The following is a 58,041-nucleotide window of genomic DNA, read 5'->3' as shown; positions in this document are numbered from 1 at the left end:
TATTGTGAAACTTTTATAAATATTACTAACATGTAGTGGTTACCCTACTGTCACTGCTATCAGGAATTAATTGGATTCATTGTGGAAAAGTAGCAGATTACAGGATATGGCTGTAAAATCCAACACAATATTGAAGCAGTCTTGTGGACACTTCCCTGAAAAGAATTTGCGTTTATTGTTTCCTGTTTGGGGACAGGCCGCAGTTTAAAAAGCAAAGCTTCTATTATGACATGATATTTAAAACTACATCAGCTACAAATTAAGATGCAATTTAACAAAGTGTAACAAAACAGAAATAAAAATTGGTGACTTTACCTTGATTTGAACCATCGGCTGTTTTATATCAGAAATTACCTCAGTGTCGATCGTCTCATAATTTTTAACTTTTTTTTTCTTGATTGCTTAGACATGCTACGTCGAGAAGCTAAGATGAAAAGTGAAGTTAACATTATGTTGCACATCCTAATGATGCAGAAACTGGAGGTGTTGGAGAATTAAATAAAACGTCATTTCTCATGTTGGCCACAGGGAGGCGCTCCACACATAGAAGACTCACCCTGAGGTCCGGGGTCAAATGGCAGCAGGGAGGCCTTCAGCTGCAATCTGCACCAACAAATCCAACACCAGATGTAAAGCCAGGCTGTTTTCCTTGTGATAGTCTCTGCTGCTTCTGCATCAATAATTACTGGGAATTAAATTCATTTATCAGAAGTAACACAAGCCTCAGTTACAGTATAAATGGTTGTGATAATGAGGCAAACATAATTCAGTAAATTGTATTCCAAAATGGTTTTACATATTAAGGCCTGATATTTTTTTATTGATGAAAAAAATTCTAAAATGAAGGAAATTAAAAAACTTAACAGATTTTTAATTTTTAACAGCCAGTCTTCAGTTAACATTAAGTTCGAAATATCTTTTCCACATCCTGACAACATGTATGTTTTTCTTATTGTTGTTCTTGTAACAGCACCAATAGTTAGTAAATGATCGGTGCGTGTCATCGGTGCATGTGTAATCGATAGCGAGTGGATCCTCTTTGCTTTTCTCTCTCTATCTGCAGATGATTGTGGTAAACCCGCTGCAGAGACAGACGACATACCTCAGATCCACACCACCCTGCCGACACCTCATCTTCATTTTCCTTGTTAAGGCTTCTAGAACTCTATGTGTGTGTGGCTGTGTTGTCAGGAGGACTGACTCATGAGACCGCTCTTCTAAACAGGTAGCGTCAAGGGACGCAGTTGTGTCTTCGAGGTCCTGTCGTCATGGGTCGGTAACCATGGGTGTTCTATGGCTGTGGAGACTGGCCCCAGGCATTTCTTATCCCTCCAGTCCCAGTCCAATCCCACATTTCCACTCTGATCCACAGACGAACACAGGGTTCCCCCCCCCCCCCCAGCAGTCTTTGCTTTCTTGTTTTCAACATTCAAACTTTCTGTAACATCAGAACCAAATGTTCTGAGTCTCATCCAGACAGTCAACAACATAGGCTGGGAAGGCATCATTAGATTTTGATGCAGATCCTAAGGAAGAACCAGGACTTTTTTTTTTTGCAAACATTGTAGACCCATGTTTCCTCAACATTTGCTCCTATTTGTTGGTTCGGACCTCATTTTACTTAAAACATTTCCACACAAGCGTGGGATGGTGTGTTGGTGGGGTTCAAATCCACCTGAGGACCTGGGACTTTCTTGCCTGTGTGGGTTCCCTCCGGGTTCTCTGGCTTCCTGCTGCCCAAAGTCAGCTGGGATAGACTCCAGCCCCCCCGCGACCCAATAAGCACGTAGAGAAAATGAATGAAAAAAAAAAAATTCACACAACACAAATGAAGCACAAAAATAAATGAAACATTAATGTCTGCAGTTAGACAATCACACGTCAGGCAGACGAGATGAATAAAGAAGAATTAATGAATGAAGTGGAAATAAAATGAATTAACTTTAGCAAAACAATCAAGAAGGTCACAATATCTCATTTATTACAGCATGTGAGCATCGGTGACGTGCGGTGAGGTTCATAGCTGGTGGGGCACTGACATTAAAGTCAGTTTTACAAAGTTATGAGTCAAACAAAGTGGAGTATTTACCATTAAATTAGCAGGTTGAAATTAAAAACTGGTTAAACTGATTAGGAGTTTACCGCTCACTTTGAAAAAAGAGGATAATTTTCGGATATTTGAAACAGATTTTTAAAATCTGATATTGGTCTCCTGTTATTAATTACATCTTGCTTCGATTGGTCGTCCAACCTGAGGTGCGGTTCAGCTGCTCGCTGCTACAGCTTGTGCCGTAAATGATTTTTAACTTGTTTTTAATGTCAGGCTGCTAATTTAATGACAAACACGCCACACTGTTTGCACATGTTAAACTGACTGCGTCAGTGCCTCACCAGTCATGAACCTCACCACACATCACTGGTGAGCATATGTGTTTCTGTATGTGTGGTGAATCTGTACACAGTCTTCTTCTGTCTCCATTACTGTGTTTAACACACAAAATAATTCCAACCAGTTATTCACACAGAAAAAAACTCAGAATGTCACAGTGATACCAACATGTGGGACTCCCCCATGTTCCCTCTTTGACAGGTGCCATAAACAAATGAGGGCCGCTGTGGTCCCAGGGGCTTGCAGCCTGAACCAACAGTTCTAACCGGTGGAAAAGTTCCCCTTTGTCTCTGAATAATGTTCCTCTGCTTTCTAGTATGTGTGCTTATTATGAAGAAGAGTCTGTCATCTATTGTCTCTAAAATCAGCACAGTAATCCTTTGACATATCAAGGTTCTTCAGTTTGTTTTATTCTCTTCTCTCCGTCTCACCCCGAGCTGTTTGATGCATATTTTATTATGACAATAAGAAACCCACAAAATCCAGGGCCATTTCAGCTCTGTAGCTTTCTCTTTAACTGGAATAAATTAATAACATTTGTTTAATAATTTGTCCACAGAATATAATCATTGGTTTTACAAAGGAAACTGGTTGCTAACATGTTAGCCGCATCAACCTTACATGGCGAGATTGTGAACTGTTTGTACTCACTACTCAGAATTAGCCAAATAGTTCGAGACTCTTCATTTTCCAATTCCCTGAAGGAGACTGGTTGGACAAGTTGTTTCCCATCACTACCAACAGCTCATCAATAGTTGTATCACTACATTAAGGACATAATAAAGTTTGTGGTGATGTTGCCACGACGATTGTGTCTCATACATCACATAGTAATGCCATCTAATTTATCGATCCTGGAAAATATCATCAGTAAATCAATAGTAATCATCAAAACTTGTGTTTTTCATTGTGGCAGATCCACAGATATACTGTGTGTGTATATATATATATATATATATATATATATATATATATTTATATATATATATATATATATATATATATATATATATATATATATATATATATATATATACTTTTTAAAATTTTTATTCTGTAGCTGTCACATTTTACCCTTCACAGATAAAAACATGAAAACCTCATGAGTGAATCTGCTGAACTCTCTTATATACAGGTGCATCACCATGTCTGTGCTCCTCCTCTGTCTCTTACAGATATAGGTCAGCTTTATCTCCTACATCTGGATTATGATGTAAATCTGAACTCACATGCCCATAGTGGCAGAAAAGCTGTTTACATGTTCGTGTTTTTATTTTGATCGACGTGAATTTGTTTGTCTGACTGCAGACAGGATTACACAAAAAACAGCTCAAAGGATTTCTGTGAAATTTGGCAGAATGGTTGGGCTTGCAAGGAGGAAGAGCTCAGACTATTTTGGAATGGATTGTGTGAAGGAAAATATTATTCTAAAAATAAAGACTAACGTCATTACTAATTCTAGCTGTAGTCTGAGTCAAGATCCACGTCATAAAGAGAAGGTAAGAGAGAAAACCTGACTGTGGCGACAACACGCAGGGTCGGTCTGAGTCGTGATCCCCCCCTTGCGTGAGCTGCGTGTGTGTCATCTCTGACGTTTACCGGCCCGCCTACACCCCCCCCACCACCACATCACCACCCCCACCACCCCCACTCCCTCACACCGACACACACTCACTCCTCAGCGCAACACGGCGGAGAGTAGAGCCGGCCTGCCGGCGTCACCACCGAGAGACGCGTCCGCCGCTTCCAGCGTGAAGACTCCCTGGCATGGACCCCCGGGGGCGGCACTGACCATCCAGGAACCATGCCTACTGCCCTGGGGGGCAAAGGGAAACTCTGGACCTACTGTTTCCTACTCCGATGCGCACATTCTCAGGTAAGAGAATGGATTGTGGATAATTTACTTGTTAAAAATAAAGAATTTAAAAAAAAAAAAAAGAGCAGGTATGAGCGTGTTTGTGAGCGGGTTGATTGTAAGTTCATATATTAATGTTGTTGCACAAGATCAACGCATATTTAAAGTCACAAACATTAAGACATTTATCAGTAATAAATACCCTTCTCTTGTCTTAACACTGAAGTACAACAAGAAGCTGATTCCTGCAGAGTTATTGCCACTTGTTCTTCATAACATTTAGAGATTGTGTGAGTTGATATGAATTTTAAGACACCCAGCACAAATGGAGAGACAAACTAAGAGCTGAAAAGACATCAAAAATGAGCATAACTCCAGTACTAGTTGATTCTGAAGAATGTCACAGGTGGACGGCAGTGTCATCAGCTTGCGTACTGTTTTTTTGTGTGTGTGTGTGTATGTTTTTTTTGCAGGTGTTATGATGGGTTGTGGTTTGTTGGCCCCGAGGGATTTCATTCATCAGGGCATTACACCAGAGGAGCAGCCTGTGATGTTAGTGTGTTAGCAGGGTTGAATATGGGAAACACATCGCACACGATTGTGTTCATTCTGATAGGATTAGAAGTGTGAGCAAAGGAGGAAGGCTTGACTTGAGCTTGTGCAGCACCTCAGGGGAGATGCAACACTGGCTGTCTGTGTTTATGTTTTTCATTTAGAGCCTACAGGCTCATAACTGCCTGGTGGTTGTAACAATCAGACAGTTTTCACACACACACTGCTTCCCATCGTCAGGCAGAGGGCAGACGCTCACACTCTGACCTCAGTGAGTCATGCATGCAAGAGGAGACAGATTTATACCATCACACACAAAGCGACACACACACATGCAAGATGCCAGTGCACACACACAGACACACACACACACACACACACACACAGACACACACACACACACACACACACACACACACACTCAGGGCTGTGCACGCTTACACAGCACAGATGGCTCAGAAGACATAGAGGGCCATGAACGAAGAATCAAATTATCAAATGGAATTTATAAAGGAAGTGATTTGACAGGAGAGTACGAGTGGTCGGTGTCCAGCCGATGAGGGTCACAGAGAAATATACAAATTCAGAGGGATAGGAATTTTCAAAAAATATCACAGTGAAAGCGCTGCGATTGGGATTTCAATAGAAATGTAACTCTAAAGGGTTTTTTTTCAATAATTTGTGCAGCAGGTTTGTCTGTTTTCATGCAAAACACATTCCTGTATAAATAGAAAGGACCTACACACAGTTACACAGATTGGGAAGCAGGAGTGAAGTATTTGTCCTTTATCTTAATGCTTGAGCAACATTCATACCATGATTTTTGAATAGTGAGCTGAAATGTGCAAAGGGGAGAAACACGAGGGAGGGAGGGACAAAGAGGGAAATAGAGAGAGGAGGGGTTGCTTAACACGGATGGAAACAGAAAGTTGCTTGCAACAGAATCACAATGCATCTGATCATCTGCAGCTGTGATTTCTAAGATATGAGTCATCAGTGTGCTTCAGCCTCCTCAAAGCTCCTACCAGCGCTGCATGTGGATGAGGTTTACAGTAATGTGCTGCACAGGGTTGTGACTGTTGCTGTAAAAAAAAGTGGGAACGAGTGTGATTTTTAAAAAAAAAATTTTTTTAGTGTTCCTTTGTGAGACATTTAAGTTCACATCTTGAGCAACGTGTTGGGAAAGACACAAACGAGTTTACGTAGCCTACTGTGTGTGAGAACATTTGCACTTGCACTGAACGAGTGTGTGGAAATTGTTTAACAGCAGCAACACTTTCACTTGTCTGCTTCTGTTTGCACAGGTAACAAGAAGCCAACAGCCCCGCTGTGCCAAAGAGACTCTTGAGGTAAGGAAATATTGTTTGCCTGTGTTTTTGATTGTTTTTTTTTTATGTTTGCACCACAAAAAATAAAATACAAGTTACTCCCTTTGTAACAAAATAAAATTATAGATAAAATTCAGATTAATACCTCCTCAAATACATGAAATCATATTGAGGGAGGGGTTTTTAGGTTTTTAAAGAATTTTTTCTTGATTATGTCTTTTCTCCAGGTTTGAGTAAATAAATAAATAAAAATACAGCAGATTGTTGCTGGGAAAAGGAAACACCAAAGAGTTTAATACATCAGCCTTGTGCTTGTCTGTCTGTACCTGTCTGTCTGCCCACCTGTGCAGACAGACAGACAGACAGACAGACAGACAGACAGAATGCTTTTGGATGAAAATTATAAGAAAAGGGCGGCTTGGTGGTGCAGTGGGTGGCGCTGTTGCCGCACAGCACGGCGGTTCCTGGTTCGAGTCCCGCTATGTGCGGAGTTTGTATGTTCTCCCCGTGTCTGCGTGGGTTCACTCCAGGTTCTTCGGCTGCCTCCCACCTCCAAAAACATGCACTTCAGATTGATTTGCTGGTCTCAAATTGCTCGTAGGAGTGAGTGTGTTTGTGTGTGTTTGTCTGTCTTCACTCACGCAGTGCACTGGCGTTGCACCTGGAGTGTACCCTGCCTCATGCCCCAGTCAGCTGGGATAGGCTCCAGCTCCCCGCGACCCGCCACAGCGGATGACGCCAGTATTGACGCTGAATGAATGAATGAATGAATTTATAAGAGGGATTTCCGTTCCATGAGGCTGTGATCATCATCTGACCCCATGATTTTACATGTTTTTACTTCATATTTAGTCACAGTATTTGTCACCCGTGTAAGAAAGAAAGAAACAAAAACATAATCTGGATCCAAGCAATACAGTATTCCAAATCTGGTGATCAAGAATGTTCAGATTAATGGGGTTGCAGAACACTGTATATAATGACTAATAGTAATGCTACAGACATCCAGTGATGTCACATTGTACAGGAAACTGCCGAATCAGCGAGGCGGTCAAATTTGATACGTCTCAAAACTTCCTGGGCTAGATCCTGAATAATGCCATTATTAATGTATATTAATACACACCATTTTAATTCTAAGGGAAGGTATTCCTGGTCATCTAGTCATAATAATCTATCTTGGGTTTGCTCCTGTTAAGTGCGATGAGACTATGAGGAAACCGAGCTGCCTCGGTAGAGTTTTGAGCACTCTGCTGTCTGATTATTCTTTTAATTTGCATAAATACTGGAAAATGCAGAAGATGGATTCTAAGATTGTGTCAAGGTTACTAGTCTGTATTAGACAGAATAACAATTTGTTAATGATTAATCACCCGTTGATTGACTCAGCAGCCCATTGACTGGTGCTTTCAGCTCCAATCTCACATCTCAGTTTAAGGACCCTGAGGTTTGTGTTTTTTATTTATATGATGTTGGAGGTTTTTCATAGGATGACTGCTTCCTGTGTCTTGTCGCTAGTGTGTGACAAACAATACAAGTGGAGGAGAAAAATAGAGATATAGAACATGGGGTAAGGAAAGGTGGGAGGTAGATAGCAACACATCATATTTCACACAGGAGACCTTGTTGTTGTTGTCGGAGGAGGAAAGGGGTGAGGGCTGCTTGGTGCTGTGTCCTTGTTGACTGAGAGAGGGGAGATAATGAAGTGAAAGGATGAGCAATGAGAAGAAACACCCTCAGTCCCCCCTCAGGGCCTACTGTGGAAGGAGGGGAGACTCGCTGGGGGAACGCTCCAGTCGACTGTTGGGTTCATAAATATGTGTCAATTCCTGTGAATATTTTGATTGTAAGGAAGGAAAATCCAGACTCCCCTCAGAGTAAAAGAATATTTTAGGCTTTGGGAAATATGTTTATTTGTTTTCTTGCAGAGAATTAAATGAGAAGATACTACAAGTACTTAATCTCTCTTGTCTGGGTGGGAGATGAAGCTATAAACAGCAGCTCATTACCTTAGCTTAGCATGAAAACGTAAAGCAAGAGGAACAGATATTTGTAGTTTGAAGGAAAGATTTAAAGAAAAAACATCTTAAAAGTGTAAAAGCCAAATAAAACCATTCACCTTACATTAAGCGGACCGCATGAGAGTGGTCTCCATAATCTTATTATTGTATCAGCAGGAAAGTGAGTTACGATATTTTTGAAGGTGTGAAATGATTCTAAGACCTCAAGAGGCGATTTTGTCTGTCAGCCACATTCTCAGACACTGAGCTGCTAAAATGTGACCTTTTCTAGAACCTGTTCTCTGCAGTCCAGCAGCTTTGTGCTTCTCCCTCATCCAGTGATCATCCCACACATGCATGTAACACACCAAAGCCTCCACATTATGATGCACCTTGGGAAACCAGATCATGCTAGCATGACAAATGAATGATACCAAAAGGTCATTTTGTCAGCATCCACGGGGCCTGGTTTGTCTAAGTGTGACAACGGGAAATCTAATCAGCAGAGATTCTGATCGGAGCGTGAGCGAAGAGTGGATGCAGGGCTCTCTCCACATGGCTCATTTCCTTTCTGGTAGCATACAGAGCTAATAAATAATACAATAAATAACACAACTGTGTCATCCTCTACATGTAACCATATGACTGTAGTTACATGATGCTCAATCTGCTCTGTGTATCCAACAAAAATATGGAATCATTTGTAAATTGTAATTTCTCAAATAATTTAAAAGACAATCACACTGAGTTAGAAGACAAAGTGGAAAATATAAAGATGTCTGTAAATAGTGAGGACTTGTTGGAGTGGGGGTCTGGGGGTGTGGAAAAGGGTTAGGTCCATGTCGCTTTCCTACAGCGTCATGTGTGGGGCAAACGTCACCAACTTTCACGGGGTTAATTCTTACGATCTAAAAGTGACGGCAATTATAAACTGCTTTCAAGACTTGCATCATTTGATTTTGGGTGGGTACGATTGCATGGATTTATTAATTATTTTGCTAGTTACTTACCAATCATTTAAAAGTAACAGTATGAAGTGGTGTCTTAAAATGTTTCATTTAAATATATTCTGCTAATTCTATTCAGAAGTTCAGCAATCAATGAAAGCGATTGTTTCTTCACACACAGGACGTGATCGGTTCAGTAGATGAATTATCTCATCTGTAACAGCTCACCATCGATTTGTGGAAGCTGAGTTATTTACAATCAAATAAATTAAATCCCTTTTACAGCCTATGTTATTGCTTTTGTTTGTGTTTTTTATTCTTGACATGCTTACAGATCCCTATAATTGTACATTGATTACAGTTTGTTGATTTTTTTTGAATGATTATTTGATGTTGCCTCAGTCAGCTGATGTGTTTAATGTTCATTTCCTCGAGAGAACCTCAAAAATACCAAAATGCTTTGCCAACATTTGAAAACCTACAAACCCACCAGTCTGGTCACATTCAGAAATGTTCATGTCTTTGAAGAAAGTTTATTGGATCATATTTTCAGCCCACGCTGCACAGTTCCCAAACAAACGAATGGATCTGCTGTTGCATGCAGCAGTGTTAGCACCAGCACACTTCATTTTCTCACCACCAGAACACAGCCATAGATAAATTCATTTTACAAAAGAAAATAGAATCATATCAAAATGGATTAAAAATATAGAAGACATTTGACATAGTTGCAAAAACCTGGAAAAGAGTCGAAAAGAAAAAAAGAACATTGAGAAAAATATAGAGAAACCTTGACACCGCTGCAAAGTACACACGCCCACACCAACCCTGAAACATTTATTTATTAGAGGAATATATGTTGGCCTACAGCCAACACTGGACAGAATAGTCTTTATTTCTATCCAGTCACACTACCTGTGGTGGGAAGGAAACAAGAGGGAGCTCCCAAGCAAGGCCCTCTGCACTGTGTGGAAATGGGAGCAATAAGTTTGACAGAAAAATAAAGAAATTCTTTAAGACAGATTTAGGATGGAAGGGGTTTCTGTACGGAAATGTGATCAATCACAGTGGTGTCCCACAATTCACCTGTGACCCTTTGATCCCATCTGTTGCACAGGATATGACTCAGTCCTGGCCATCCCAGAAAGCCTTAGGGGGTGACCAGGCCCAGCGAATCATCTACAACTCTACGGTACGGCTTTGTCCAATATGTTTATTTAATTTTTGAGTAAATTTCTTTTATATTTTAGCATGTTTCGAAAACTAAAGAAGACTCCAGAAGAATCCGAAGTCTGCTAAAAAAAATTATGACTGTGGAAATATCTGTTTAGTCATGAAACCACAAGATTGAAAAGGAAAGAAATCCTCCAAAAACTTTTGATTGTGTGTCCTCGAGTTTGAGATTTTTGTAACTGTCTTTTTCTGAGTCTGATCATTTTATTTTATTTTTGTTTTTTCCTTTTGTAAATAGAGATTTTTACTTATGATATTTTGTTCTCTCTTCTTTCCAAGGAAAAACTACGTAGCACACAACAAAAACAAAGTATGTGTTCCCTGATAAATAGGTTTCCTTATCTGATTAGTACAATAATATTATTGGTTCTCTAATAGTTTTTGCTTCTTGCTCCGCCTTTCCATCTTCTCTCTAAGGTCGAGGGGATGTTCCACAGCAAATGACCCGTCACCCTCGCCTGGCACCTCACAAATCGTAAGTCAGACCAGGAAGCATGATCCGCCAAAGGTCATGAAACCAGAGCGGCTCCTGTGACACACCAGATGAGAGAACAGATTACAGAAACGCGATTTCTACTCAGCAACTTTTACGAGATTACATAAACATGTACAATCGTCACAAGTGTATAAAGAGGCTGACATGAACCAGACGAACATTAAAACAGTCAAGAGACTGTGTCAGGCTGCCGTACATAAGGAAGGTCAAAGGTCACTCAACATTCTTGAAGATGTCGGTGGAGACTGATGTGCTCCTGTTTGTTACCTCATTATGTTCTTGTTTTAATGTGAAACACATGTGCGTTGTACAGCAACTGTGCCTTTGTTATGTAACACAACATTTTTATCATAGTGAACATTTCTCAAGTTAAAAAAAAAATGCACACAAAATGTCACCTCTGTTTTCAGGCTAGCAGAGAGGTTTTTAGACATAAAAATAAATAAATGAATCTGTAGAATACACCGGGAATCGGATTCTAAACACCTACTCCATGTCATCACTAAGACAAAAAGAGTGTAACACAGTCAGAATTGACTGACTTGGAAGTTTGTTCTGTTGTACATACATTCTGGAGGCTGACCAATTTTGAGAAATTATTTTCTAAACAAAAATCATATTTTTTCCTTATATATTTTTTGATATTGGTAAACAAATCTCTGTTAAAATTTGAGGTGTCCCTCTTCCCTAAAATAGACTTTTATCAAACTTGTATAATTTTATTAACTATCATGAATTATTGAAATCTGGACGGCATCAATCGATCAATCAATCAACTTTATTTATAAAGCATCACTGCCACAGTGTCCCATTTTCTTTAATCCTTACAGCATGCTTGCTGATGACCTGAAGCTGAGCAGCGACGACGATGACGCTCAAAGGGTAAGTCAGTGGTCACACGATAGATAGATAGATAGATAGATAGATAGATAGATAGATAGATAGATAGATAGATAGATAGATAGATAGATAGATAGATAGATAGATAGATAGATAGATAGATAGATAGATAGATAGATAGATTGATTGATTGATTGATAGAAGGTTAGTCTTTGTGCTACTTGCTGTGAGTGAGAGCTTTGTTTTTCCTGTTTCCTATTTCTAAAGGGAAATCAAGAGCCAGCTTCCTGGGACACCACACAACACAGGTAAACGTGTGTCTATGTTACACATATGAGCTTTACATGTTTTTGTGTGACTATTGGTCTGTAAACAGAAGTTCATCCACATGAATATGAACAGCGGATGTCTTCGTGGCTCGGTCGTGTACCTGCTCTGACCCCTGATGTTTGTCTTGTGTGTCGACTGACAGCCTGTCAGCGCAGCGAGGACACACACATGGCAGGCGGGTGACACATTCCAGCTCAGACTCCTCGGGCTCAGACTGCTCTGCTGAGTCGTGCAGCAGCAGCAGCCTTCACTCCCCGAGCCCCAGCCGGAGCGCAGAAGATCACCAGGACCCTCCGTCACCCGTTGACACACAGCCACCATTCAACAGCAAGGAGGTACCACACTCCTCTTCTACTCTTCTTTTTTTTTCTCTGCTGGTCTCTCTTGACTGTCTCTTCTATGGGTGGTGAATGCTCAGATGAATTCTCTGCAGGGAGTGGTGGCCACGAGGCAGTTGACAGCAGGTGTGGGGAGGGACAGAGGACTGTGGAATGCCTGTGAGCTGGAGAGGGGGCTTTGAGGGGTAGAGGTAGCTTTGGTAATTAATGGCTGGGTGTCATGTCAACAGACGCTCAGAGGAAAGCCCTCAGGACGTGGAGGTTATCAAGACCTCAGCTCCTGTTGACATTATCAAGCACAAATAAATTAAATGTATCTAAGAATTTAGTCTTATGTGTGAAATATATCTACTTACATGATTACAAGCTCTTAAATGCACATTCTCCTAAGTACCTCAGATAACTATCGCATGCATGAACAGATATGCTGGGCGTCTGGAGGTGTGGGGCATTGTGGAGGTTAGTCTGAAACGTGTGAGGAGTGAAGGGGGAACATGTTCTGTTTTATGAATGGAGGGGCCTGTATAACATAGAGGACTATTAGTGAACATGTGTTAAATTTGAGCCCCTATAGAGCGAGAGTGGAGTGTGTTTGGCATGGGGGGCGGGGGGTGGGGGTATACACCATATGTTTTTTATTTACGTGGACTGTTTAAATGTCTCCCAAAGTAGAGATGGGGGGTTGGAAGTTATGGAAGTAGCAAATCCAAAGTTCCAGGTACTGAGAAAAGGAGGGAGGGACAGAAACGAAAGGAGGCAGGGCAGCCGAGAGACGGTACAAGAGATGCAGTGTCTTCTCTGGAAAGAGGGAAAGGGATGTGGGGAGGGTGGTCACTGTTTGACTTGACAAGCAGAGGTTTAATTTAGCCCGAGGTCAGTTAAGAGAGGAATTGAGTATGTGAGAGTGGAAGACGCTTAGCGCTGTCCAGTTGTAAGTACGCTCTTCCTTTTCCTATGTTGGAGTGCAAACTTTCTGTGTGTCCTTCTCGTTCTTTGTGTTACCAAGCCAGTTGTTAAACAAATAGTAAGGGAGCTATTTCGTGTAACTGGATGGGGGTTGAGCTTCTGTTAAGTGCAGACGTGTGCTGTGAAACCATGAAGTAACCTGCAGAAAGGAGACCATAATGTCAGCTGGAATTTTTTTATTGAACATTTTTTCAACATGAATCATGACCAAGGGTTGTCATTGAGATTACATTGTCTTCGTAGGAGCTGAGTGAGTAAGATGGATTAATTTGTCTTGTTCAGTGAATATAGTGCACTTTAGATGTTTCTATTGCAGTGTGACAACGTTGTGTTACGTGCACATACCCACAGATGTTTGTCATTCCTCAGTAGTTAAAACTAACAAAGTAACACCACGTGATGCTGTATTTTCATCTCTATTAGTGTGCGTTTATCTCTTAAATGGTATATAAAGACAAATGTAGAATAGTTGTGTCTAACTAAGTATATTTGCTCACACACTGGGTAAAGTACACTGCTTGGTCAAAAAAAAAAGTCACCACCAAAAATAAAGGTTACACGCTCTAATATTTTGTTGGACCGCAGTTACCTCTAATTATGGCTCATGTTTGCTTTGGCAATTTTTCACTAAGCTTCTGAAGATTTATTTCCATCCAGTTTTGCTTTAATTTTTCACCATTGCATTGACGATGGTTGGATCTGGCTGCTGGGGAAAGCCTTCTCTAGCACATCCCATCACGGACTCTGTGGTGACCAATCCACGTGTGAAAATGATGTCTCATGTTACCTGAACCAGTCTTTCACAATCTGAGCCCCGATTAATCCTGGCGTTGTCATCGTGGAATATTCCCATGCCATCAAGTGGAATATTCTAGGTTGTTCAGTCGATTTACGTTGTCTGCTGACCTCACTTAGTGTTGCTGAACCTGGACTTGACCAACTGCAGCAACCCCAGATCATAACACTGCCCCCTCAGGCTGGTACAGTAGGAGCTAGGCATGATAGGTGCAGCACTTCAGCTGCTGCTCTCCTTACCCTGATGCGCCCGTCACTCCGGAACAGGGTAAATCTGGACTCATCAGACCACATGACCTTCTTCCATTGCTCCAGAGTCCAATCTTTATGCTCCCCAGCAAACTGAAGTCCTTTTTTACAGTTAGCCTCACAGTTTAGTGGTTTTCTTACACAGCTGATCAGACCCAATCCCTTGAGTTCCCTTTGCATTGTGTGTGTAGAAATTCTCTTACTTTCACTACTAAACATAGCCCTGAGTACTATTGTTGTTTTTCTTCAATTTGATCTCACCACTTGTTTAAGTGATTGACGATCATGATCATTCAGAATATTTTTTCTGGTCACATTTCTTTTTTGTAGACGATGGGACCCAATTCTAGTAGTTTCTGCAATCTCCTTAGATGTTTTCTCTAATTTCTCTAATTGATGCAGGCCAATGATTCGACCCTTCTTAAACACACTAACATCTTTTCCACAACCACGGGATGTGTCTTTCGACATACAGTAGTTGTTTAGGATATGAAAAGCATCTTATTGCACCAGTTGGGGTTAAATATCTTGTTGCCAGCTGAAAGATAATCACCCATGTAGTAATAATCCAATAGGAGGCTTGTATATATTTGATTAGCTAAATCCAAGTGGCAACTTTTGTTTGGCCAGGCAGTGTATTATTATTAGTACTCTCTCTGCATTCTTCTTCTTTTCTCCCTGTATTTTTCTTTTCTATTCAGTAACTGCTGTTACTGAATAATAATATATATAATATATAATAATGGATATTATATATATTCATTATATATGATGATCTTCTTCTTTCACTACATCCATAAACCTCCTCTTTGGTCTTCCTCTAGGCCTCCTGTCTGGCAGTTCAAAACTATGGAACATTCTGCCAATATATTCATTATCGCTCCTCAGGTTCTCATCTGTATCTGTTTAACAAATACTCCTAGAATTATTAATTATTATTATTATTGTTATTGTTATTGTTATTGTTATTGTTATTGTTATTGTTATTGTTATTGTTATTGTTATTATTATTATTATTATTATTATTATTATTATTATTATTAATATTATTATTATTATTATTATTATTATTATCATCATGATTATAATGATAATAATAATAATAATTATTATTATTATTGTTATTATTATTATTATTTTACTTTTATTATTACAGTACAGTATTACTATTTTATTTGTTATTTTAACAATTTTAGAAACAATTTTTTTGCAAACCCATTAACGGCAGTAATGTCCAAACAGCCAACCCGAACAGGGGGTTGGCTGTTTGGACATTACTGCCGTTAAAGCCAAAGATGTTTTGTTTTTTCCATGTTGGGACAGGAACCTCATTGTTACTCATTCAACTCAAACAAGTGTAGTGTTTCGGTTTTTTTCTTCGGTACTTTGTGACATTATCTCTCAATGCAAAGTCCCATCCCTCGCCCAACCACCCTGCCATCAGTATCCGATCTTGAGAGTGGGGTGGACTTTGAGTAGAGTTATGGTTTGATGGACAGATCAGAATTGATTGAAGTTGATCATCATTCTTGGGGTATCAGCCTACTGCTGGGAGTCATTGGGAAAGGTATGGAACCTCCTGATGTCCTCACCACAGACCAAGATTCCCAGACGATGAAGAACTCCAATCGTTTCCTCATCTAACCATCAAATTCCCTCCCTAACCCTTGAACTTCACCGACAGCCATACACTCAGGTTCAAGCGGGATTATAGTCCTCTTATGTGACCCTAAAAAAATGTGTACCAGATTTTTTTTTTAACTTTGGCTGGGCAGTAATGTCCAGACAGTCAACCAAAAAAAAAAACCCCACACACTCTGCACTTGACTGAGTTGAACGAATGACAATGAAATCCGTTTTCCCACCATAGAAAAAAATAAATCTTCAGCTATAACTGGGCAGTAATGTCCAAACAGCCAACCAAAAGAAACATCTTTCAATCCATGGACCAATCGCTCTACTCTTCACCCACCTTCATCCAAAGTATCCTTGCATGCGAATGCAAAGTATCCATGCATTCACGTTCCTTATATACATTTTTGCTTTAATGATGTTCATCCTTAAAAGAGAAATGCATATAAAGAATGTGAATGCAAAGTATCCTTGTATTCATGTTCCTTCCTTTAATGATGAACATCAAAGAAAGGTTTTTCCTGTACATGTAATCATCAAAGACACAGAGTGTATTTATGTCATAGATCAAGCCCATTGTGTTGAAATTGATTGATAGATAAAAGCTTTATTAATCCCAGGGGAAATTGCATTTAGAACTTATGATATACGGAAATGAACGATCAATAGCTAGAAGACACAGAGAGACAGACATTCTGCTTGACAGTGTTATTAGTGGACAAGGTGATGCATGCTCTGTAATGTCTATGAGGCAGCCGCTGGTGCAACTGGGATCACTCCTGAACAAATGGGATAACTTTGAAGTGGACATCACACACCCTCCAAACCTAATAGCACAAAGTGTCAACATCTTGGAGTTACAACTGCTAAATGCTCGATGGAGGCCGTTTAGATCATCTTATCTTCAAGATGATGAAAGAATGGATGAATGAATGAATGAACATGTAAACATGAACAGTTGTCCCTCAGTATGGAACGGTTCACCCTCTGCAGCCTTGCGGTTTTGCAGATTTTTTTAGTGTAATTTTCCATGTCTGTGTGTCTGCGTGGGTTTTCTCCGGGTTCTCCGGCTTCCTCCCACCTCCAAAAACATGCACTTCAGGTGGATTGAGCTTTCCAAATTGTTCGAATGGTATTGTATGCCATAATTGCACACACACACACACACACCACACACATACGTGATGTGTGTGTGTGTGCATGCATGTATGTGTGTGTGTGTGCACGCGTGTGTACTTATGGTATGGAATATCAATCTGTACTCTTAGTCTTGCATCTTAAATTTTGCTGGGGATTCTTAACAGACAAGCTAGACAATGATCTACTGTATGTAGAAATCAATAAACGATAGTACTTAACGTTTGTTTCACTATTTTTCTGTGCTTTCTTAAGACTGATCACCCATCAGCTGCCCAGTGGCAGTTGGATAAATGGCTAAGGAATTCCCAGAAAAAGTCTTCAAGCAGTGAACAGTATCCCTCCCAGGATTTTTCAGGACACGGTCCCTCTGCCCACAACCAACAGGCCCCTTCTCCAGCCAGGTCCTGGGACAGCAAACAAGAATATAGCCCTAGCCAAAGCCCTATTCCTAGTCCACAGTTCCATTACAGTCACAGCAGCTCCCTGCCTAGCCCTGGTTATAGTCACTGCCCCAGCCCCAGCCCATTCCCCACCTCCAGTCCAAGTTCCAGCCCAAGCCTTAGCCCAAGGCATAGCCCCATCCCAAGCCCGGTTCCAAGTGTTTGTCCCAGTCCACATGGGAGTCAGAGAGCCAGCCGTAGTCCGAGCCCTGTACCTAAACACTCTCTGAAAAATACCTGTCCCCGCCCACGTGGTCCCTCAAGGGTGCACCACCACCCTGAAGTTAAGAGTCATAACCAAACACATCCTAGCCTTACAACCAAACCCCACAGTGGACAAGCTGGGTCATGGATTGCTCCACCTTCTACCATCAACGCCAAGAGTACGCCTGTAACCAGTACTAATAATCAGTCATCTAGTCAGCACAGGCCCAAGACTCGACTCATTCAAAATCAAGACCAAAGCCAAAGCAAATGCAAGGCCCACAGAGACAAATCTAGACCCAAGACTAACTTTCCTTCAAGTTCTAAACAGGTCTCTGAGGCTCCAAAATCAAATCTTACACCACATTTTGAGCAGAACCAGAGTGGCAGATCCAATCACAACCTCACCCACAAGAACAGGCTCTTATTTCAATCTAGCTCACAACACAGCCCCACCAGAGGGCAGCACGTACCTCCTACTAGTCATGCAACAAACACTGGTCGTGGTCCTCTATCCCTGGCTACTTCTGTAACTGATACTACTTCTAATGCTGGGTTGAACTGTAAATCAAATGCTAGCCTAAAACCTCGAGCCAAGTCTTGGGAGTTTACAGCACCAACTACTTTGCAAGTTAACCACACAAAAACAACACAGAGGAAACCCCAGTCCAAACAGCAAGAAGTAGAAGGCAGAGATCACTGGAACTCAGCAGAGGGTAGAAGACAAGAGAGAAAAGAGAACAGACACAGGGAAAAACAAGGGAAACAGGAGCAAAAGGAAGAGAAGAGGCTGGCGGAGGAGCAGCTACTGAGACGTCCCTGGAACCAGAGTTCAGCAGAAGAAGAGGAGGGAGTGGAAGAGGTGGGAGTGATAGAGAGTAAGAGGAAGAACAAGGAGACAGCAAGGAGGGAAAACACTAGGAGGGGAGAGCAGCAACACAGACTCGAATGGCAAACAGAACAAGCTAAGCAGAGACTGCCTACCAACACAGAGCAGCACCGCCTTCAGGGAGACGCACATCACCAGGGGAGGAAAAAACGGAGAGGGAGAAGTGAGGAGAGAGAGTTACACAGAGAACTTTTGCCTCGTCTGTCGCATTCCCCAAGTCGTCGTAGACCATCTTTCTCATCATCCACCTCCTCTTCTTCGAATACAGATTCAGAATCTGAATATCAGGCACCAATCACCAAAGTTCCAGCAGACTCAACCTCTTACAAGACAATTAACAAGAGACAGCAACAAAGCACAAGCACTTCTGAAGCCACTAGGCCGAAGAGGGTACAACCCAGTAGATTAACCTCAGGTAACCCAAGTAAGGAGCGGCAGATTGAGTACAAGCAAAAACTCTACACCCTGGTTCCGTTTGGGCGAGGCGAACAGTCTACAACATCCTCCCAGAGAGGTCTTAGAAACTTGGTTGTGCAGATTGACCTCTGTCTGCTCAAAAGGGTCCCTGACAGCACCATAAGCACTACTGTTAAAAAGCCTACCTCTTCCTCCTCTTCATCAATCAAGGACAAACAAAGAGAGGCCATGAAACACTTGTGTGTCACTGAGACTGTGACAAAAGATGGACAAAGGAAGCGCAAGGTAGACTAAATGAGTATATTTATTTTCCTTCTTTGTTGAATCTAGTGTGTATCTGTAAATATTTTCTTGCACAGTGTAGAATGAAAAGCATTTAGACATATTGCTCTTTATAGTGGTTTTGTCTCTGTGTGTGTGTGTGTGTGTGTGTGTGTGTGTGTGTGTGTGTGTGTGTGTGTGTGTGTGTGTGTGTGTGTGTGTGTGTGTGTGTGTGTGTGTGTGTGTGTGTGTGTGTGTGTGACCAGATGGAGAATGGTGCATCACATAGAGAAAGCAAAAGGAGTACTTCCTTTACATACGACCTCTCTGGCTGCACTGAGTCTTCATCCCAGGTGACTGAGCGCTTTGTGTCTGAGACCACACATAATGGGTAAGAACTCACTAGAAACGTATTCAACGTAAAATGAGTGCATTTACATTTACATTTACATACAATGTAATTTTTGTTGTTGTTGATGATAGTGTTTCTTCACCTGGTTGGAGGGTCTATGGTTAGAGGGTTAGTTAGCTACTCTACGGTTAGGGGGTGTAACTTTGTAAAGATTGTAAAGCCCTCAGAATTCAATTATCATTTGTGAATTTGAGCTATACCATAAAATGTGATTGATATTTGTGTTATTATATGCATGTGCATATTTGCAGGTACTTGGATGAGTACTTAGATGGCAAAAGGCCTTTGTCTCCATTGTCTCCATTGTCTGACAGTCCACCAGAGTCCACAAAGCCACCCTTTAAATCAAAGAGTTCAGAGCAACAACATGTCCAGAGCCACAAGATTAGACATAAGAATAAAGATTCTGCTATAAAGGTAAATCAAATAAGTAACTATTCAGGTCATCCCAACTCCTGTACTTGTATTTTGTTATAGTTCACCTCTGTCTGACCTAAACTCTCAGCCCAAGACAGAAATTGAATGTGTAAAGGTGTCAAGACAGTCTCAACCACCAGCCGATTCCTGGGGCCCCACGAGACACAGGGGCGCTGTGCTAAACCATGAAACGTGAGCATCAGCCATCACATTCCATCACTGCATAGATGAAGCTTGATGTTGGCCAGATACATTTTCAACAACCACTTGGGTATGGGACTACATAAAGCACTTTCTCTGTGTTTTGTGTCTATCTTTTCAGTCCACACCATGCGGAGTACTACCTACATGAGGCCAAAAGGATGAAGCACCGTGCAGATGCAATGGTGAGTCCTTCAAAAGATTTGATGAAGAATAGATTTCAAAAATAAAGCAAAATCTATCTGTAATAGGTTTGTACAGTTTGAAGAAATCTTAAAATTTTAATGATAAAATTATTTGCTTTCTCACTTATGGAAGGTGTTTGCCATGAGTTCAATCTCTGTGTATTCAAGCAAGCAAATATGTGTTCGTAATACAGTACTTCTGGATCATTACACTACTGGTGGTCTGTCATTGCTCTCTTAGCGACATAATTCTGGTGTAAACACAATATTGAAGAAAAATTAACACTCACCACCTCTTCTGCAGCATGCTAATGATTAAATCCCAATCAAGAGGTCTAACCAGTGTTTATTACTTTCTCCCCAATCATGTGCCAATTTGTAGAGGTGGATTAGTTTAACAAAGGAGTGTCTTTTGGCATTAAATGGATAATGGAATCACACAGTGATTTGGAGCTACCTTTGATTGAGCTTGGTTACTTGTTTCTCCCCATCAGCAATCTGTGTACTGAGCTAGGCTAATACTAACCCTGGATAGCCATATGAAAACAAAGCATTTTAAAGTGGTTGCTGTTTGTTTTCGACACTGATCAGTGTTGAGGCAGCCATTTAATGTTTTCTTTTTATGGTCATTTTATTTTCCAGGTGGATAAGCTGGGGAAGGCCGTGAATTACATTGATGCTGCTCTTTCCTTCATGGAATGTGGGAAAGCAATGGAAGAAGGGCCACTGGAGGCAAAGTCCCCGTATACTATGTATTCAGAGACAGTGGAACTAATCAGGTGAATTGTAGCTAAACCTAATATTTATTGCATGATTAAGGAAAACCGCATCAGACTTGCATACATGTACGTGTACATGATCTGCAGCTCATTTGTTAACAGTGTTGTATTTTAAGGTATGCAATGAAGCTGAAGAGTCACTCTGGCCCTGCAGCCCGACAGGAAGACAAGCAGCTGGCGGTTCTGTGGTATGTATGACACTTAATGTGTATACGTCACATCTATTGTCAGGCCAGAGAACCTGCATTTTTGTGGATGCCTTGTAGTCTGTTAACACCCCTTTGACTTGTGCTTGTGTGTGCCCACAGTTTTCGATGCCTCGCTCTCCTTTATTGGCAAATGTTTCGTTTAAAGAAGGATCACGCATTGAAATACTCCAAAGTTTTGATGGACTATTTTAAGGTTTGTCTGAAAGCAACAAATCTGATGTGTGTGCGTCTTGTACAGTCATTTTCATTACAGTATCAGTTTCTTGATAATTCAGTGAGAAAACTCACATTTTTTTAAATTTTAAAATAGCAACAGAACATAGATAAAGTTCACATGGCAGCTCTACCCACAGACATGCTTTTATAGATATTGGGGAATTGTGTAAATCCTCCTAACATGAAGATGCAGACGGATGGATGCTGGATGGTGGGGCAGAAAGCATGGGCAACAATGTGAATGCAGGACAGCAGTGGAATTAACAGACAAAGAGAGTTTTGAGGAAATTGTAGCCCAAACTCCAACCTAAAAGATTCGTAAACTGGTAGTGTTTCAGCTTGAATTGACTGCCTGAACTATCTCGCATGCTTTTCTGCCTTTTAAGGAAAATGTAAAAAGTTTAATTTAGACCATTTTTAGCCTTATTGATTGTGTCATTGCAGAGTTCCCCCGGAGTGCCTTCTACTCCTCCCTGCTGGAAAGACTCTGGGAAGTAAGCAGATAAAAGCTTTACTTTGCAGACTGTCTGTTTAATTCACTCACCTTCAACAGTCACTGAACGCTCAACAACCTTTCAAAGACTGCTGTTGTGTACTGTACTGTTTTTAACTCCCAGGAGTGCAGGAACAGGAGGACCCCCTTCTTCACTCACAGCCAATTCTAAACATCTCAAGCAGGGTTCACATGGGGGCAACAGCCTGTCTTCTTTCATAAGCATTCCCCAACGTATCCATCAGATGGCAGCAAATCATCTCAACATCACCAACAGCGTCCTGTACAGCTACGAGTACTGGGAGGTGGCTGACAACCTGGCAATGGAGAATAAAGGTATGGCAGCTTCTTTTAACCACACACCTAAAGTATGAGATGGCAAAAGTTAAAAGATTCATTTGACGTATGCGATCCATTTTTACGCAAATCTGTAAATTTTTAAAATCTTCTTTTTCATTGCAGAGTTCTTCAATTACTTGAATACTTTATCTGGGCCTTTGACTCTTCACAGTAGCATCGCTCATGCAGTCCAGTACACCAGACAAGCTCTTCAGTGGATTCGCATTAGTGCCAAACTTAACTAGCGATGACAGGTGTTCTTTTACCTCTGACTCAATCCTCAAACTTTGTCCAGAAGATACAAGACTGTGGATCTCTATGCAGCTGATGGGACAAACTAATAGCCACAGTACTGGGTGAAATTAAGTTGGATGAAATTCCACAGAGCCAGATCATCCTGGTGGATTTAGGGTGCTTACCACCCCAGTCTTGTGTACAAAGCCTCCCGGAAGAAGATTCTTTTAACTTCTCACAGATACGATACCCGAGCCTTCCTCCTCATGATTGGATTCATCCCAAGAGCTTTGTGTTCACTATAGATATGACGTTCTAATCATTTGCCAAATTTCCTTTGGTGACCAAACAGGACTCAGTTGAACTCAGCTGTATGTGCAAATTCACAAATGAAGCCTTTTTTTATATACCTTGGAATAAAACATTATTCAGTGGACTGTTTATGTGCGGCCAAAGGAGGAGATGATACTGAAATAGACTAACCAGTCAAATACCACATTTTCCGAAGTGGGAATCTTGCCTGCATCTTTTTCTAATTGAGGTTTCATGGACTCATCTTTTTAAAACTCCAATATTTTCACTTGTTTGTGTATTCACTGTGCAATAATTGATGGATTGTCTGTTTTTCCAAGAAAAGAGAAAGAAAAATATAAAAGAAAAAACTGTCAAGTCTATTTACCAACTTTCAAGGCTTGTTTTATCCAACATTTAATTTTGTCCTATTCTGAATGCGGGTTCAGACAACTGACGTCAAACAGACTGTCTCCTTGAAAATGAATTTTCTTTGGTTTGATTACCTTAGAATTCATTTAAAATGTATGAATTCTACCTATGTTTTAACCTAAACTGAACAGTCAAGGTGTTGTCTGTGAGTCAGATATCCTATAGTGGTGCTGCTTGGCGTAAACAGAGCGCATGTCAGCCAACCAACGCCAGTGATCAAAATAGGGAAGGTGTTTGAGGCAAGGCTAACCTGCAAACAGTGCTAACATAAGCCATTGTCATTTGTTGGAAGGTTATGTTTAAGTAACAATGCTTAGGTTTGAACCGTGTTACCTTTAGTAAATATTATTTTTCAGTACGGAAACTCAAAAAGCACAAATAATATAATAAAATAATGTAACGGCACAAAGGTTAGCTGGATTTAGTTGTCAGCATAACTAAGATTTATATCTGAAAATGCTTTGCCTCAAAAAGGGAGCTAATGTTAGCTAATGGTGATATTTTTAAGTGATAATCCAGAGCCCTGAGCAGAGTTAGCATTCGATTTATTATATTATTGTCATTCTGATGTTAAATCAGTGATTGGTAGGGCTAAAAAAAGAAACAAAACTAAACAAGACAGTCAGAGGCTGCAACATCCTGTGACTTACCCTGACCTACTTCCAGGGTAGGTCTCTGACCATAGATCAAAGCTATTGCATAGGTAGATCAAAGCACTAGCTTTGATCTACGGTCTTACACTGGCTTTCTCCCTCATCTTTCTATCTTATCCTGTTCGTGAGTGTACAAAAGTTGAAATTTGACCTTGACCTACTTTTCTCATGGTCAAGGTCATCATCTCATTTTCATCCCCTTTGCCGCCCAAGTAATGTGCTTTTTGTGTCATCTTTTTATCTGCAACTCTGCAACGGTTGCGAAGATATTTGGTGGACATACGAACATACAAACGAACGGATGAACACACTAACACAGCCAATTGCATCACCGCTTTGAAGCGGGATATAAACTATTGTTGTTACATTTCAAATTAGAAAAAATAATCACCTTTTTTTTTTTTTTGTTGAAACTCAAGAGTGAGATTCAAAGCAGTTTAAGAGATTCTGGAGACGCCTCTGATTAATGCATTTGTCTTGTAATGGCATTTGACCTGAAAAATAAGGATCCTATAGGATCTGTCTCTGAGTCACATTCATTAGTCCAGTGGTGCACATCTCTCTCTCTCTCTCTCTCTATCCCCCCCTCTCTCTGTCTCTCTCTCTCTGTCTCTCTCTCTTTCCATGCACACAGACACAACACTCCATCCCTGCAACTGCTTTCTACTGCAACACACAAGTCGTGCATGAAACTTCAGGATCTGATGTCTGCTGCCATAGCAACAGAGAACAACCAATAAGGGAGGCGACCAGACGTGGGTTAGTAGCATGCGGCTTTACGTGATCTTGTTGAAAACTTATCCAGCAGCAGATGACGGATATTTTCCCTTTTCCCTGCAGTTTTTCATGCCCTTTTCCTTAAATTGAATGTGACTTCATATTTACAAAGGGACAATAATTTAAAGTCATTACTGTTTATAAGAAAAACTCAGATCGTGTTTATTTAGTCCAGATGTTCTTTTTTGCAACATCTATGTTGTCCGTCCGTGGTCCCTCCTGTCTCCACGTGAGGCCGTCGGAGCGCACCGCAGCCGGCCGCCGAGCTCCGAGCTCGTTCCGCCCGCACGTGCCTCTGCGTCACGGCCGGTGGAGCCCGTGGACCGGGGCCGTCTGAGGACAGCCAGAGCCAGACAGCACACGCAAGAACAAATCCTAGACTACCACAGCTGTGGGCGCATCAGCATTCAAACTGCCCTGATTTAACCTCGTGGATGTAGTTTTGTCTTGGGGTTGCTCTTGTTTTTTTTTTGTTTTTTTTCCAATGGGTGTCCCTCCGTCAGGAAGAGACCTGAGCACTTCTCTCGTTCGTGTCGCGCCCAGTGAGGAACAAGGCGGGTTAGAACCGAACAGAGCGTCTAAGGCTGCCATCCAGTCATTTCAGGTGACTTGCCCTCGTTTGCCCGCATAGTGGCAGCATTACAGCACAAGTTAGAGCGGAAAACATGAGCCGGGGTCTGAACGAGGTCAAGTTAGAAAGGAAAATATACAGTACAACCGGAAAAGGAGCTGATTAGTTCTTGGAAATAAAACTCCGACAAAATAAGAACGGATCGTTGTAGTTAATTTGAGAAAAAAAACAAACATCTTACATTATACATATATCTGATTGGGTTATTTTAAGATATTAGAATATATAATAATTACAAATACTTGATTTTTTTTTTTAAAGACAAGCTTTTTTCCAAGGTATGTTTGGTGAGGAAATTGCTGTCTAATTTTACAGCAAAATATAATTTAAGGGATTTGTGAAGAGATTAGATTTATGAACAATAATAATAATAATAATAATGTGATTTTAGATAGTTAATGTATGATCAGCCTTCAGGGTAAATCCATATTTTATCCATATTTTTAAGCTATTGTGGCAGTGTGCGGTGATGACTGTACCAACACAGTACAAACACACAAGAAACAAATGTAGATGTCTTATCGTGCTGACTCAATACCAATATACGGTTCCGGATATACTTTTATTGTGAAAGTCTACCCGGAAGTAGTCTGTTTCAGCTCGCTAGCTTTGACTGTCGCCGAGAAAGGAGAAAGCAAATGGACCAGGCGGTAGAAATGGAGAGCAAAGGGACTGGGAGGGAGAAGGAGACCGCTGAGCAGACATGGCGTGGCAACGCAACAGATTGAGGGATCGCGGTTGATTCAGAAGAGCTTCCGGAACGAGTAAATGACGGTTGAGGAGTGGCTCTAAGTGAAGCCTTTATTTCGGTATTTAACCCTCCTAATCAGTGCGCGCACACACACCGTTTGTGTTGTGCTTTATCTGCAGGGAGAAGTGTGTGTGTGTGTTTGTGTGTGTGTGTGTGTGTGTGTGTGTGTGTGTGTGTGTGTGTGTGTGTATGTGTGTGTGTGTGTCCAACAGCCCACTCTGACAGCATTAAAGGTAAAGACGAGTGACTTCAGCTCAACAGTGTTTGTTTACAGTGTCACTGGAGCCGTGGGGGAAATCCTCGTCACGTAGCCTCCTGGTTGTTTGGTAGCTAATTTTCCTGCATATATATATTTATAATATTTTTTTTTTCTTATTGTCTACACGCAACACGCATCCACTCGTGTTTTGGCTGGCGTGAACTGGCGTGGTGTTACAGTCGTGTCCTGGCGCAGCGACAGGCTTGGCTAACTAAGTGTCTTTAGGGGTTGCTAGGCTAACGTTAGCCGCGGACACCCCGCCGTGTCCCGGTGCCACATGGGGCTGCGTCCGAACCGAGTCCCCTGACAGCAGCGGACGCGCCCGGGCATGTCCACGGACACCCGCCGGTGGGATCGCTGATACACACACTTCACGCCCCACGACACGAGAAACACACAACTAATTCACGTGGTGCTGTTGGTAGAATTATTTTTCACAGCAATTCTGTGTTGTGAAAAAGCGTTTATAACGCGTATTATTTACCTCTTTTATTCTTTTTTATTTTATTTTAAAAAAATATTTATTGTTTATTATTATTTACTTAGAATTATTTACTTATTTTATTTTAATTTGACCAATAACAAACAAGCAATTTCACATTCTCACAACTTGAGTACACACATTTTGCCCAGTGTCACCCCTGTGAATAGTTTATTTCTTCTTTGAACAATTTACCTTTGACATATAATCCATTTAATTACTGTAAGCTTTAAACTTATCCATACTAGAGGGTGTGAACAAAACTTTTGACTGCTGTGTCTCAGGATTGATGATGATGATGGTCATGAGTGGGTCTTCTTGTGATTTCAGGGAGCTCAGTATGAGTCGAGATGGGTGGATGAAAAAGAAGGCCAATGCTGGTGGTGACAATGGTTGGGCTGAAAGGGTGAGTATCTGTCATGTTATCTTCATCATCATCATCACCATGCACGCAGGACGTCATGGTGAATGGATGTGTGTAAATCTGTGTTTATCAGGTAAAGTTTGGATTACAGGGAAAAACCATTGACGTTCAACATGATAATTTAATGGCAAGCGAACAGCATCTAATATTTGTACAAGAAAACTAAATGACACAGGTTTTTATGCTGTATTATACAGTCTATGGGCTGCACAGTATTTGAAAACAATGACTTTACTCTATAATTACTGCTAAGGGTCTATATTCCTATGTGATTAAATGTATGCAGTGCAGCAGCTGACTGCGGTGTGTTAGTCATGTACAGATGTTGCATCATGACCCCCCCCCTGCTGTTCCCATCGTTGGTTCAGCCCTCTGCAACCTGCTCCACTCTGATTTTCATACATGACATGAACTAGCAGGGAGAGAACAGGGGGGATGATGTTTGTATGAAGTAGCTAAACAGTTCTAGCGTGACGTGTTTTGGGTTCCTGTAGCTACGTCCGATTGAACCGCGTCAGCAGAAACAGTTTTCTAACTCCTGTCGTTCTTGTTTTCAGGGCGGCTACATGGCTGCCAAAGTGTCTAAACTGGACGAGCAGTTTAGACTCGATGCCCCCAGAGAAAAGCAGAAGGAAGGCTTGTGCTCCAACATTTTCCACGGAGTGTCCATATATGTTAACGGATATACAGGTAACACAACTGTCTGGTCCAGCGTTAAGACCTGAATGATCATGTCAACCCCCCCCAAAAAAAACAAAAAACAGTAAAAGGGCAGTCTGCTTATATCCTGTCCTCATCTAAAAATTTCATGTTTGTACCGATTTATTAAAAGGACTAAAGGTTCTTTTAAGTAACTTTTTAAGTAACTTGGATGTGATTTTCGGTTTGCAGAACCCAGTGCGGACGAGCTGCGCCGGCTCATGATGCTGCACGGCGGTCAGTTCCACATCTACTACTCTCGCACGAAGACGACTCACATCATCGCTAACAACTTGCCAAACAGCAAGATTCAGGAGCTGAAAGGGGAAAAGGTCATCAGGCCGGAGTGGATCACCGACAGGTGCGTTTGTCCCGAGCGAGACGGGGTTTCCCAATGCAGAGCGTATTGTAAACTCTCCTTTGAAATGTCTTGTGTTTATTTAAAACAGCGTCAAGGCTGGGCACCTCCTGCCTTACCCGCAGTACCAGCTGTACGCCAAGCAGAAAGGCCCGCTCTTTCCTGGCGTGGCCCTACGACAGACCTCACAGATTGCGGGGCCCAGCCACGGGCTCCTTCAGCCGAGCGTCCATCAAAAGCTTCATCTGCCTCCACTCAGCATTCAGCACCCCGCTCCCAACCACGAGCAGGCTTCATCCAGCTGCCAGGATGACGCCATCCCCCGTTACCAAAGCAACCTCCAACCTCGCTCCATCCAGCAAAGCTCGCTGCAGCCGAGTCACTCGGCATACAGTAACCTCAACGCAGATTCCAGGAAGAGAAGTCTGTTACACACCAACACACTGTCAAACCCGAGTCCCACAAAACATCCACAACACCCGCCACAGTCGACTCTTCCAACACCTCATCCTGAGCCCCAGCGCCACAAAGCTTGCCAACCACAACCTCAGATCAGCTCTCCTAGCAACAATGACCAGCGTGGCTGCAAGAAAGGAGAAGTAAAAGCGTGAGTATAATGCCGCCTTTTACCTTTTTTAAAATAGAGCATCTTGATGCTTTATTGTATATTAAATCAGAATCTTTTCCTCTAACAGAAATGGATTATTTCAGACCTCATTGGATACAACGAGCCATTCAAAAATGAATGAAATGCCAGAGTGTGGCAAAGACCATCGTCCCCCTCAGGTGGAGCACGAACCACCGCTGACCAATGGACACACTCACGTTGTTAATGGTGCCTTAGAGGAAGAGGAGATGTCGCCGGTGTCAGAGGATCCCTCCTCTGACGGGGACATGACAGAATTCATTCTCAAGAGTTCTGAAGAGAAACCTCAGAGTCCTCCAGTACAGCTTCAGGCTAAACCTGACCCGTACGAGTTCCCCCACAGTCCCCCGAAGCAATCTGACCAGTCTTGTGTGTTTTTGGAGCAAAGCAGTCCACAAGGAGCCAACGAGCACAGACCCCCACACCCCACCCGCCAGGAGGCTTCAAAAGCTGCCAAAAACCACCTGCTCTCTAAACCGCTCCAATCATCCTGTCCAGCTGACGCTCATTCACATTCCCCAGTTCGGCTGAACGGAAGTCACCACAACGTCTTTTCGTCCAGCTCGGCCTCGCTAAGCACAACAAACGCCACGACTCATCCTGGTCCTGCCTCTGACCAATCGCCATCGTCTGCATTAACGAAGGCTTCGGCGCCGCTTTTGGCTCAGACCGGAGATTTGATCTCCGAGTTCTACTCCCACTCACGCTTACACCAGATCTCCACGTGGAGGACCGGCTTTTCAGAGTACGTCAACGAGCTGCATGGGAAACGGAAAGCAGCGGGCGCCGCCTCCTTTCCTGGAAAAAACCGGCTGAGGAAATCGATGGCTCAGCACTATGCCGACGGAAGAGGTACAAACGGAACAGACTCTTTCACACTTTTGATTTGTAAAACAAAAATAATTTTTCAAAGTTGTCGGGTCACGGTGGTTCAGGGGTCCACATAACTGCAACTTATTCCGTTTAAATTCCAACACAGACATGCTTGTGTGGATCCTGGGGAACGCATGTGGCGAGATTAGACAGTGTGTTCATACCTATTTGCAATTTATAACAGGAACCAATGCAGTCGCAGACTGCAACATCCTGCGACACTCCTGAATTCAAAATTTTACCCTGACTTACTTGCATAGTTCAAACATCAAAGCTAGTGCTCTGAACTACTTTCATAGATCAAAGCACAAGCCATGATCTATGGTCTCACTCATACTGTCCTTCTCCCTCGTTTTTCTTTCCTGTCCAGTTCCTGAGTGTAAAAAAAGTTAAAATTTGACCTTGACCTGCTTTTCTCAAGGTCAAGGTCATCATCTCATTTTCATCCCCTTTGCTGTCTGAGTAATTTGCATTTTGTTTTATCTTTCTATCTGCAACGGCTGCAAAGATATTTGGTGGACTAACGGACGAACACACGAACGCTGACAATTACAAAGCATCACCCTTTTGAAGCGGGATGTAATCATTTTCTGGTGGTGTGTTGTGTCTTTATTTGTATGATCAGGTATGTCAGCACCTGCCAGTGTTAAATCTTGCATCCTTCATGTGGACATGGACTGTTTCTTTGTTTCTGTGGGTATAAGACATCGACCAGAGCTCAAAGGTAAGCCTTCTCTTGCCTGTTTGAAACTCTGTGCTGTCGTAGTTTGATATACGATGTCGGCGTACGTATATAATGATCATAAAGTGGTATCATATATCCTCATAGTTCGTGTTTTTTACAGGGAAGCCTGTCGCTGTCACCAGTAGCCGTGGAGAGGGTCGAGTACCTCGGAGGGTCGGGACCAACCTTCAGCTGGAGCAGCTGTACTACCAGAGGAAACAAGGTCATCCTGGTGAGACTGTTGTGTTTGTCAGAACATGTGCTGACGTCTCTGTTGTTCCTTTAGTTACCTCTCAGTGTATTCTACCTGTCAGTCACATCCATGTCCTCCTTTTCAGAGAGGGAGGATGAGGAACTGTACAGAACGCCTTCACAAGAATCTCCTGATGTACATGTTAACGGAGTGGACCAGGATACCGGCGCTCTGTCCATGGCAGAGATCGCTTCTTGTAGTTATGAAGCCAGGTAAAGATACCCCCCCACACACACACATTTAGCAAAGAATGTGAATGTCTGTATTTATTGCTAACAGTTACATTAAGATATTGGTTGTGTGTCGCAGGCAAGCTGGTGTGAGGAATGGGATGTTTTTTGGCAAAGCCAAACAGTTGTGTCCCTCGCTGCAGTCGGTCCCATATGATTTTGAAGCCTACAAAGAGGTAGCTCTCAACATGTATGAGACTTTAGCGAGGTAAATTGGAGTTCCTCGTCGGTTTCTTGGCTCACATACACGCATGCAAATTGACTTCAGTCACAACTTCTCAATTGTTGGCTCTTTTGCAGTTACACCCATGACATCGAGGCTCTCAGCTGCGATGAAGTGTTGATAGACGGTTCTTCTCTGCTAGCCGAGTTGGGTGTCAGCCCAGAAGATCTGGCAAAAGCGATCAGAGTAGACATCAATGAGAAGACAGGATGCTGCGCTTCAGTGGGCATGGGTGAGTCTCTAACGCCAAATAAATCAAGAGTTTGTTTCTACTGAGTTGTAACCAACGCATCTTTTCAGGCTCCAACATCCTTTTGGCTCGGCTTGCGACCCGGAAGGCCAAGCCAGACGGGCAGTACCTCTTGAAGTCAGAAGAGGTGGATGACTTCATCAGGGAGCTGCCAGTGACCAGCCTGCCAGGTCGAGACATCACGTCTGCTGGTCCTCACCCTCACTGTACCGTCTGTCAGGCTTGCAATGAAAGTCTGATGGACATTTCTTATTTGTCTAGGTGTTGGACCTGTTATGGGCAGAAAGCTGGCTGCTATAGGTGTGAGGTCATGTGGAGACCTCCAGCAGGTGTCCTTGTCTCAGCTGCAGAAGAAATTTGGACCCCGGACTGGACAAACCCTCTTCCGCTTCTGCAGGGGCCTGGATGACCGCCCTGTCCGCTATGAGAAGGAAAGGAAGTCCGTGTCAGCTGAGATGAACTACAACATTCGCTTCATGAAGGTGGGACTTCCTGTTTTCACCAGTCTTTTCTTTCTCATCCTTCTTGCGTTTCTCTTGTATCTCTTAACTGTTTAACCCTTACCTGTGTGAACAGGTTGAAGAGGCAGAGTGTTTCCTGACTAACTTGTCGATGGAGGTGCAGAAGCGTTTACAACAAGCAGGGCTACGGGGTCGCAGAGTTACCCTTAAGGTCATGGTTCGCAAGGCCGGTGCCCCACTGGAACCATCTAAATACGGTGGTCATGGAATATGTGATAACCTTGCCAGGTAGGAAACAGACTGTTACCCCAGTATGTTACGAATGACTGGTGGAAGTCAACTCCCTTGTGCTCAAACGTATCCGTGTGTCTGTACTGTCAGAACTGTGATGCTTCCTGAATCCACTGACAACGGTCAGCTGATAGCCGCTGCCGTCATCAAGCTGTTTCATGCCATGAAGCTGCAGGTTCAGGATATGAGGGGGATCGGCATCCAGGTTCAGCTCCTCGATGGAGGCGCCCACCAGGACTCCCGGATGCGTTCCATCAAAGACATGTTGCTGGACAAAGGAATAAGTGCTAAGAAAAGAGGTTTGTGGAAAGTTATCATTTTTTAGTTGATGATCTGTATTTCTACCTGTGAAATTTATTGACTTCTAACTTCTTGTCACAGATGACGCTGATGGCAGGACGTGTCAGAAAACCACTGCACCTTCATCTGACTCCACTCCTCATCCTCCGTCCACCCCGGAGCCAGTCCCAGGGACGAGTAGAGACCAACAGACACGCAGAGGAACCCCGAACCATTCTCGAACAGGGCTAAACATCAGCATCGAGATCCCCTCGCCTTCACAGGTTAAAATGTGTCTGATTGGTTAAACTAGAGCGGAGCCAGGAAGTGTTTTCCTTCATTGATAGTTATATGATGTACCAGGTGGACCGGTCTGTGCTGGAGGCCTTACCTGTGGAGCTGAGGGAACAGGTGGAGCAGTCGTGGACCAAACAGGATGCGAGGCGACCTAACCATCGGCCACCGAGTCCACAGCCTTCTGCTCGTCCTCCTCAGCCTCCGGCGCTGAAGTCTCATCCATCCTCTCCTCTTCGTCCTCCTCCCCCTGCCCTGTACACGCCACCTGCTGGCACACTGGTGCTGCAGATCCCAAACCAGCCAGACAGCCCAGGGATTGTTCTGCAGCTGCCAAACTTCTCACAGGTCGACATTCATCTGTCTTTGATTTTTGATTCTAGGAAAAGAAAAATCATAAACAATTTTTTATCATGGTTTTATTGTGGACCTTTTTTTTAAATGAATAAATAACTGATGTAATTATAGCTTAATTTTGTGCAGAAATCAGGAGCTATTGATTTACCACAGCCTCGATCAGTCCTTTTGTTTGTTGTGCAATTTAGTAAGTCTAACCTTTTAAAAACCACTGAAGTCAAATAAAACCATCTACTCCCTTAGACTAACAACTCCCATGTTCTGGAAGGTAAATATACAAAAAAAACCTTTGTTTGTATTTGTTGGGAAAAGAGTCCGGGAGTTTAAAGATCATGTCAGTGTATTAAACCACTTAAATATATGGGCAAATTTTTATTCTGATAAAACATCAGTAACACGTACAAACCCAGTACTCGGAGACATTACCAGACATCGGTTGTATAATGTAATGTCTATATTTTTCTAATAATACACTCCTGATTTCATTAAGCCTTACAGACTTACATATTTCTGAATGCAGGTTGATCCAGACGTGTTTGCTGTCCTACCCAAAGAGCTCCAAGAAGAGCTGAAGTCAGCCTACAACCACGTAACAAAAGTTCAGTCACGTGCAAAAGTGCGGAAGTCGTCAGGTTAGTATGTTTTTCTTTCTTTATCTTTGGCATTCTGTTAAATAATTTGCCATAAATTCCTTCTAACTTCATTCTAACCAATATTGATGATCAAATTGTGTATATTTATAAGGTATTTGATGCAAACAGTTTTCATGTTATTAAGGTCTCGTGCTCATGCATCCATAATCGGTACGATCAGTCTCCTGTTCTCGTGCTTTCAGCGGCAGAGCAGAAGAATCCGCTGTTGCAGCTGAAACAGTCGGGAGTCGGAGTGGGTCGGTTGAAACGTCGCTACAAGAGGAAAAACGTCCTGAGCCCCGTCAAAAAAGGTCCCTCCCCTGTGAAAAGGCACAAGACGACCAACAGCCCTGCCAAAATCCCACCGCCTCCCAAAAAACCACAGGAATCAATCAACGTAGTAAAGGTGGGCCAGTATGAAACTTTACTTTATATGGAGGAACTAACTAATCCTCACTGCTCACATCTGCTTCTTTTGTTTCCCTCAGACTGAAAACGGTCCCTCCACGTCAGCCTCAAAGCCAGAGATCGCAGAGTCTCTCTCCAAATTGATTCCTCGTCGCGCTCCGGCGTTGGCTGGAGCCTGTGACCTGACAGACATCAAAACCCTCCTGAAGGAGTGGGTGACCACCATAACAGGTATACACACAGGAAGCATCGTCGTTACACTGTCGGTTCATGTGTTCGCTGATGCAAAAGATTTTCATTTGCATGTTGGGTTTGTTTAGAACCCATGGAGGAGGACATCTTGCAAGTGGTAACGTATTGCACTGAACTGATTGATGATAAAGATCTGGAAAGGTTGGATCTGATCATAAAATATATGAAGAGGTAAGTTGTGTGCAGACGGCTCCCTTCATTCCACTGAGGTTTGTTGTTCTGATATATTCTTGTTGTCTGCTGATCCTTTCTCTGCAGGCTCATGCAGCAGTCAGTGGAGTCTGTGTGGAGTATGGCTTTTGACTTCATCCTAGATAATGTGCAGGTGGTTGTGCAGCAGGCCTACGGTAGCACTCTGAAGGTAGCATGAAGGAGGAGTTGTACTTTTTCACTGTGTGTCAAACCATCACTTTTTTTGGTACTTTTTCATCAAGTCTGACATCAGGATGATGTTTGTTCTCCTCAACTGTGACAAAACTGCAGCATCTGCCAGAATATTCTCAGTGGCGTCCAGAGACACAAATTCACGACCTTTTACACACTCACAGGGAGGGACTAATAATACTAACTGATTAACAGGAACTGTGTGTAAAATCTACTCACCAAAAACCAGAAGAGAGATAATCGTAGCAGCTTTTTGCAGTTTCATCATTTATATTACGGAGTTCTTTTCTAAGCGATGCGAAGACTTGTTTTTAAATGTGTGGCAATTTTTTATGAATGTTTTTTACAGCTAGTGATATTTCTAATGAATCCAGTCTGAGCCAGACCTTGTAAGATTAAAAATGTTCCTCCTGGGTTTTTTTCATCCAAGAAAGCTGTTCCTAAAGTTTAATACAGACAATAACAGACCTATTTTGATGGTTATTTTTGGTAGAATTATGCAGTTAAATTTGTCTGGGTTTAAAAAGATGACTGTGGTATAAGCTTCTCTTGTCAGAATCAGTGTTTTAACTCTCCTCAGACGTACGATAACGATAATCCCAGAAATGGTAGAAGTAGAATTTTACTTTTCATCAGGTTATCTTTGGTGCTCCATGCCTCATGTACTGACCTGTAAAACAAGTACACCATCCGTGTCACAAAAGTTAATATAGTCCACTACATAAAATAGCATTTGCGCTTTTTTTGTTGTTGTTTTTTTTTGTTGTGGTTGTTGTCGTTTTTCTTTGTCTCCAAAAAAGTGCCAAACCCTGTTATTATAGTGTGTAAATACAGTTTCTAAATAGACTTGTTTGAGGTTTTAAAATGAAAAGATGTACACGGAGAGTTGACTTCTTGCATTGTTTACATGTAGTGACTTCTTAGTAAGTGTCTTTAAAAGCTTCTCACTTTCTTAACTCTTAAATGTTCAACATATAAATCAGAAGCCGGCCAAAGCACTTCACAGGGGTTAAGTGTTCGTTCTCAGGAGCACTCTAACGTGAAAGGTTTTGAAGGGGTTATGGGAATAATTAAGTACAGTACCCTATGCATATTTTATATCCCACAAAAAATGAGATGCCCTTTCAAGATGATGAAAGATTTCATGCAGCCTTTGCAGTCTATGGTAATTATGTTTTCCTAGTGTGTTTGATAAATAGTTATCAGTGTAACTGATGTAAATATTGAAATAATGCTGGATTTGCTTCGGAACACGTTGCCCGTTTTTCAGTCTTGGAATTGATCGGCTTTTGTTTGATGACTGTTGAGCCTCTTAGACAACGGCCGGTGTTTCTGGGCTTCTAGTGCAGCCAGCAGATACCTGTGTGTGAAAAGGTGTCCTGGCCAAACTTGTGCTACTGTCTGCCAGTCATTGTTTAAAAGTTGATCAGCAACTTCAGATGCAAGAAAAGATCCGAGTCCAGAGACAACTTATCGTTAAAAACACACAACTGTAGATAGATGTCATCAGATGACAGCCAGTGTTTTCTGAGACTGTGTTTCAGCCGTTGTGTTGCACCTCCTGTCATCTCCATACAGACTCTCAACCACCTCAGCGGGCCGGTACTACTTGGACTGCGAACAGACACACATTTGATACCAAAACCTTGTCTCTTGCATATAGATAATCTTTATAGCAATGACCTGGTTTTTAATGTGCTCATGTAGATACATTGGAGGCATTTGTATGGCTTGTGGTTACATCATTGTGTTCCTGTGAAGTCACCATTTTTGATGGGCGAGTCGCGTACTCTGGTTGGCTTGTAATCCCACCATGCACTGTTTGTGTGTGGAGGAAAGGTTTATTTCAAATATTATCTGTATATGCAAACCCAATCAATATGTCATTTTTTAAAAACTTGTTGAATTGAATGTAATTCAGAATGTGCAAGTCTCCTCTCAGTTTCGCAATGTTGGCTTCTCTTCACTTGTCATATCTTGCCAGATGTTAAAGTTGGCCAGGCTTGACTTCTCTAAACTGGCTTGTGCCTGAAGACCTGAAGCTGTGAACTTGTTTGTAAGTTTTCTAAATCTTGTAATAAACTGTAAACTCTGTATCAAGTTATTTGTCCTTGTCAATCATTCAGGTACAGGCTGGCTATTTAAAATATTTAAGTAAACAATGCTTTGATACTCAAAATGTAATTTGATATTGTCATAAAGATGATATTCATATTCATGATACAGTATTCATTTTAGCTCTATCAAGGTGGTAATGCTTTTGTTAGTATTTGTTTTCCCAAGATCAGCAATATTTTTTAAAAAGATTGTGATTACATTTTATTCAGATGTAACTGAATCATCTGAAGCTAGAATGACTGTTTTTAAACAATTCTTTACTATTGAATAAGGGTAGTGATAAATTTTGCTTCAAACTTAAATTAACCGGCCTAGATCACTTGGAAAAAAATCATTGTGACTTCTGATTAAGATACACTGATAGGTTGTTACATTTATAATGAATTTATAATGCTCATGCAAAATTTGTAACTTAATGAGTCTGAGAAGAAAACTAAGTAATTATAATCATACTAGATAGTTATTACAAAGACTATTGGTAGGTTTTCTTGGTCAAGGAATCATACTATCATGGTGAAACTGGACTAGATTTGTTTTAGGTGCAATGATGATTGGTTTAAATGAGTTACCCTGATGGAGGGTACTGCAATCTCTAACAAATTTTTATTTAATTTTTATTTATCTACAAGCAGTTCTTTACCTATACTGTCATTGCATGTTCACGATTCTTTTTTTGAATTATGGTACTGTACTTGTGTTTTTTTGTTTTTTTTAGATAATTGAAAATACAATCTACGGTTTTGAGATTTTAAATAAAATAAAGAAACAAACATCGGACTGTCTGTAATTTTATATGGATAGAGATTGCGTTTATCTTTTCTAGATTACGTTACAAACTGCAAAGTATTACTGACAAAATTAGAACTAAAAAAATGTGGCGACGGGGTCATTTAGTTTTACTTCCGTAAACTCTGACGTCACATCCGCTCTGCGCGCGTACGTTGGTGGGAAAGCCTTTGTTAACTGACAGGTAATCCACTCTTTTATCGAAATTGTGATTAAGAAGTGGGTTTTTTTAACACCACACATCTTTGACGTCTGTTGTCACCTAATAAATAAATTCTGTTTTTTTTCTCGTCTCTGACAGTTTTAACGATTTAAGAAAGTCGTAAAGCTAATCTTCGCTAGCGTAAGAGGCTAACGACGGCACTTCTCGTTGTAGTCCACGTTTACTTTCATTGCTAACGTTACAGGTAATTAGCGACGAAACTTTGTCAACACAACAGTCTGTGTTGTAAGTTTGTTTATTGTGTAAGACATTAAAATGGAAAAGCGTAGTAGATTTTCTCAACTAAGCTAAGTAAGCTAGTTCTAGCTGAGTCGGTAAGGCTACCATGGATTTGTCCACTGTCAGCATTGATCTCTTAACAGCTATCAATGGCTCTGACGTCACTGTGGGATCAATATCAGAAAATACGTCAGGGTGTCAACACATTTTTTGCAGTCTACAGTCACCTTAATAGTCAACATTTAACTGACGTCATGTCTCAGTTCACACGACCTGTTGTTTCCTGTCTCAGATCCATCGTGTTTCAGTCTGAACACTCCACCATGGCCAACCAGATTGATGTCTTGGCAAAAGTTTTGGAACAATCAGCCAAACTCATTGAGGAAACCGTGGATGAGCAATTGAACAAACTACAAGAATTGGATGATGATGATATGGAAAGACTAAGGGAGAAGCGGCTGGAGGCACTGAAGAAACGGCAGCACCAGAAGCAGGTGTGTGTCTGAACAACGACGGTGATCATTGTCTAATACAGTGGATTGTACCATTATACTCTATTTCTTTTCTTGGGAAAATTAGTTTTACTTTGTGTATTTATTGCACCATACTGTCAAATCCACTTGTTTTCTCTTTGTTGCTTTTCAACTCATATGAGTTCTCTGTTCATAAGGAGTGGCTGTCTAAAGGCCACGGCGAGTACAGAGAAGTGCCGAGTGAGAAAGACTTTTTCACTGAGGTGAAGGACACAGAGAAAGTTGTCTGCCATTTCTACAGAAATTCCACCTTCAGGTCAGTCATTCACTGATAATTGTTTACATTTACACAGTAGACCCCAAGTAATCGAGTGACAGTTGTACAATTGAAAATTTGTTTCTAGCATGAAAAAGTGTGACTAAGAAATCAGCATTTATGAAGAAAGTCTTCTTCTTCACTCTGAACCAAAGAAGAGATCTGAATGCAACAAAGTGATCTCTGACAACACAGATTTATTCCTATATTTACAGAACTCTCTATAAAATTTATTGATAATAATCTCAAGTTTAGCTGTCAATTGTTACCTGAGAAATAATAGCCTAGTTGTTTCCTGCAGTCAAAACATTACCTCACTAATATTTATCTTTTAGTTCACTGATTTAGTTAATGATATTTTTGTGTTTTAGTTTGAGTGGGGGGCAATGTCACTGGATTCTGAGTCTGTCAGTCTTTGCGTAGGTGCAAGATCCTCGACAAACACTTGGCTATCTTGGCAAAGAAGCATGTTGAGACCAAATTCATCAAGCTGAATGTGGAAAAGGCCCCGTTTCTGACAGAAAGACTGCGAATTAAGATCATTCCTACTCTGGCGCTGGTATTGGATGGAAAAACAAAAGAATATGTGGTTGGATTCAGTGACCTGGGGAACACAGATGAGTTTTCCACAGAGATGCTTGAATGGAGACTTGGCTGTGCAGCTGTTATTAACTACAGGTGAGATTTACATTGCTACAGAATATGCTGGAAAAATTTAAAAGCAACCTTTTTTAAAAATATTTTCTCCCCCTACTGTTCTAGCGGTAGCCTAATGGAACCTCCCACAATGACAAAAAGGTCAGGCACAAAGATCAGACATGTGGAGAAGAAAACCATCAGAGGTAAAGCTTACGACTCGGATTCAGACTCAGGAGATGACTGAAAGCACCGCCTGTCGACTTGTCTTCTCTCTCGGGGCTACCTCATGAAAGTCTTGCTAAACAGCCCTCTTATTTTTTGTTCCTGCCTTTTATGTCCGTTGTTTTGGCAATTTTCAAAGTTGGTTAAGTAAAGAAGTTTATAATTGAATCAAGAACTTGTCTGTCACAATTTTGTTGTCAAAGCTTTGAGGCTGAGATCACACGAGCAGCACCGCCCCATGTGTGCATCTCTAAAAGTCATTTCCCTCGTCTCACCCTGGTCAGTCTTGCAATTATGGATTGACATTTAGTATATAATGACTTACAAACAATTCAGCTTACAAACAGCCTCTCGAAAAGAAACTTCCTGTATTACAGATTTCCATATTTTTAATGTTCCATTTCTCTTAGTTACAGCAGTTATTTCTTTTCCATGTAATCATGCAAGTCTTGTGTAAGAAATTAATAAAATTCTGTGAGTGCCAAGATCAGTAAACATTTTTACATGCCTGAGCCAGAATTTCAGATTTTCACTCAAATTATATTTGAGGACTTGATAAATGCAGTGGTATGAGAAAGCCTGGCCACCCTGATAATTTTCAAGATTTTCCCTTTATAAAATCACTGGTTGTTCGGATCAGGAATTTCAGTTAAATAATATATAAGACGAACACAGTGATATTTGCGAAGTGAAATAAAGTTACGATTTACAGAAAATGTGAAATAATGATTTAAACAAAAGTCGGCTGGTGGGTAAGTTTTATAGATTTGAATAGCTTAAGCACTAATTATTGGAACACAAAATTTGGTAAGTTCCTACCACCGTATGTGCTTGTAACTGCATGGGGTTCCTTCTACTCTCAAAGTCATGCATACAAAGTCATTCATCTGTGAATGTGAATCACTGCTGCCAACACAAACGACTCATTTGTCTGGAACAGCTGAAGGATGAATCTGTACATTTTGTTTTTAATGTGTAAGTCAGACTGCTGTGGTCCTGATATGGTCTCACTGTTCCAACAATAAAAACACTTGCTTGTGGTGTCTTTTCAATTTGACTGTGAATGTGAATCAGGTCTAATAATTGCCATAGATGATCTGACTGAACAAAGGAGATGAGTGATACTTGAGAAGGTCTGTCACATTTAATACAGAAGCTTGACAATAATCTACTGATACACTGACAACAGACTGCAATTTGTTAAAGCTGAACATGTAAATATGTTTTTTAATTGATGTTTAGAAAAACAAATACACTTGTTCTGAGCAATCCGATCACACCTGGAGCAGTTATCCAAGTAGTGATGTAAGACGAAACAAAGGATCACATTTATGAATGAGTGACCCAGTAACTTATGAATGAATGCAGAGCTAAGATTCAATAGCCTTAGGGTCTGCAGGTTTGAGGAGGCGCCGAACAATTAACTCTCCCTTGCTGTTGATGTACGTGTCTGCCATGTCCTGTTCCTCTGGGAGTCCATAAGGGGTCCGGAGCGGCTGGATCCTGAATGAACAAGGAAATAAGTCCTTTTAAATGTCCCTCCAATGACCGAACAAACAGTTGCAGGAGCTACTTCTCGAATGTTGGGGTCATAAATGTAGATAACTTGTATTATTAATTTTGCCTGCACATTAATTTTCTGCAGAGGTCTGTCACCCTTAATCTTACCTTACAAGATGCTTGACAAACTTCAGCTGGCCGTTGACTGTTGGTGTATTTTTGTGAATCACTGGTGTGTTTGCCTAATTTCAAACAGGACAGTTAGTGCAAATTATTCAAGACTTAATGTGACAATACATCTGGATTTCACCAGAATAAAGTACAATGGTAAGTGATCTTTATGCCTCCATAGTGGACTGGATGTCTGTAAGAGCTAAGAGGAACTTTCATGGTTGACTCTCTACCTGCATGTAACCTAATGCACTCCTTTTTCATTCTACATGGCACTACTGAGGCACAGAACATAATTCAACTAACAGTCATCATCGGTTATGACGACTCTCCATGGCTAAAAGCTGATGATAAACTGAAAACAGTCAACAAAGACAGGCACGACTTATTTATGCATATTCTTTGTACAACTGTATTTTTCAGAGGTTAAAGATGAAGCTAACTGATATGTTGTGAGTTTTGAACAGATTATCAGCCATACCTTTTGAAGGCCAAGGTATTTCACCATGTCTTTTTCCCAGTAGGGTCTTCGTATCACACTTTTGACCCGTGTTACTATATGCAGCTTGTGAGGCTGGTCTGGATCACCCTCATATTTCTCATGTTCTTTTGACCTCTCAGCATAATACTGAAACAAAAAACAATGGAACAAATGAGCAGAGTTAATGGATCACTGTAATGTAAAACTCGTAAGTGTATTCTTTCTGCATGAGCTGGATTAACTCCACACCTGTCTTCTGAATTCTACACTACTGTATTCATATGCTACATGAGTATGTGTACAATATAAGAAAATACTATTACTAGGGTACAAAAGATTTGCAACAAATTATTTTATAAAATTGACACAAGACATCTGGCTGGAATGACTCACCTCAGGTGGGACTCTTGATCGGGTATATTTGCTTCGTGCACACACAAACCACTGGCAGGGTGATAAACGTGTTGCTTCTGTTAGGATCTGCTAATGCACATAAAGTTTAAAGTCAAAATGTTGCTTACCCTAAAAGCTGAACTGTTTCCTAAAGTACAAGTACACAGTGTCTTGTAGATAGATAGATAGATAGATAGATAGATACTTTATTAATCCCGGAGGAAATTGCATATATCCACTGCTCAGGCATTAAATAACAAATAATACTGGATAAACACCAGGAGAAAAGGAAACATTGACATCACAGGACATACCACAAGACATACATTACACTAACAGACAGACACATGCAGCACTAACAGGACTTATATACTAAACTATAACTAAAATATAATCAGTATAAAATTTAAAAATATTACAGTATTAAAATTTTTAAATTTTAATAAGACTTAATAATAAATTTTAAATTTTGTAGATCAGGCCATATAACATCAATACAAAATAAAGCTGTCATTCATGCAACTTTATACTGTTTCCACATTAAAATTATTTTGGCATCCTCCATTAATAGAATAATTTCAGATTAGGTCACAAATTATGACCGAATAATCTTTGTGCAAGACACACTCATACATTTAATTTTCAGGACAGCAGAAGGCTGGAGTGGTGAACTTGAAATGCACCAGACCTTCATACTGTCAAACATGTAAACTACATCACGATTGAGACACATTTATTCAAGATATCTTAAAACGAGTTGCAACTCTGTAGTATACATTTTTGGATGATATTCAACATACAAGTGTAAAAATGCCTAGATATTTACGAGGGCCTAATTTTTGAATAAATATTCTCACCTTGGCTGGTAAAGAGCTCAAAGCCATGTTTGTCGGTAGGGTTGACGGCGGCTGGTTTCCCCTACAGGCAGTAACAACTTCTCTCTCACGCCAAGGTTACAACCGAAAAGAACCGTGTAGTTCGAACAAATTATCTTTTATACCAAAAAAACTAATGTAGTTTGAGTCATATCATATTTATGTTATTATTATTATTGCAATTCATTTCAAATTCGGTGAAAAACAAGTTGAAATCTTTGCCAGATAGAATGTCACGTTAGCATTATCTCCCCCACGGACGTCTTCACCGGAAGCAACATTAAAACTGTTCCGGTGACAAACTTATGATTCGGCAAAGTTCCGACATCTTTTGTAAATTTTATTTTTACTTGCATTGTGATTGGAAACAATGATAATATACCATTTTAAAATTTATAATAAAACGTGTACAAGTAAGTTCTTGTTCAACTACATATACTTGAAGCTGTAAGCAATCACATCACACCGGCCTCATGTTTCACAGGGAGTTTATTTTGGTGACGGACTTGTCCGGCTGGCTAACAGTTTGGGACGGTAGAACTTTGTAGCTCACTGACTTTGTCTTGGTTCTCCTAAACGCCTAAAAAGACGAATAATCGTCAGGGTGGGGGGGAAAAAAATGACGCAAAACCATGTGTCAGGCATAGAGACATCCGCCATCTCCGTCCTGAAACGAGCAGTGGAGATGGACCAAAGCGGATGCTTCGAGTCGAGTCTTGTTTACTACCAGGAGGGAATCCAGCTGCTCCTCGACGTGTTGAAAGGTTTCCACGTCTTCTCCTCCCAGACAATAACACACCTGACACGAAACATTACTGAATGTTTTTCTCCTGCCAGCAGCTGTAAAAGATGAGTCGAAGAGGGGCCACTACAGGGATAAGATAAAGAGTTACATGGAAAGAGCAGAGCAAATAAAAGCTCATGTTAAGCAGATGAAAGAAGGTAAATAAATGACCTCTGGATGAAAATGTTGACTCCCACCGAGCATCTTCTGCTTCTGCTTAAAACTAACTAACGTTTTATTAGTTTGTTTGTTTTTTTTACACTGGCGTCAATGGTACAATGCTGTAAGGAGAAACGTTTTATATTCATACAAGTTCTGCATTTTATAATTGATCATAAGCTTATATATTTATGCAAGAGTATTTGGAAATTCATGCATGACATTCCAAGTTGGGAAAAAAAACTGTGATGACTGTTTGCATCATTACTGATGTGACCCAAGAATGGTAAGTCTTGTGTACTCAACATGATTATACTGTGAAAACAGGAAAATTACTTCATTTTGTAGAGTGATTTGTACACAGAGGACAATAACTCGTTCCCACATGATAATAACATTTGTGTGCTTGTTCAAATCACTCGTTATTTCAAACTCCTGTCTGGATAACTTCTAAAGTTTATATCTTGTCCTTTCCTTGTGTTCTCTCTGCTGTCAGAAGGGAAATACCACGAGCAGATAAGAATAGCAGAGGATGCTACAGGTTACAGCTTCGAGTCTCTGTTCAAGCCATACATCAGTAATTTACTCACAGAGGTCTGGGTGGAAGATCCTTACATTCGGCACATCCATCAAGTAAGAGCTTTGTTTCTTCATTACATTTTTATTGTTTATTATGCTCAATTAAATTGATATGTAACAGGAAAGCAGCTGAAAATCTTTGAAAAGATGGATGGATGGATCGATGTATGGATGGAGGGATGACTTAAATTTCAAACTAAATATACAAATTGAACGGAGTTATCAGTCAGTTGTTTTAGTTGAAATAAATTCCAAAATCTGAGCTGATCTCATTACAAAATTCTGTGTCATGAATTGTATTTATTTGTAATTAATGATAAAACATGAGTGGCCTTTGTTAGTTTAACTGCTATTATGATTTACAAACACTTGAGGGTCCAGCGTGAAGGATTTGGTGACAGCGAGGTTCCAAATCCTAACCAGGTGTAGATAGAACAGTTCCATTTAAGGTAACAAAAACATAATGAATCTATGTTTCACATGATTACACATTGATGAAGATATAATTATATACTGTATACCAAATGGGCATTATGTTACCCTTCTGCCAGTAGAGCCTTATAAATATTTCACAATAGACCTTCAAAGTAAACCAGAAGTAAACTCTGAACACTGATTATTCTACAGGCCACAACTTACATATACAAATTAAATTGTTGTAAAACAACATCCCAGCTTAATGATTTACATTTATTTAAGGCATTTGAATTGTCATTTTATGGTTTGTTTTATGTAATTATTAAACTTTACTAAAGTCACTTTAACACGACAAACAAACTTCTCTCCACTTCAGTTGTACAACTTCCTGCGGTTCTGTGAGATGTTGGTAAAAGCATCCTGTAAGGTGAAAACGATCCATCTTCTCACTACACGGGAAGAAGTAGGTGGCTTGAATAATGTATTTTGAATTCATAGCATCCATGACAAGATCTTCTATTCATTTCCACTCCTGCTCTCCTGCAGACGGACAGTGGGCAACAGAGCAGCGCTCTGTCTGAGCTGAAGGAGAGTCTGTCTGTTCAGGGGCTGACTCTGGATCTGCAGTATTCCTCCACTATTCATGACAGAGAAATCAGGTACAGCTGCAACATAATTCTATACTATATAGATGAACATTCCATTACATTTTAAGTTTAGCTTTATTTTTTTGTCAGTGAACCAACATTCATTGGGTTTTTAGGTTTAACAATGGTTGGATCATCAAGATTGGAAGAGGACTGGATTACTTTAAGAAACCTACGGTGAGACGTCAAAATGTTATTGTTAGACTTATAATGCTGCAGGTCTGTGAGTCAGAATGTGGAGTTGTTGAAGAAGCTATTTATTTTATCTTCCAGGGCCGATTCTCTATTGGATATTGTGACTACGACCTCAGGCAGTGCCACGAGACCACCGTAGACATTTTTCACACCAAACACACAAAAACACTAGGAGATTCATAAAGCTTCAATTTATTTGCACTTCATGCTGCTTAATCTATTTACCTGCAATTAAAACAACACATGCCCCTTGATGAGCTGGCGTCCCATCCAAGGTGTACCCTGCCTTTTGCCTGTAGGCTCCAGCAGACCCGTGACCCGCAAGGCCAATAAGCATCTGCAAATGAGACGGCTGCGATCATCTTGTTTACAGGAAGATGGATGGATGGATGGATGGATGGATGGATGGATGGAAAACAACACATCTGTTCAACTTGTTAACTAACTGAATGTTTCTTGTGTTTTACAATACAGTATATTTCAACTGTATGACTTTATAAACTTTTTTGATTGTCTTACTACTTTTTGGTCTGTCATAAAATTATGTGGTGAAAAATTGATGTACACAGTATATTAAAGAGGTATTTTATATTTATAATTAATTAATACATTTATTTATCCTTTATTTAGTCAGGAATGTCCCACTAAAATATAAGCTCCTTGTCCTGGTCCAAAATAGCAGGATAATAATATCCAACAGGCCTGAAGCACACGATATATATATATAAATGCATCGACTCTGAGGATGTTCAATTTTGCATTTTAAAATTTGCAGTGGGGATGAATAACATATAGACAAACATTTTATAAAAGCATATTATGTCTATTGAATTTATTACTCAGATTTAACTCTGCATCAAAAAATCCCTGCATGTCCCCAGGTTGCCCATCATAAGGCTCCAGAGGAGGCACATGTGGTTCACAGGTTACAGGGGTTCTGTTGCTGGCTGGTTGTGATGAAAGGTGTTGGATTTTGGGGTGTGAGTCTTGACTGGGGGTCAGCCGATACATGAGTCACCTCAGGAGTCGAGCGGTGGGCATGCAGCACCTCACTCACTGAAACCACTCTCACACACACACACACACACACCCAAACAGCCGATGTAACAACCTGACCCCAACCGACAGTCTGGTTGAGGTGGATGCCTCCAATGATGTCGGGGCTGGGCCGTTCCCTCCCAACACTCCAAGAAGGACAGCAGATCCAGTCATGTGCCTCCCTGTCCTGTAAACACCCACTGCTGAGGAAAACTGTGATGTTGGTCACAGGAAGCGTCCATCACGCTGGGAGAGTGGCTCCTGCAGATTCCAGCAGCATCAACTGAAGCTGAAACAGTTTGCTTTGATCTTTTACTTTGATCTGTGTCGTCCAATGAAACTCTGGAGCCGGTGCAGCAGACAGACACCAAAGCCTCAAAGACAAAGCATCACAAAGCAGTGACCGCTTGATCAAAATTATCCAAAGGTGCATTACATACAAACCCTGATAAATGCAAGCACACGCAGGATCCAAGATGAACAGCTCTGGTTCTGAGTCTACCGGTAATTCTTTTGAATTACAATATTATGATTATCGGTTCATCAGCGGCAAGCCCTTTGATGGGAGTCTGCAACAAAATATAAAAAATCTGAAGACTGTAGCTGTCAAAAACAGAAAAAATTATGACAGTTTTAACAATGAGGTAGGTCTTGTTCATTGTAAGGTGCACATCTTTAATATTTAGAGTATAAGCTGGTTACAGATGAGGAATAATGAGTTTCCAGAGTGACGGGTTCCCTTCTATTGATCTGCAGCTTGCCATCCTGATCGAGTTGATGTGCCGAAACCTTGACGCATATCATATCGTCAAGTTTCATGGCTGGTTTGTTGGAAGTCAGACGCTGGCATTTGAGACATTAGATATTGACTTAAAGGAATATGTCTCCACAAACAAGAACCTTTTGAGCCTGAGTGACATCAGAGACATCTTCCAACAGGTACGACCCCAGTCAGTGCAAAGATAACCCGCCAATGACTGTCACATTTAAACTGAGGAAAACTGAGAAGTTAAGCACCTGTCTTCTGCAGATGGCCACAGCATTGCTGGTCCTCAAGTCCATCGGGGTGATTCATGATGATGTTTCACCAACAAATATCATGATAGAAGACCGAAGGAGAAAACCTGTCAGAGTCAAGCTGGTGAACTTCAGTTCGGCCCAGCTGAGATCCGATGACAGGAAGCCTCCAAAGCTGCCAGCAGATAAATTTACGTAAGGACCTTTGCACTAAACATACTTTCAAATATTTCTCATGTATAATATATTATACACAATATTGTCATTATGTTCCTAATTCAGCATTGCAGTTCAGGATCAGGTTATTGTTAAACATAAAAAATTCACTATTCATTTTTCATCTTCTGTCATTTTCATGTGTAATTTTTTCTCTCCATTAAATTAAGTTTTCACCTATTTTTACATTCCATTACTTTTTCATGTCTCTCACCTTAGATTCAATCTTTTCAGTAGCATTTCTCCACAAATTGCTCTTCTATTTAAAATAATCCTTGATTTTAATGAACTTTGGTTGGAGGCTGCATTGGTGACAGGGAGTTAATCTGGATTAAGGAGCGAGATGGTCTTGATGTTTATATGGACTGTTAATCTTTGACATTTTTTCTGCTTCATTTAGGGCCCCAGAGAGAATTTCTGGCCTGCCATTGTCTGAAGCTGCTGATATGTGGTCTTTGGCTCTTGTCATAGACTTCTTACTCGATGGCTGTAAACTATATACATGTTTTGAAGAACAGCAGGTACGACACCTATTGTAATGAGTTTACACTTACAGACTGAGGAGACTGCTGCTTCATGCACCCCACCTGACGAACCAGTCTCACTCTGTACCCCTACTAGAAAAGGACTTTCTCAGCTGTTTAAAGCAAAGTGAGGTTACTAAGTGGAAGCTGTTTTCACAGTACACAACCGTATAAAAACATGTATTAAACATGCAGTGTAGACAAAAGCCGACAATGTGGCAGACGTCACTGCACTCCTGAAATAGCTGCTCAAAGCCTTGGTGAAGCATTCATACTATGAACTGTCCTTTTACCAGTAACAATCTCCTGAAAAGTGGTCAACTTTGTTGCTTAGATGTGAAGAAATGTGAAGAAATTAAAAGTTAAAAAAGTTAACAGCTGTTATTGGTGCTTTGTCCAAACAAAAAGTGATAAATTCAGATGATGTCATATTTACTGGTTCTTCTTCTTCTTTCTCCTCGTCTTCTTCTTCATCCTCCTTTCAAGAAAAGCTATCAAGACGAGCAAATCGAGCAGTGCATCGAGCTTCTGTCAGCCATGTTGAAATCGGATCCTGATCAAAGGATCACGCCCATTGAAGTGCTCAACCATCCGTTTATCCTCCATGGATCCTACCCGTGGAAGAACCAGTACCCACAAGCTGTCAGAGATGGGCTCTGCTTGGACGTTCTCAACTTTGAGATAATGCAGAAGCTAGGAAAAGGTGCCTTTGGGGAAATGAGAAAATGCAGGAAGAACAACACTGGGGAGGTCGTGGCTGTCAAACGACCCTTGAGGAAAGGTTGTGCTGACATAGAGGTAGGTAGGCCGCTTGTTGAGTTTGCCGTTAACATCTGTTATTTTGTTAGTGTGTGATTAGAAATACAAAAAAAGGGTATCTGCTTTAAGTTAATGCTAGTCTGTTACACATTAATAGTAAATGCATTGACAAAAGTAACTATGAACAAATCACATCATCAGGAACTAATCATGTCAAACTTGTTATGTTTTTACAGATTGCTGTTTTAGAAAAATTAATGGCTGCAAATGCTGATCAGCATAATATAGTCAAATGTCATGGTTGGCTCAACTTCACAAATGGAAAGGCGCCTGTGTTCGAGTTGCTGGACACGGACATCGAAAGCCTTTTACGTCAAAGGAAACGACCAATGCTTCTGAGTGATATCAGAGACGTAATTCAACAGGTAAAGTGATGGCAGATTGAAGGCATCTAATACTGCTGGTTAGAACCTGTCACAAACCTGACATACATTCCCACCTGTGTTCTGCAGTTGGCCAAGGCCTTGCTGACACTGAAGGAAATGGAGATTGTCCATGTTGACATTAACACCACCAACATCATGATGGTAGATCACAGGAAACCTGTCCGTATTAAGCTTATAGACTTTGGCTTGGCTATGCACAGGTCTGAGCTGGAGCTTGGCATAATGATACAAACACGTCATTTCAGGTAGATTCTATTAAAATGCAAATGATAAGTAAAATAATGATGTACCTTAGTAGTTTCCAGATTTATCATAAAGATTTATCATAAAATATGTGAGGCACACATTACTTGTCTTTTCTACATTTAGGGCTCCAGAAGTTTTTTTGGCCCTTCCACTTTCGGAGGCCGTTGATATGTGGTCTGTGGGCTGTGTGATGGCTGAGATGGTGTTGGGTGAATGTCTGTTTATCGGCGACTCGGATGGAGAAGTGGTAAGATATCCATTGTACTCAGTCTTACATGTTTGTTGTTCAGTCAGACCAGCATTCTGAAGAGAAGGCTGCTGTTCCCCGTTCAGCACCGGACAGATTTGTCCCACTTTATTATAGCTGTGAGTTGCACACGCACATTTTGCAATCTCTATTGCTTTACACTTCTTATAAAAATGTACTGAACATCAATAAATAAATAAATCAACTTTTATTAATAGAGCGCTTTATCACATCGTAAGACATTTCAAAGTGCTTTAGCAGACAGAAAACCAGCAGAACCCTCCAGAGCAAGCGTAAGCGACAGTGTCAGGGAAAAACTCCCAGAAAAACACCCAGATTCTGGAGGGCGGTCATCCGCCTTGACCGGTTGGGTGGAAAAGAAATACACCGGGGACAGAGACAGGGCAAGGAAAAGAGAGAGAGAGAAAGAGAGAGTGGCAGATAGGTCAGATTGAATTTCCAGTCCAGATCGTGCTGTTGTTGCTGAAGTGGGGGCGGGATTTCCGGGCTTCTATGCTTGTTCCCCACCTGTCGAGCAGAAGTACAAAGACAACGGCAGTATCTTTCAAACAAAAAGTATTGATTTATTGTTAGTAGCAAATTAGAAAAGCAAAGAAAGAGAAATGACAGAAGCTCCAAAGTAACTCCCTTTACAGGGGGGATCGAGAAAAATAACCTCAACAGCCTAGGCCTATAGCAGCTTAACATTACTTCTGTATGATGAAAAATGGATACCAATATGAAAAGATGTATGAACAGGACAGTTCAGCGGATAGAATTGGCAACACTGCAAAATAACTAAGCTGTGTTTTATCTCCAGATTGCAGAAATGGTGATGTTTCTGGGTATGCCGGCTAGCCCTATTCTTGACGAGGGGATTTTCACAAAGCAGTTTTTCAAGAAGAAGGCGTCAAAGTGGAAACTCAAAGTACGCCTTTAAACTTCTCAAGTCCAATGAATATAACATGCTTATAGCTGAAAGAGATTTTGTTGACACGATTGTGCAAACACAAATACGTTACACTTTCCTTTAGAAAGCATTTATCTTAAAGTTGTAGTTCATCTACAGAAGATTCAGCAGGAACTGTATCCAATCCATCTTCCAATGGGTCATACGCTCCAATCACTGGATGATCTAAAAACAGTAAGGGCTAAAAGTTCCTTGCTTTTTTACTTTGAGTAATTAGATTCTCATGGATCAGAGGGATGAGTGATTGATGGAGAATTTGACCATTGCTTCCTAAACTAGATAAGGCTGGAGAAAAACAATGAAACAGAAGCTACTGAAAGAGAGCATTGCATCGAGCTTCTGAAGGCCATGTTGGAGATGGATCCGAAAAAGAGGATCACACCCCAGGAAGTCCTCGATCATGCGTTTATAAAGAACTGTCATGAACCAACTTCCTGCAACAATGCTGCCACCCCCCACCCAGACCATTCCAGTTCTTCTCCAGCAACCTCACCAGCGGGTGTGACCCCTGTTCAGACTGTAGCACAGACCATGAAAACCAAGATGAAGCAGAAGGAAAAGAAGAGGTGGAATTTACAGATGTGCCCTCAGCTGTTTTGTGGCTCTTATCAGGTAGACATGCATTCGTCATAAATGTCCAGAAGTAAATGAATTGATTAGGACGTCTAAAAGACGGAAAGAGCAATCATATACATCGACTCAAACAGGTAACAACGGACTGTACAGTACAGCTGCCACAGACAATCACTGTGATAGTCGATTGATCACCGTTTATTTTGTTCGATTAAGCAACTAACTGAATCATAGTAAATGGAATTTAAAACAGACACCTTATCGGACCAGCATGAAACTGGTCTTATACACTCATCAGTTTTCAGCTCGAAGTCTCTAAGGTGTATGCTAACTAAAAATAAAGACAATTGAGGCGACGGTTCCTTTAAACCCATAATGAAATATGCTTGTAGCAACAAACAATTGTTTAACTGTGTGACATAAATTACAAACAACTGAGTAAAATAAGGAAAAGGAACAAAATTAAATACTTCAGGTTTATTTTTTTGTTTTCTTTCTTTCCTTAATTTGTCTTTCACATCAAATGAATCAACGAGGTAGTCACCTGTAACTAAGGAATTATTAACGCTACAGAAAACAAATGACATATGTGTCCTAAGCACAGCTCATGAACCAAATCATTGAGTTGATTTTCACAGCTTTACGAGTAAGTAGTAAGTTTTCGTCATGGCTCACGGCTCATCTTGATTACCACCACTGTTCGTGTGTGTCAAGGGCAGAAAGCCAGAAGCGGCAGTGGAAGGTGCAGCAACAATTTGGAAAATTAAAGATTTAAAAGCAAAAACGCATTATGGCAGCCCTATTGTACAGTACATGAACCTGCACAATGAATGACTGTTACTTTAGCTATTAGTATAGTACTTTGGTAGGTTGGTAAGTTAGTACAGTTTTTCTTCCTGAAAAGAAACATTAGAGAATACAATATCCTGCTTGTTATGCCATACTTCATAATCATCTTTATTCTCTTCTTTTGAAAGGATTCAGAAGACAGTGATGAAGATGACAATGTGAGTGTGAAAATTAATCCCCATACTTACTCCACAAAAGGGTTGAGGTTAGGGTTAGGGTTAGGGTTAGGGTTAGAGTTAGGGTAAGGGGTTGGGGTTAGGGTTAAGGGTTAGGTTTAGGGGGTTAGGGCTAGGGTTAGGGGTTAGCATTAGGGTTAAGGGTTAGGGGTTGGCGTTAGGGTTAAGTTTAGGGGTTACGGGTTAGTGTTGGGGCTAGGGGTTAGGGTTAGAAGTTAGGGTTAGAGTTAGGGTTGGGGATAGGGTTAGGGGTTAGGGTTAAGGGTTAGGGGGGGTGGGGGTTAGGGTTAAGGTTAGGGGTTAGGGTTGGGGCTAGGGGTTAGGATTAGAAGTTAGGGTTAGAGTTAGGGGGTTAGGGTTAGGGGGTTAAGGTTGGGGGTAAGGGTTAGGGGTTAGGCCTAAGGTTAGGGGTTAGGGTTAGTGGGTTAGGGTTAGGGGTTAGGGTAAGGGTTAGGGGTTAAGGTTGGGGTTGGGTGTTAAGGTTAGGGGTTAGGGTTAGGTGTTAGGATTATGTTACGGTTAGGGGTTAGGGTTAGGGGTTAGGTGTCAGGGTTTGGTCTTAGGGTTAGGGTTAGGGGGTTAGGGTTAGGTTTAGAGTTAGGGGGTAGGGTTAGAGTTATGCGTTAGGGGTTAGGGTTAAGGTTAGGCATGAGGGTTAGGGTTTAGGGTTATGGGTTAGGGTTATGGGTTAGGGTTAAGGGTTAGGGTTAACCCAAAACAGTGGTTAAATCTCTAGACTAACATAGACAACAGAATAATTTCAGGTATTTGTTTAAATGGTGTTTGCCAAGCCTGCCTCTTGTCTCATACCTGTGGTAGGTGTTCCAGTTTTTTTCTGTGACTTAAACAATACTGACATTCTTCACCAATATATATTGTTTTGCATCATTTGTTGCAGCAGAGTGTTGCATCAGGAGGAGAAGGTGAGTTTCTGTTTTTGCATATGACACCTTGTTGTGTAGTGCTTTTTCAACATTGATTTTTTTTATACCACAAAATTGGAAGAGTTTGGTAAAACCAGTATACACATCTCTGAGTGCATTTTGACTTATTGAGATCTTTACCATTATCAAGATGTTTATTAGTGGAAAACAGATTCTGGACTAATAATTTCCCTATGGGGATTAATTAATTAAGTTGATTACATTTACATTACATTAGATATTTTTTGATTTCACAGTTCCATTGCTTAATTTCTGGTCACGCAACAGTGGAGAACCCAATGTGTGTGTTCCCTAATGTGTCTCTGATGCACCAAGAGAAGAGACTGTCTGTACCAACCTCTGTACCATTGTATGGTTAGCAGTGTTCGAGCTTCTTCCCTTGACAACTTTATGTTTGATTCTTGCAGGTGTAGCATATCGAAAAATGAAGCATCCCGCCTAACAACCTCAACTCATTATTATTATTATTATTATTATTATTATTATTATTATTATTATTATTATTATTATTAATAATAATTAATAAGAAAGATATAATAATTAAAAAATATTATTATTATTATTATTATTAATAATAATAATAATAAAAAAATTCAATTATTATTTTCATTATTATTATTTTTTATCTTTTGGTTTTACATTATTGCTTTACTTTCATTTTCTTGTCATAAAAAATTCATTTGTAAACATTGAACTTTTATTTGGTGTTGACGTCACTTGATGTGACTTGACGTCACTTTGTGGGCCACACCTCTGGGTGTGCCTAAGGAGGGTGAGTCTGTTAAAACTGGTTTTGAAAGTTCTACGAATGAATAAAAAAAATACGAGAAATTAGATGTCTGATGTTTTCTATGAACCTAAATTCCGAATAGTTCAGTTCAGAAAATTAATATTTTATACAAAGATATGAAACATTTAATTTTCTCTGCCAGCCACGATGTGGAATGTGAAGATGATGAAAATGTCCTAATTGATGGTGTCCTAACTGGTGTGGAGTCGATCACACCAACATTGGAGAGACGAATTAGCTTAACACTGATGGCCTATAAAACGTAACATTAACATCCCATAGATAATGATTTCACGTCATGTCAAAATAACTCAGTAAATACAGTATCTAAGTGACTAAGTGAACAGTTTGCTCTGATGTCGGACTTCACGTGGGCTTCTCTTCTTTCCTGTTGGTGCGTCATCTGCAGCGTTTAGAAGAAGGAGAAGAAGATATACTTTATTGATCCCCTCGGGGAAATTACATTACGTTTAGCCCTTATATCTACATCTCTGTGAACTTCGGAGCAGGAAATGAATTCACAATATATTTATGTTCATGGAGACGTTCACCAATATCGACACTGAAGACAATGCCTTTAATGCCATTATACACAAGAATACAGCAAAATTTTTAAAGACGACTCAGGTGAAAAGGAACAGGTATAAACACAATGCAGGTACAAGAACAAGCAATTATAGAGATGTATTTACAATAAACCGTCAAGAGTGTCGGAATGTACTGTGCTGCAGACGCTCAGTAGATAGATAGATAGATAGATAGATAGATAGATAGATAGATAGATAGATAGATAGATAGATAGATAGATAGATAGATAGATAGATAGATAGATAGATAGATAGATAGATAGATAGATAGATAGATAGATAGATAGATAGATAGATAGATAGATAGATAGATAGATAGATAGATACTTTATTAATCGCGCAGTAGCAGCAGTTGCAACAAATACATTACACAGAGTACCTAACTGGAAGGGACTTCCAACAGCGTGTCGTCAGTGACTTTCAGAGTACCGTGTTCAGTACTCTGATCGCACTTGAATAAAACGTATTGGTCATTCTGGAGGTCTGGGCCTTGATGGACCTGCGTCTCTTCCCAGAGGGCAGCAGTGAGAACAGGCTGCGGCCCCGGTGTGAACTGTCACCGTTGATGCTTGTGGTCCTACGCAGACATCTGGTGTTGTGGATGTCTGACAGAGAGGACAGCTGTACACCTACGACTTCCTGTGCTGACTTCCTGACCCTTTCCAGAGCCTTCCTGTCAGCCTGAGAGCAGCTCTTGACCCAAACCAGGATGTTGTTGGTGAGGATGCTCTCCAGAGAACTCCTGTAGAAGGACAGCAGCAGGTCCTGGGACACGTTTACTCTTCTTAGCAACTTTAGTACAGACAGTGTTGTCCCTTTTTCACAAAGACATTGATGTTGGTGCCCCATGTAAGGTCGTGTGAGAAACTGTTGACCCGTTCCACCAGTTCCCCTCGGATTAGAAAAGTTGAGGGATTCTTCCTCTTCCTCCTGAAGTCCAGCACCATCTCCTTGGTTTTCGAGGAGTTCAGTGCCAGGTTGTTTTTTTATTACTGTATTGACAGGATTGTCCCCCTGTCGGAGATAAATGATGTATTGGGTCTACAGGGATTATGGGTGCTCAGGTATAAGCAGAAACCAATGTCAGCTGGAATAGGTTTCTTCCTGGAAGCATTAAGTTTTTCTTAATCTAATAAAAATGTAAGTAATTTAAAAAAAAAATTGATTTATTTTTCCTCGATTTGTAGTTGCTTACGGTAATCATTGCCCACACTCTTCATCAGGTCTGGGGTTAAAAATCGTGTCTGTCCATAATCAAAAAGAGAAATAGTCTGTCACCGTTGTGATTATTAATAACAGCTGTTATGTAACAGTTGCAGATAGAGGTCTGATCTGCTTCCTGGACACTCAGGGCTGCTCTCTAATTTGGCTCGGATGTAGAAAGCATGTTATTAGTTTTTATTGAGATTACTGTATGTGATACAGAAAACCTTAGAAAACCAAAATCATAATTTAAAGGTGGGTCACTGGCCTAAAGCAAATTCAGTGATAGTGTCCTCTGCACCCAAAATCCAAATGCAATTAAAAAATGTTCCAAATGCATTGAAACAAGGCAGCACAGCTCAAATGGAATTCACCAATAAGCACAATGACACATTTCAGCATAGCTTTCATCAGAGCGTCTCATGACTACAATCACAATAAATGAGCTTGCGTTCAGAAATAAGGAAAATAATACACAAGGAGCATTCATTTCTCATAAAAACAATTTATATAACTGAAATATGTTTTTGACAGAAATGTCTGGCAATTCTCTGGCAAACTTGAACTCAGTGAGTAGTCTATGGAGGATCTTCTGGAAATTTAAAGACAGTTTTGTTCTGGTTCTCCTGTACTTCTTTTGCTGTACACTGCCTTGAAACTTTATAGTAAAGGAATCTGTTTGTTTACTTATAAAACTTGCAGCTTTGTATATTTGTATGAGAAGTCATGTTTGGTATGTGACATATTTTCAAATTTTAATTTGCAAAAATATTTTCCCATTGAAAAAAAAACAAAGGGAGAAAACATCCATCACTGAATTGTCATGTTAAATGTTTGCATGATTCACCCCAGTGAGTTCAAACACCGCTGTGATCGGATTATCCATCGACCTTAATCTCGATATGACGAATCCTCATCTAGACTCTGAGAGGAAGGAAATATAATCCATCAGAGAAGCACAGGAAGCAGAAATGAATATAAAACACCAAACCTTTGTTTTCCTTTTCCAGAGAGGACGATTACAGAGCACATGCTGTAAGCAAGCTATATTTCAATATATAGAGGTAGCACTACACATCAACTGTATCACAGTCTGGTATAAGGTAGTTAACAGATAATATAGTGACATGAAACCTCGTCATCCCAGACAGTTACGTCAC

At 40.8% G+C, this 58,041-nt stretch overlaps 5 protein-coding genes across 10 annotated transcripts; 4 read left to right on the top strand and 1 right to left on the bottom strand.

Annotated features, from left to right (window-relative positions):
- Positions 1–4,061: 4,061 nt before the first annotated feature.
- aff3 (AF4/FMR2 family, member 3) lies at positions 4,062–23,450 on the top strand. Of its 2 annotated transcripts, XM_068329703.1 has the most exons (19): positions 4,062–4,265; positions 6,101–6,145; positions 10,189–10,263; positions 10,584–10,614; positions 10,722–10,779; positions 11,631–11,682; positions 11,908–11,948; positions 12,113–12,305; positions 17,343–19,325; positions 19,568–19,692; positions 19,965–20,130; positions 20,219–20,322; positions 20,453–20,516; positions 21,159–21,295; positions 21,412–21,483; positions 21,604–21,697; positions 22,165–22,214; positions 22,338–22,549; positions 22,676–23,450. In XM_068329703.1, exons 1-19 carry the CDS (start codon positions 4,194–4,196, stop codon positions 22,795–22,797), a joined length of 3,696 nt encoding a protein of 1,231 aa, XP_068185804.1. In that variant the 5' UTR covers positions 4,062–4,193; the 3' UTR covers positions 22,798–23,450. The 2 variants fall into 2 exon arrangements, with proteins under 2 accessions (XP_068185804.1, XP_068185805.1); XM_068329704.1 differs by lacking the exon at positions 19,965–20,130 and having other exon boundaries at positions 20,191–20,322.
- Positions 23,451–25,455: 2,005 nt separating this feature from the next.
- rev1 (REV1 DNA directed polymerase) lies at positions 25,456–37,193 on the top strand. 3 transcript variants are annotated; one of them, XM_068329995.1, is made up of 22 exons: positions 25,456–25,543; positions 27,392–27,467; positions 28,043–28,175; positions 28,377–28,545; positions 28,634–29,149; positions 29,238–30,040; positions 30,687–30,785; positions 30,907–31,017; positions 31,124–31,250; positions 31,348–31,476; positions 31,569–31,723; positions 31,792–31,911; positions 32,003–32,223; positions 32,318–32,490; positions 32,584–32,792; positions 32,875–33,056; positions 33,136–33,414; positions 33,944–34,055; positions 34,259–34,461; positions 34,544–34,694; positions 34,784–34,886; positions 34,974–37,193. In XM_068329995.1, exons 2-22 carry the CDS (start codon positions 27,402–27,404, stop codon positions 35,083–35,085), a joined length of 4,173 nt encoding a protein of 1,390 aa, XP_068186096.1. In that variant the 5' UTR covers positions 25,456–25,543; positions 27,392–27,401; the 3' UTR covers positions 35,086–37,193. The 3 variants fall into 3 exon arrangements, with proteins under 3 accessions (XP_068186096.1, XP_068186097.1, XP_068186095.1); XM_068329996.1 differs by lacking the exon at positions 25,456–25,543 and adding an exon at positions 26,198–26,334; XM_068329994.1 differs by lacking the exon at positions 25,456–25,543 and adding an exon at positions 26,204–26,379.
- A 945-nt stretch (positions 37,194–38,138) lies between these two features.
- On the top strand, positions 38,139–41,147 carry txndc9 (thioredoxin domain containing 9). Its single transcript, XM_068329018.1, has 5 exons — positions 38,139–38,187; positions 38,738–38,939; positions 39,116–39,234; positions 39,658–39,912; positions 39,997–41,147. The coding sequence occupies exons 2-5, from the start codon at positions 38,769–38,771 to the stop codon at positions 40,115–40,117; spliced, it is 666 nt and encodes a 221-aa protein (XP_068185119.1). The 5' UTR covers positions 38,139–38,187; positions 38,738–38,768; the 3' UTR covers positions 40,118–41,147.
- Positions 41,148–41,253: 106 nt separating this feature from the next.
- Positions 41,254–43,778, bottom strand: mrpl30 (mitochondrial ribosomal protein L30). Of its 2 annotated transcripts, none has more exons than XM_068329019.1 (5): positions 43,498–43,778; positions 42,641–42,730; positions 42,248–42,394; positions 41,764–41,837; positions 41,254–41,598 (listed from the first exon to the last, which is right to left on the bottom strand). In XM_068329019.1, the coding sequence occupies exons 1-5, from the start codon at positions 43,522–43,524 to the stop codon at positions 41,466–41,468; spliced, it is 471 nt and encodes a 156-aa protein (XP_068185120.1). In that variant the 5' UTR covers positions 43,525–43,778; the 3' UTR covers positions 41,254–41,465. The 2 variants fall into 2 exon arrangements, with proteins under 2 accessions (XP_068185120.1, XP_068185121.1); XM_068329020.1 differs by having other exon boundaries at positions 41,293–41,598; positions 42,641–42,727.
- A 245-nt stretch (positions 43,779–44,023) lies between these two features.
- On the top strand, positions 44,024–46,869 carry mitd1 (MIT, microtubule interacting and transport, domain containing 1). 2 transcript variants are annotated; one of them, XM_068329571.1, is made up of 7 exons: positions 44,024–44,279; positions 44,353–44,457; positions 44,955–45,091; positions 45,831–45,917; positions 46,001–46,113; positions 46,218–46,278; positions 46,375–46,869. In XM_068329571.1, the coding sequence occupies exons 1-7, from the start codon at positions 44,135–44,137 to the stop codon at positions 46,477–46,479; spliced, it is 753 nt and encodes a 250-aa protein (XP_068185672.1). In that variant the 5' UTR covers positions 44,024–44,134; the 3' UTR covers positions 46,480–46,869. The 2 variants fall into 2 exon arrangements, with proteins under 2 accessions (XP_068185672.1, XP_068185673.1); XM_068329572.1 differs by having other exon boundaries at positions 44,356–44,457; positions 46,375–46,868.
- Positions 46,870–58,041: the final 11,172 nt, after the last annotated feature.

This window comes from Antennarius striatus, chromosome 12 (assembly GCF_040054535.1).
Source record: "Antennarius striatus isolate MH-2024 chromosome 12, ASM4005453v1, whole genome shotgun sequence".
Classification (NCBI taxonomy): domain Eukaryota; kingdom Metazoa; phylum Chordata; class Actinopteri; order Lophiiformes; family Antennariidae; genus Antennarius; species Antennarius striatus.
The sequence above is the reverse complement of the archived record's forward strand: the minus strand, read 5'-3'. Positions and strand labels throughout refer to the sequence as shown.

Excerpts from the sequence above, each read along its gene's own strand:
- txndc9 (XM_068329018.1), top strand. The coding sequence starts at position 38,769 with ATGGCCAACCAGATTGATGTCTTGGCAAAAGTTTTGGAACAATCAGCC. Across the intron at positions 38,940-39,115 it reads AACGGCAGCACCAGAAGCAG|GAGTGGCTGTCTAAAGGCCA; the intron begins GTGTGTGTCTGA and ends TCTGTTCATAAG. Across the intron at positions 39,235-39,657 it reads TACAGAAATTCCACCTTCAG|GTGCAAGATCCTCGACAAAC; the intron begins GTCAGTCATTCA and ends GTCTTTGCGTAG.
- mrpl30 (XM_068329019.1), bottom strand. The coding sequence starts at position 43,524 with ATGGCTTTGAGCTCTTTACCAGCCAAG. Across the intron at positions 42,395-42,640 it reads GATCAAGAGTCCCACCTGAG|TATTATGCTGAGAGGTCAAA; the intron begins GTGAGTCATTCC and ends TTTTTGTTTCAG. Across the intron at positions 41,838-42,247 it reads AATACCTTGGCCTTCAAAAG|GCAAACACACCAGTGATTCA; the intron begins GTATGGCTGATA and ends GTTTGAAATTAG.
- rev1 (XM_068329995.1), top strand. The coding sequence starts at position 27,402 with ATGAGTCGAGATGGGTGGATGAAAAAGAAGGCCAATGCTGGTGGTGAC. Across the intron at positions 30,786-30,906 it reads ACATCGACCAGAGCTCAAAG|GGAAGCCTGTCGCTGTCACC; the intron begins GTAAGCCTTCTC and ends TGTTTTTTACAG. Across the intron at positions 31,912-32,002 it reads GCCAGTGACCAGCCTGCCAG|GTGTTGGACCTGTTATGGGC; the intron begins GTCGAGACATCA and ends TTATTTGTCTAG.
- mitd1 (XM_068329571.1), top strand. The coding sequence starts at position 44,135 with ATGACGCAAAACCATGTGTCAGGCATAGAGACATCCGCCATCTCCGTC. Across the intron at positions 44,458-44,954 it reads TGTTAAGCAGATGAAAGAAG|AAGGGAAATACCACGAGCAG; the intron begins GTAAATAAATGA and ends CTCTGCTGTCAG. Across the intron at positions 45,918-46,000 it reads TTCTCACTACACGGGAAGAA|ACGGACAGTGGGCAACAGAG; the intron begins GTAGGTGGCTTG and ends GCTCTCCTGCAG.
- aff3 (XM_068329703.1), top strand. The coding sequence starts at position 4,194 with ATGCCTACTGCCCTGGGGGGCAAAGGGAAACTCTGGACCTACTGTTTC. Across the intron at positions 6,146-10,188 it reads GTGCCAAAGAGACTCTTGAG|GATATGACTCAGTCCTGGCC; the intron begins GTAAGGAAATAT and ends TCTGTTGCACAG. Across the intron at positions 21,484-21,603 it reads AAGCAGCTGGCGGTTCTGTG|TTTTCGATGCCTCGCTCTCC; the intron begins GTATGTATGACA and ends GTGTGCCCACAG.